Source organism: Nicotiana tomentosiformis, chromosome 3 (genome assembly GCF_000390325.3).
Source record: "Nicotiana tomentosiformis chromosome 3, ASM39032v3, whole genome shotgun sequence".
Taxonomy (NCBI): Eukaryota; Viridiplantae; Streptophyta; class Magnoliopsida; order Solanales; family Solanaceae; genus Nicotiana; species Nicotiana tomentosiformis.
In genome coordinates this window covers 107,527,217-107,597,329 of record NC_090814.1, presented here as the reverse complement: position 1 = coordinate 107,597,329, position 70,113 = coordinate 107,527,217, and the positions used below count along the sequence as shown (strand labels likewise).

At 37.5% G+C, this 70,113-nt stretch overlaps 6 protein-coding genes and 1 long non-coding RNA gene across 11 annotated transcripts; 4 read left to right on the top strand and 3 right to left on the bottom strand.

The window, feature by feature from the left end:
* Positions 1-4,837: 4,837 nt before the first annotated feature.
* Positions 4,838-8,263, top strand: LOC138907143 (uncharacterized). Its single transcript, XR_011414902.1, has 2 exons — positions 4,838-4,978; positions 8,040-8,263. It is a non-coding gene; the product is annotated as an uncharacterized lncRNA (long non-coding RNA).
* Positions 8,264-13,810: 5,547 nt separating this feature from the next.
* Positions 13,811-21,058, top strand: LOC104109398 (tubulin gamma-1 chain). Its single transcript, XM_009618683.4, has 11 exons — positions 13,811-14,147; positions 15,571-15,771; positions 16,128-16,239; positions 16,352-16,752; positions 17,333-17,386; positions 17,460-17,564; positions 18,133-18,207; positions 18,295-18,339; positions 18,924-19,052; positions 20,669-20,773; positions 20,856-21,058. Exons 1-11 carry the CDS (start codon positions 14,019-14,021, stop codon positions 20,922-20,924), a joined length of 1,425 nt encoding a protein of 474 aa, XP_009616978.1. The 5' UTR covers positions 13,811-14,018; the 3' UTR covers positions 20,925-21,058.
* An 8,249-nt stretch (positions 21,059-29,307) lies between these two features.
* Positions 29,308-34,148, top strand: LOC104109397 (uncharacterized). Of its 2 annotated transcripts, none has more exons than XM_070197411.1 (10): positions 29,308-29,544; positions 30,014-30,036; positions 30,341-30,422; positions 30,516-30,725; positions 32,673-32,795; positions 32,898-32,955; positions 33,041-33,114; positions 33,405-33,493; positions 33,566-33,680; positions 33,799-33,972. In XM_070197411.1, the coding sequence occupies exons 1-9, from the start codon at positions 29,425-29,427 to the stop codon at positions 33,633-33,635; spliced, it is 849 nt and encodes a 282-aa protein (XP_070053512.1). In that variant the 5' UTR covers positions 29,308-29,424; the 3' UTR covers positions 33,636-33,680; positions 33,799-33,972. The 2 variants fall into 2 exon arrangements, with proteins under 2 accessions (XP_070053512.1, XP_009616977.1); XM_009618682.4 differs by having other exon boundaries at positions 29,309-29,544; positions 33,566-33,662; positions 33,826-34,148.
* A 1,534-nt stretch (positions 34,149-35,682) lies between these two features.
* Positions 35,683-37,915, bottom strand: LOC104109395 (uncharacterized). Its single transcript, XM_009618680.4, has 2 exons — positions 37,002-37,915; positions 35,683-36,642 (listed from the first exon to the last, which is right to left on the bottom strand). Exons 1-2 carry the CDS (start codon positions 37,826-37,828, stop codon positions 36,015-36,017), a joined length of 1,455 nt encoding a protein of 484 aa, XP_009616975.1. The 5' UTR covers positions 37,829-37,915; the 3' UTR covers positions 35,683-36,014.
* A 438-nt stretch (positions 37,916-38,353) lies between these two features.
* LOC104109396 (uncharacterized) lies at positions 38,354-42,185 on the top strand. Its single transcript, XM_018775312.3, has 9 exons — positions 38,354-38,665; positions 38,767-38,842; positions 39,450-39,489; positions 40,286-40,344; positions 40,417-40,454; positions 40,623-40,686; positions 40,862-40,915; positions 41,456-41,557; positions 41,730-42,185. Exons 1-9 carry the CDS (start codon positions 38,490-38,492, stop codon positions 41,784-41,786), a joined length of 666 nt encoding a protein of 221 aa, XP_018630828.1. The 5' UTR covers positions 38,354-38,489; the 3' UTR covers positions 41,787-42,185.
* A 577-nt stretch (positions 42,186-42,762) lies between these two features.
* Positions 42,763-52,074, bottom strand: LOC104109394 (ubiquitin-like modifier-activating enzyme 5). Its single transcript, XM_009618677.4, has 14 exons — positions 51,788-52,074; positions 49,587-49,655; positions 49,385-49,498; positions 48,730-48,858; positions 48,457-48,525; positions 47,365-47,517; positions 47,121-47,157; positions 46,522-46,604; positions 46,201-46,275; positions 45,754-45,828; positions 45,281-45,367; positions 45,074-45,189; positions 44,823-44,869; positions 42,763-43,191 (listed from the first exon to the last, which is right to left on the bottom strand). The coding sequence occupies exons 1-14, from the start codon at positions 51,875-51,877 to the stop codon at positions 43,055-43,057; spliced, it is 1,281 nt and encodes a 426-aa protein (XP_009616972.1). The 5' UTR covers positions 51,878-52,074; the 3' UTR covers positions 42,763-43,054.
* Positions 52,075-54,011: 1,937 nt separating this feature from the next.
* LOC104109392 (UPF0235 protein At5g63440) lies at positions 54,012-57,647 on the bottom strand. 4 transcript variants are annotated; one of them, XM_009618674.4, is made up of 7 exons: positions 57,485-57,646; positions 56,639-56,753; positions 55,914-56,067; positions 55,547-55,643; positions 54,801-54,889; positions 54,623-54,691; positions 54,012-54,248 (listed from the first exon to the last, which is right to left on the bottom strand). In XM_009618674.4, the coding sequence occupies exons 1-7, from the start codon at positions 57,597-57,599 to the stop codon at positions 54,189-54,191; spliced, it is 699 nt and encodes a 232-aa protein (XP_009616969.1). In that variant the 5' UTR covers positions 57,600-57,646; the 3' UTR covers positions 54,012-54,188. The 4 variants fall into 4 exon arrangements, 3 of the variants coding, with proteins under 3 accessions (XP_009616969.1, XP_009616970.1, XP_009616971.1); XM_009618675.4 differs by having other exon boundaries at positions 56,639-56,739; positions 57,485-57,644; XM_009618676.4 differs by having other exon boundaries at positions 56,639-56,783; positions 57,485-57,612.
* Between the last annotated feature and the right edge of the window lie 12,466 nt (positions 57,648-70,113).

The window sequence follows — 70,113 nt, the reverse complement described above, 5'->3', positions numbered from 1 at the left end:
CCCCAAGTGAGTCGCTTGGGGCGTTCTCTTCGGTTCGACGAGATTTAGGGATGACCCCTTCAGACATATCCACTAGGGGTGGGCGTCGGTCGGAATATTATGAAAGTACGGTTCGGTTTATCGGTTTTTGATTTTGTAATATTAATAACCAAATCAAACCAAAGTATTTACGGTTCGGTGCAGTTTTTTCAAAGTTCGGTTCAGTTATTTCTGGTTTAGTTTTTCGGTTATTAACGGTTCAAGATTTTTATATCTTGGATTTACTTCCAATAGTCATAAACTTTCAGTATTTTTTGCATAATATAAAAACTGGGCAGTGGTTATAAACTTCCAGTGATTTTTGCATAATATAAAATTTGGGTAGTGGGCAGTGGGCATAACATTGACATAATCTTCCAGTGGTTTTTGCATCTTGAGCCACTAGTCAGTGGTCAGTGGGCATAACGTTGTAGCATCCAAACATGAACAAAATAACTATTGACCTTTTAAGTCCACTAGCAACATGAACAAAATAACAATTAACTTATGGTAGTATCCACTAGCAGGATTTCACAATATAACAATTAACCTTTCAAGTCCAAACAAGCTAGCAATATACGAATCACTCGATTTCACAAACAAGCTAACCTTTCAAGTTCAAACAGAACACAGCAGCTACCGAAGTAGCAAAATACCGCACAGTTCAACAGTGGCAACTGGTAAAATAGTCCAAAACAGTTTAACACAACTGGACTCATTGCATTAACACTCCAGAAAAGAAACAGAAAATTGCTCAGAGATTAATAAAACCCGTCAAGTCCATGTTCCTATTTAACAAAATAACGTAGCATAGAAAGGGATCAATAGAAGAAAGTTATATGCTGACTTTAACGAATGAGCTGAGGAACAGAGGAAGAAAACTGAAAAGGAACTCAGAACTCAGAAGAAGTCGCACTAACCTAAGGAAGAAGGATGAGCGACGAGCTGAGGAAGAAGATGTCACAGTCGAGCTGAAGAGGAAGGCAGCAGTCGCACAGAGATGAGAGGACTAGAGGAACCCTAAATCTAATTTTTGATTTAAGTTTGGGAACGTATCAGTAAGACTAAGTCTTAGGTTTGGGTAAATTGGGTGGGCTTTAAATGGGTATTGGACTATTGGGCTTCAGCCTTTAGATGGGTAATAAGTTTTGGACTCTCAAATGAACCCATATGTTCAAACCTATTTTTTTCAACTAATACCCAAAAATTCAATTTTTCGGTTTAACCGAAAATCGAAACACCAAAACCGTAAACCGCACTGAAAAACTGAAATTTAATAATTTAAAAAATGTGTACCGACCGAATAACCGATTAAACCAAAACCGAATAACCGAAATTCACGATTCGGCCGGTATTATGCCCACCCTAATATCCACCATACGTTGACTTTGATGGGAGATATCCTCGATCTCCAACGGCTCGGGGACTTTGCCCGAATCTTTCTTCGATATACCCTCAGTTTGAGGCGGAGCCTTGTAAACCACCATCGATCCGGCTGTTTGTGGGGCATCGATAGTTTTTTTCACTTGGGCCACCAGTACAGACCCATCGTCTTTTTCTTCTTCTTCTTCTTCTTCTTCGTCTTTATCCCTTAGACGACGAACTGATTCTAAGGTTAAAGGGATGGTATTCTTCCTTGACTTACGAGCCTTCGGTTTTGGATTTTCGGAAGTAGAGGCCTTTTTTCTCTTATTGTCCTTCGCTGGTTTAGAAATCGGGGCCGTTTCCTCCTCGCGAGGTAGGGGTCTCAAAACATCATCCTTGCCCAGAACTATACACAAGAAAATTGATTTAAGTGTATGGAAAACAATTCGAACTATCGATGATGCGAGAAAGGAGATTACCATGATTTTTGGCCTCCCATCGGCCCTTTGATAAATCGCGCCATAAGCGCTCTGTGTACGTAGAAGTCGAAGCCAGGGCCCGTACCCAGTCCTTAAGGTCGGGAACCGCACCGGACATCCAAGGAACCGCTGCACCACAAAAAGGGATGTTAGTAAGAAAGGAAATGAAGGGGCAAAACAATGGGAAATAATAGCAGAGTTACACTTACGCTTCATGTTCCATTCTTCAGAAAATGGCATCTTCTCGGCCGGTATTAAGTTTGACGTCTTCACTAGAATGAACCTTCCCATCCAACCTCGATCCTTGTCCTCATCTATGCTCGAGAACAGAACTTTGGTGGCCTGGCGATGTAGTTTTATTAACCCGCCTCGAAAGAGACGGGGGCAGTACAATGGAGGGGAGGGGTAGTACGATCTAATGAGGTGGTTGAGGGTGAAGGACATCCCCTCGACTTTGTTCATAAAGAAACGAATCAGAATAACGATCCGCCAAAAAGAAGGATGGATTTAGCCTAAGGTTATTTGGTATTTACGAAAAAAATCAATGATAACAGGGTCGAGGGGGCCTAATGTGAAAGGGTAAGTGTACACACTTAAAAACCCTTTCACATGAGTAGTAATATCCTTTTCGAGAGACGAGACTACCACTTCTTTGTTCCCCCAGTTACAATCTTTTCTTATCTGTTCGAGATATCCCCCGATTATCGAACACATATATCTCGATACTGGCTCACATCGGCCCGGAACCGACGAGCCTTTGTCGACCTTAAAATCGGAGGTAAGAACACACGCCACGAGAACGCACTCCTCAAGCCGTGAATCCATCGGTATTTTTGTCGGCGGCAGGTTGGGAAGAAGAAGCTTTTTCTTTTTGGGAGACAATTTTTTATGTTTTCACCATTTTTGGATTTAAAGAAGGAGATAACAAAGATATGGTGTTTCGAAGAAGGATTTTGCCGTGAAGAATCACAGATTTGTGAATGAATTCAGAAAGTGTGAGAAAGAAGTTAGAAAATCTAGAGTTTGGAGATGTAAAAGTGATTAAAAGTGAAAAAATGGATTATTTATAGGTAGAGTAATGGCGGTTCAATTTCGATAATGATCGACCATCGTCTCACACGCATTAAATGTCTAGGTAAACTGAACCGACGAGACATCTATCACGCACGTCATGATCGGACTCAATGCAAACATCGGTATATATCTAATCGTACCGTTGAAAAATTATGTCGTTTCTCGCTACATCATTCCCAAGAAATGAGGGGACTATCTGTATACGGTAAAAATCGGTTAGTCCTTCATACGAACTGGTCAAAATGGTAATGCATTGGATCGAAGATCATGTTCAGGTATGAAGTCAGGTCATGAAGCTTCGAGCCCTATGGACCGATCAATACCGAGCTCGATATGATTATCGAGCTCAAATTCAAATCGAACTATGATGAAGTTATCGAGCTTACGAGGCAGAGACCGACCAACATTGTCCCCGAATCAATACAAGGCTCCGAATCAGAATCGAGCTCGAGTCAAGATCGAAAGCTCGAGTCGATATCGAGCTCGATACAATATCGAACTCATAGACAAGAGCCGTTGCAACCGCACTAGGAGAGAGAATCTTGGCAGGAATTATGAAAAAGCTGATTTATCATGGGTCTTTCACTATGTATTTTTAATTGTATATAAAGTAGGATCCCTCCACTATAAATGGGTTGGTTATTATTTTTGTAAAGACCAAATTTTGCTTACATGGTAACTCAAATATCATATACTCTCGTATTGAAGAATTATCCTTTTTAGCTTCATAGATTCACTGATCTTGCGCAATCCTTAAATCATTTTCTTTCCAGCCTTGTTTATTTTTCACTCTCTACAGTCACCACTCGATTTTTTCTATTTATTCTTACGATTTGTGTCAAGATTATATCACATATCCTTAGAACTACGTACAAATTCATCTCTATTCATTTTTCGGGTAAACATATTTATCAAACGATCGTCATTTTATAGACAAGAACTAAACTTGTGCATTATCAGCGACACGACCAAAAGTCTCATAAACTTACTATCTCTGTTTCTTAAATATTTATATATTTGATAAACTAAATTTTTTAACGAAATAACCTCCAATAATTAAAAATTTAAATCACTCACTAATTTTAATAATACTAATTATAAATGAATTTTTTCCATGTTCCATAATAGTAAAAATAAAATTAATCAAAAGTAACAATATATCCCTGAACTGTGCAAAGATTTTAATTCATACACTTTCATTAAAAGTTCATTTTAAAACCATCCTCTCGTTACCCAATTGTATGGCATATGCTTTTATTTTCCAACTCAACAAACAAAATTGATAATAATCAGGCAAAAACATATTACATTGTTGACATATGAAATGTGTGAAATCCTGTATCAATATCTCGTCGCGATATTCTTCGTTTCTTTAAAACTACACATTCTTTTCACCTTCATCGTTACCAAACCACCACACCAAACATAAATATCATTTCCCTTACCTTTTCCGCATATATCAATTCTAAGCTAGCACACCGATATGAAAAAATCATCTTCTCTTCTACCACTAATTTTGTTTTAGGTCAAATACATAGTCAACCACTTAAAGTTGGTCATTTTTCATTTGAACACCTCAACTAACCTTTGTACCTATTAGACATTTTAATAACCATTATATTGTACTTATTAAACAAAAATCACTAACATATAAAAAGAGTGATTCTCACTCATACAGGGGCGCGTGAATTATGTTTGATAATAATGCAGTTCTAGTTTCTCTCTCTATTTCTAAACTCCCTCTCCTCTCTTCTCTTCTTCTCTTCTTTTACTCCGTTCTTCTTCTTCTTCTTCTTCTTCTCATTTTCATATTTTTGTTATTCAGAGGATTCGATACCAAATTTTGGTATCAATTGGTATTAGAGCTCGGTGAACGATGGGACCTCGCAGAGCTGTGGATGTTCTGAAAATCCTAATCCAAATTTGCAGGAGCAGTATGAAGTCTGGCTGCACAACAAGAGGATTTGCGAGCTGTAATCGATCAAAAAAGACATGACTTAAGGGAAGAATTGGAGCGCATGCATGCAGAGATGGTTCAGCTGGTTAGTTCTCTCAAAAACTTTATTGATGGGATACACTTGCAGCAACAATCGCGAAAAAATGCTTATACTTCCAATGTTAGAGAAATTGGTGCTCAAACGAGGCAAGGTATTTTAGGACCTAATCATTACTGTAATAATTCTAGTAGTCGTGGCCATAATTTGTTGTTCCCTCGATTTAATGGGGGGAATTTGAAGACTTGGTTATATAGGGCTGAACAATATCTCTCTGTTGATAATACACCCAATAATCAGAAGATTGATTTGGTTGCTATGAATTTAAATGATGAGGCTTTGATTTGGCACCAGTCTTATTCTAAGTATAGAGATTCAACTATTCCACCTAATTGGGATGAATATATTGTTGCACTGGTTGAAACAGTCAGAGAAGAATTTTCATATCCAATGTTGGAGTTGAAGTATGTAACGACTCGACCGGTCGTTTTGAGTATTACAGCCTCATTCCCCCATTTACTGCTCATTTTGCGCTTTACATTTGTTATGCGAGTTGTCGGGGCAGTTGGTTCGGGCTCGGTGAGGTTTCATAATGAATTGAGACACTTAGTCTCAAGGATGAAAACTTACTACCGGCTGTTGACTTATGTGTAAACGACTCCGTAATAGAATTCTAATAATTTCAATAGCTCTGTATGGTAATTTTGGATTGATGAGAGTGTCCGGAAAATCATTTGGAAGCGTGTAGTGATTTTGGCTTGAAACGGATAAATTATGAAATATAAGGTTTAGAAGTTTGACCGGGAGTTGATTTTATTGATATCGGGGTCGGAATCTAGTTCTGAAAAATTTCATAGGTCTGTTATGTCATTTATGACTTGTGTGCAAAATTTAAACTCAACCGGACTTTATTTGATAGGTTTCGACATCGAATATAGAAGTTGGAATTCGTTAGTTTTTATTAGGCTTGAATTGGGGTGTGATTCGTGGTTTTAGCATTGTTTGATATGATTTGAGGCCTTGACTAAGTTCGTATAATATTTTATGATTTGTTTGTGTATTTGGTTGAGATCATGGGGGCCTTAGATGAGTTTCAGATAGTTAACGGATCAAAACTTGGACTTAGAGAACTTTTGAAAAATTTTCAGTTCTAGTGCAATCGCATCTGCGGTGGAATTGGTCGCAGGTGCGCGACCGCATAAGCAACATGTTGATAGCATAAGCGGGCTGGAGCAGCGTAGACAGAGGTCACATATGCGAGGGAAGCTCCGCAACTGCGAGATCACAGATGCAAAGGAGGCAGCGCATAAGCGGAACGGACTTGGCATGGAGGGGCTCCGCATAAGCGGTCCTTGTCTCGCAGAAGCCAGTTCGCAAAAGCGGATTTAGGACCGCAAAAGCGGAAGTTCCGCAGGTGCGGAAGAGTTGACCGCAAAAGCGGTCTTAGAGAAGCCACTAAAAGGGCTGCATGTGCGAAAGCACTAGGCAGTGTACAAAACAGAGGGGTTCTGGGATTTTTCTCACTTTGGACTTTTCAAACACGGGTTGAGGCGATTTTTCAGATATAATTCACGAAAAATCTTGAGGTAAGTCACTTGTGATCATTGTTAGTTAATAATATTGAATTATCATTGAGTATTTCGACTAGATTACGTGTTTTTGAGGTGAAATTCGAGTATCTGGGCCTAGGGATTTGAAAATAAGATTTGGAGATTTGAAGGTCGAGTTGATATCGGAATTTGGTAAATTGGGTATGGTTGGACTCGTGGTTGAATGGGCGTTCATATTTTGTAACTTTTGTCTGGTTCCGAGATGTGAGCCCCACTGATAATTTTTTAGTTGAATTTCAGATTTTTGTTGGAAAATTCAGTATTTTCATATGGAATTGATTCCTATAATTTGTGTTGGATATATCGAATTATTTGTGACTAGATTCGAGGCATTTAGAGGCCGAATCGCGAGAAAAAAGCTTATTGGAATAAAGAATTTGCACGGTTTAAAGTAAGTAACATTTCTAAACTTGGTTCTGAGGGTATGAATCTTGGAATTACGTGTTATATGAATTGTTAGGAGGTAACCCACATGCTAGGTAACGGGTGTGTGGGCGTGCACTATAGAAATTGCGTCTTAATTATTTCCGTGGAGTTGGATAATCAAATAATGATGTCATTATCCACATATACTCTACGTGTTAGAGAAATTGAGTTGAGACTCGTATTAGAGATCATATTTAGGCTACGTGCCGATATTTTTGGGACCCACAAAGGTCGTATTGCTGTTGAATTAATTGTTTAAAAATATAAATTTCATACTTAGTCACATTTATTACTTGCACATCATATCTCAGCCCCTGTTGTCATTCATTGATACATCATATCATTATGTCGGATTGATTTTCCTGTCATGGTGAGCCCGAGAGACTAGAGATTATGAGTGATATTTATGGAATCGGGCTGCACGCTGCAACATGTTTTTTTTATTTATGGCTGGATCTGGCTATTATAGCGTTTGGGCTGAAGGAGTCCCTCTGGAGTCTGCATCCCACACAATGAGCGCGGTTTATTTTATATTGAGGGATGGATCTTCCCTGGGCATGGATCTTCCCTGGGCATGGATCTTGCCCGAATCATTTATATTTTTGGGATAGATTTTCCCTGGCATGGATCTTGCCTAGTTATCTATATTGAGGGATAGATCTTCCCTAGGCTGGATTAGTCTTATATAGTACCGAGTGACTGACTGTCAGTGATATATATTTGGGGATGGATCTTCCCTGGGCTGGAATGACCATATACAATACTAAGTTATTGAGTATCCTGAGAGTGTGAGTACACGAGGTTTCCATTGTGGTACATCACATACAACATGTACTTTTGGTAGGTAGATATAGAGATGCCATGTTCCTCATATCATGCAGAATTTATCTATTTTACTTATATTGGGCTTATCCGTTGAACTTTAGAACATGCTTACATTTTTATATTGTTATTTCTATATTGGACTATACCTGTTGAGCTCGTCACTACTTTCAACCCAAAGGTTAGTCTTGTTACTTATTGAGTACATGGGGTCGGTTGTACTCATACTATACCGTGCACTTCGTGTACAGATCCAGATACTTCCAGATACGTCAGCTACTAGATGTTGGAGTTTTATCTGTTGGAGGCTATCGAGGTAGCTGTTTGGCGTCCGTAGACCTTGACTCTCTTTCCTTTCAGTTATTTGTAATGTTCTATATTTTCATACATTGTTTTATCAGTCATATTATGTTATCATTTAGATGCTCATGTACTCAATGACACCGAATTTTTGTGAGTGTACTTGTATCAGTAATTGTGGAATTTTCTATTAAATTTAAATATTATATTTCCAAACTTAAAAGATTATAGTGGTTTATTGAGCTAATCGGCTTGCTTAGTATTGAGATATGCGCCATCACGATATGCGAATTTTGGGTCGTGACAAAGCATCTAAGGCAAAATGGTTCTGTGAGAGAAGTCCAATTTGTCTTTGCTCGAATGTTAGGTCAATGTGATCTCTCTGTGAGTCAAGCCATTTCATTTTTCTTATGAGGTTTGAAGGAAGAACTGGTTAATCTTGTAAAGATGCACAAACCTCAAACACTCTCAAAAACCTACATGCTAGCTAGGTTGGTTGAGGCTACTTTATTTGCTAATGCTAGAGCACAAAAACACTACCCTTTCTCTCACTCCCACACATCTGTGAAACGACCACCCTATGATCCCCCTTTACCTAAACCTAGCCCTATTAACTCAGTTCCTATGTCCAGACTAGTCATACCAGCTGCCAAAACTACAGTCATCCCTAGAACTATGAGGACCATTTCACCTGCTGAAATGCAAGCTAAGAGAGCACAAGGTCTATGTTACTTATGTGATGAGAAGTACACTCCTGGGCACAAATGTAATCTACCTAAACAATTATTTGTCATGGATCTGGAAGTGTATGAAACTGGAGGTGTGGGAGAGGTTACCCAACATCTGAAGGAAATGGCTCTGTTGAAGAGTGGACAGCTATAGAGAGTGAAACTCATATGCTGTCTTTATGTGCACTAAGTGGTTTGCAAGGGGCTTAGACCATTCATGTCATTGGATACAGCGATAAGAGACCTATACAAATACTCCTTGATGGGGGCAACACCCACAATTTTATTGATGAGGGATCTGCTAAGAGGTTGGGATGCAAGATCTGCCCAATTAAGGTGAGTTATGTGAGCTTGGGAAACAATACTATAGAAGCAACTTATGGAGTGGTTAGAAATTTTGAATGGATGCTACATGGCACAACTTTCACTTCATACTTGATTGTGTTTCCGTTGGGAGATATTATCTTGTTTCAGGGGCACTATGGGTGAGGACTATAGGACCTATAACTATGTACTACTCTGAATTAACTATGGCTTTCAATTACCAAGGAAAGCACCATCTGTTGAGAGGGATTTCAGAAGAATGCAATGTATATAGTCCAAAAACTATGAACAAGTTGAGAGGGGAATATGTGCAATTCTTTATGTTGTAGCTACGTGTAAATGGTTCTATACCAGAAGCTGGAGGCCAACTTCAAACTCTTCACATGACCAAAGATGGTAATATTTCAGCTCCTATTGAACAACTTCTCCTGCAATATCAACAAGTGTTTGTTGAGCCTACTACCTTGCCTCCTCAAAGAGGTGCATTCGACCATAGGATTCCATTGCAACCAGGGATTAAGCCTGTGAATGTTAGACCATATAGATATCCAGCTATGAAGAAGAATATCATTTAAAAATTGCTCAAGGAAATATGGCAACAAGGAGTGATACAATACATCAACAACCCTTTTTCCTCACCTGTGGTATTAGTGGGAAAAAATGATGGAGCGTGGCGATTATGTTTGGACTATAGAAAACTCAACCAATGCACAGTTAAGGATAAATTTCCTATACCTATTATTGATGATCTCCTAGATGAGCTTTAAGGCAACTATTTTTTCAAAAATTGACTTAAGGTCAGGTTATCACCAGATTTGAATGGTCATTGATGACATTCGTAAGACTGCCTTTAAGACTCATATGGGTCATTATGAGTATCTGGTTATGCCCTTTGGGTTAACCAATGCCCCTTCCACTTTTCAGTGCCTTATGAATCATTTGTTCCAGCAATTCCTTAGAAAATTTGTCCTTGTTTTCTTTGATGTATATTCTCATATACAACGTGACTCTCCAAGATCACTTAGTACACCTGCAACAGGTATTTGACACTATGGTTGCTCACAGTTTGCTAGCTAAATTGTCTAAATGTGCTTTTGGAGTCTCAAAGGTTGAGTATTTGGGACACTTCATTTCTACCGAGGGAGTCTCAACTCTCAACTGATCCCAGAAAAATCCAAGCAGTTAAAAAATGGCTAATTCCTACCACTCTCTAACAGTTGAGAGGATTCATAAGTCTAGCTGGATATTATCGGAAATTCATCAAAGGGTATGTGATAATAAGCAGGCCATTGACTGAGTTACTCATAAAGGATGGATTCTTGTGGTCTCCTGTGGCTGATCAAGCTTTCTGTGCTCTAAAGGCAGCTCTAAATTCTGCTCCTGTATTGGCATTACCAAACTATGATATTCCCTTTATAGTGAAAACTGATGCTAGTGGTACTGCCATTGGGGTTGTTCTTATGCAAGCCGATCATCCCATTGCATTAATTAGCAAAGGTCTAGCTCCCAGACATATGGATTTATCTATCTATGAAAGAGAATTGTTGGCTCTTATTTTTGCAGTAACTAATTGGTCTCATTATTTTCTAGGGCAACACTTCATTGTTAAGACTGATCAAGAGGCATTAAAGTATTTGTTAGAACAAAAGTTGCTTATAGACTCACAAATAAGGTGTTTGGCCAAGCTATTACCATATGACTTTGAGATAAAATACAAGAAGGGTAAGGAAAATATTGCTGCTGACTCTTTATCTAGAATCCAAGGAGCAAAGTTGATGCCTATCATGGTATCCTTAGTAAAAGTTGATTTATGAGAGGATATTCAAGCTAGTTGGACTGCAAATTCTGAATTGCAAGCTCTTGTTCTTTCATTACAACAGAAGCCACATAAGCACTACACTTGGGTGAATGAGCAGATCAAAATAAAAAAGGAAGTTAGTTGTAGGCAACAATGTGGACTTAAGGACCAAGATAATTTATTTATGGCATGCCACTCCAACATTAGGTCACTTGGGGATGATGCAACTACCAGAAAAATCCTCACATACTTCTATTGGAAGGGAATCAGAACTGACATTATTGATTTTATCCATAAATGTGATGTCTGCCAGCGGAACAAATATGACACAGCTGCCTCACCTGGCCTCCTTCATCCTCTCTACCTATTCCTGTTCTTCATTGGACTGATATCAACATGGATTTCATAGAAGGCTTGCCCAAATCTATAAGTAAAACAGTTATTTCGGTCACTGTGGATAAGTTAACTAAATATGGCCATTTCATTGCCTTGGCTCATCCCTATACTGATCAATCTCTTGTCCACATCTTTCTCGATCATATTTTTAAACTTCATGGATTTCCTGCTGCCATCACTAGTGACAAGGATCCCATCTTCATCAGTTCTTTTTGGCAAGAGTTCCTTGCTGCTCAAGGTGTCACTCTATAGACTTCTATTGCATACCATCATCAAACGGATGGTCAAAATGAGGTCCTTAATCGATGTTTGGAAACTTATCTAAGGTGTTTTTGCACTTATTCACCTTCTGATTGGGTGCACTACCTTTCTCTGGCTGGATGGTGGTACAACTCCAGCCATCACTCTGCCATTCACACTTCTCCTTTTGAATTGTTATATGGGTTTCCTTCTCCTTTGCATCTACCTTATTTACTTGGGGAGCCTAACACCACTTCTATTGAAGTACTACTATCACGCGAGTTTAAGATTTACTTAGCCAAGTTCCACTTGTCTCGCGCACAACAAAGGATGCAAGCACAAGCTAATGCTCATAGGACTGATAAGAGTTTCAAGGTTGGTGACTGGGTATTTGTCAGACTTCAGCCTTATAGACAGTCCACTCTCTCAGTCTCTCCTTATAACAAGTTGACTTCACGATACTTTGGACGTTATCCAATTGTGGAAAGAGTAGGTGTTGTTGCTTACAAGCTCCTACTACCTCTAGAGGTCCTGATCCACCCCACATTCTACATCTTTCAACTTAAGTTCTGTCATGAAATTCCGACCCAAATCATTCACCCCCTTGTCGTGGATTTGGCCAGCCCTTTATGCCCATTCCCTGAAGCTATCCTTGCTCGTCGATTAATCAAAAAGGCAACAAAGCTGTTGCTCAATGCTTAATCAAATGGACAGATTTGGATCCTTCTTATGCTACTTGGGAATTTGCTCCCAACTTGAGGAATCGATTTCCTACCTTCACCCTCAAGGACAAGGGTGTTGCTCATCGAGGGGGTATTGACACATATATTGGGACAACAACCAACATGGATGCCACTTCAGTAGCCGAGTAGATAATGATTAGGATATTTTAAAAGTTAGCTTCAATTAGGCCTTCAAATTGTAATTCAGCTTTTGGCGGGAAAGTAAGTTACGCGCATTAGCCAGCTACTTTGCATTTTCAATTACATAAATATAGAATTGTAATAGTAAAGACGCATGTTTGATATGATAATACAGTTCTAGTTTCTCTCTCTATCTCTAAACTCCCTCTCCTCTCCTCTCTTCTTCTACTCTGTTCTTCTTCTTCCTCTTCTTCTCATTTTCGTATTTATGTTATTACTGTTCATTAGAGGATTCGATACCAAATTTTGGTATCAATTAAATCTTTGGCATGTAGCGGTTATCTCTGTTTTGTGTGGTTGGAATTGAATAACACAGATGAAGCGGACTAACTCGTCGGATCTCGACCTGTGTTATCTATTTTGGTCTGACTGAGGTGTTTCATTCGCTGCATATTGTTTAGGATCATTTCCGATGGTGTTTCGGAAGAGGCGTCGCCAAGTTTTTTCTGTTTTGGTGGTTGCAAATTGCAATTGAAGAACACGAAGGGGAAGAAAAAAAACTTTTTTTTCCTTTTGTTATTTGATACATGTTACCCAGTGATTGGTCCATCTTCCATGTGAGCGCACTTGCAAATCACGCGTTTCATTTTTAAGAGAGATTGAGACTCTGGGGTATGCTATAATGGCTGTTAGAGTGTCTAACATGTACAATGGTTAGTTGAGGTGTCTAAATAGAATTTGGTACCAATTTTAAGGGGTTGTGTATGTATATGGCCCCTTTTTTTTTTTTTTTTTTTTTTTTAATAAGATACAACACTAATAATGCTGCTAAGTCACGTGGCCATCCAGTTTAATTGTGAAATAAGACTTCAATTCAACTTATTCTAAGAAGATGATGATGATTGCTCGGTGTTAGATAATAATTTTTAAATGGACAGCCAAATTAAAATATGTTGAAGAAATTTCACTAGCTCATTTTTTTGGATATCTTTACTAACTTTCACACGAATTTATACAAAAAAAAAATTGTGAAATAAATTACTGATCCAATAAGAAAGTCACCAATAACTGATGTTGCAACAACAAAAGAAGTCAAGACCCAATGTTGTAAAGTGGAAGACAAAGTTGACTCAACAAAACCAGCTATATTGAGTTGGAAAGTGAGGGCATTTGTGATGTAATCGGGAAATGGTAAGGGTGTTTTTGAATTGAACTCTAAATAGAGGGCACGAATGTAATTTCATAAAGTTATGGGTAAATTTAGACAAAGAAATAAGTTGGGAAAAAAGAGTTTGAACGCATTCCACTCACGGCTTATGTTAGCGCCATCCAATCAAAACATAATTAAGCCGGCAGACTCGCCCCACCGTTACAACAGAGAGAGCGCTCATAATTTCCGAAGCCTCACTTTTTTCCCTCTTTCTTTTTGAAAACCCTTTACTAGCTACGCGCACAAAAGCAGCCATAAGCCAAAGTAGAAGGAAATTCTCTTTTCCTCTGGCAGATCGATAACGTGTGCAGTTTACTCCTGATACTTTCAAGTGTGTGAGGGAACCAACAAGGGAAAACGGTAAAAGGAAAATGCCGAGAGAAATTATCACACTGCAAGTGGGACAATGCGGGAACCAGATCGGGATGGAATTCTGGAAACAGCTATGCCTCGAACACGGTATCAGTAAAGAAGGCATTCTTGAAGATTTTGCCACTCAGGTTTTGTAACTTCTTCGCTTTTGTCATGTTTTCAGTGTGTGGGTATGCAGTTATTAAAGTAGTATTGCGCTTCGTATTACATTTTGACTTGCGTGTTATGCTTTATTTTTGTACTTATTGAAATGTTTTACCTTGCAAGTTTTTTTTCCACTGTTTGGTTGGGTATAAAAAGTCAGTGACGAACATTCTGGTAGGAGGAGCAATATAGGTCATATAGATAGTGGTTGGTGAAATTTTTAGTTATTAAATGTTGATAATAGTGTTGTTTGAAGTAAGTGAGGAAATTTATTTTCACTATTTCGTGAAAATTAATTTCCTTGGAGAAAACATTTTCTACAATTCACTTAACCAAACACAAAATTTCAGAACATTTTCCAGGAATCAAACACGCCCTAGGAGTGTTATGCTGTTAAAGCTCCTGATTTTACCTGTTAAGGTATATGCTTATCTGAACTGTACTTATTTCATCACCTTTTTAGGGAAAAACCTTACTATTAGGTTTCCTGGGTTATTTTTTTTTTTTGGGTGTTTATTTTGAAATTAAAGCCGTCTAGACGATATTGTTTTACAATTGATTTACTCGTTTCAATTGGGCTAGTTTTGTGGCGTTTTGTTGTTCCTTTTCTGCAGAAGGAAATTGATTGCTTAAACGATGGAAAATGAAATGTGAATCTTAGAGAAAAGGGGCTAATATTAAAGTACCGTTTTCATCGCAGAGGTAGTTAGATCTATTTTCTTTTTTGTGTTCAGCATAAAATGCAAATGGTGATAGTTACAAGTGACAAGTCAGAAGAGGATTAGTTGTTAGATCATGTAGCAGGTAGGTAGCAAGCGTTTTAGTTGAGTTATCTCTATGGCAATTAACTTTAGTGACTCTGAGATCTACATGGGAAGCTAAACATCCCTCCAAAGTCCATACCAAAGACGCATCACATTGTAAGTAAAACATCTGACTATTACCACGATGATCCTTTCTATCCAAATTATTGGTCCTTGTTCAGTTATACACTTATACTACAGCACTACGTGGTTTACTTTTGAAATATTACATGGTTTTGCTTGGAATTTTTTGTGCTGGACTTTTCAGAAAATGATAAACGTGTTGTTTCTAAGAAATTAATTTGAGGGAGCTTGAAACAGGATTTGTCTGCAACTTATAGATATGATTCTTTCATTTTCTGATCTGATTTATGCTACCTAGTGACCATGGATGTTTATACATGTACATACAACACTGCCATTGAGCCACATGCATGTGAATGGTTGATCTACAGGTCCATGTCTACTTAGACAGAAGGTTCTTATTTGTTTTACACACTTGCTTGTGTGTGATTAAGTGTTTGTATTTTCATCTTAAGACCACTCTTTTATACTACATGAATAACCTACATTACTTTATTGTGTTGTTTATGTAATGCTGCAGGGAGGTGATAGAAAAGACGTCTTTTTCTATCAAGCGGACGACCAACACTACATACCTCGAGCATTATTGATGGATCTAGAGCCCAGAGTGATTAACGGTATACAAAATGGTGAATATAGGAATCTCTACAATCATGAGAATGTATTCATTGCAGATCATGGAGGAGGTGCTGGAAATAATTGGGCAAGCGGATATCATCAGGTCTATTTATTTTCTTAGATCTTTGTTTCAGTTTGGTAAAGATGAGTACTTTTCTAATCAAGATATGTAGTTATTTATAGAAAAAGATTAATCATAGGTAGGAACAAAGTAATGTCATTGCATACATATAAATATTCTCTGTTAGTTTCTGGATTACCCTTTATTAAGAATTCCATCTTCTCAAATATGCTCCATCAATGTTATGTATGCTTTCTCTGTGATGGTCACTGGACTTACATCTTTCAAGAGGTCTGCAAATAAGCTTGCTTTTCTTTGCTGTCCGTTTCATTTTGTTGCCCTTAGAGCTTGGATTGGTAGTTTCTGACTAATTTGGTAAAATCATTTCTTTTTATCAGGGTAAGCAATATGAGGAGGATCTAATGGACATGATTGACAGGGAAGCAGACGGAAGTGACAGTCTCGAGGGTTTTGTTTTATGTCATTCAATTGCCGGTGGAACTGGCTCAGGTTGACTCCTATTACCAAGTTCGTGCAGATTGTGATAACGTCAGAAAATGAGTGACTCAGAATTTGGTGTGGATATTCAACTATTATGTTGCTAATCACTGTTTATATGCAGGTATGGGCTCATATATATTGGAAACTCTGAATGATCGCTACAGCAAAAAGCTTGTTCAAACCTACAGCGTCTTTCCTAACCAAAATGAGACAAGTGATGTGGTTGTACAACCTTACAATTCGCTTTTGACACTCAAGCGGCTGACACTGAATGCGGATTGTGTAGTTGTACTTGATAATACTGCACTCAATAGAATTGCTGTGGAACGCCTGCATATTACAACTCCCACTTTTGCTCAAACAAATTCATTAGTGTCTACTGTAATGTCAGCAAGTACAACCACACTACGTTACCCAGGATACATGAACAATGACTTGGTTGGCCTCCTTGCTTCGTTGATACCTACACCAAGATGCCATTTTCTTATGACTGGGTATACTCCACTTACTGTGGAACGTCAAGTAAGATTTCTGCTCTTATCTTGTCAGTGTTCGGTTTTTTTAAGTGTTTTAAATATAACTGTATTGGCAATTGCTGATTATTATTCTTTATATAATGTGCTTTCCTAATAGCTCAGTTATTTTTTTCCTAGAGAAGCAGAAGTCCAATGTGGACTTAAGTGACCCATATTCATGCTGTCCACTGATCAATTGTGCATACCAGTTTATTTCTTTTTAACTCCATGGGATGAGAGAAAATGTTGCCTGATTCATGTGCTCCCATGAATAAAAAAACAGAATTTAAAATATATAATCCTAATTAATGGAGATCAATTTATCTTGGTGCAATTCATTTTGTGAAGCTTGTCCCAGTTTTCTCTGCTATACCTTTATAACTGCCCTACTATCGAGAAACAGAGAATGACAAATTGGCCATCTCAATAAATGGGTGGTTATTTCTTTTTACTCCACCCTCCCACGTTCTATCCACTATCGCCTTTCTTTTTTCCCTTTCTGTTTATTGGTAAAATTGTATCATGTGGCATGTCTGTGACCCATTCACTAGTGACAACTGAAGCAGTGCTACTAATCATTTTTGCAGGCTAATGTAATTCGCAAGACAACTGTACTTGATGTCATGCGAAGGCTCCTTCAGGTCTGGAAACCTGTTATTTAGGTTGTTCTATTGAAAGTATTTGCAGATATACTTAAGGACTTTCACTTTGCAGACCAAGAATATCATGGTGTCATCCTATGCTCGAACAAAAGAAGCCAGTCAGGCTAAGTACATATCCATATTAAACATTATTCAAGGAGAAGTTGATCCCACTCAGGTATTCTTGATACTTCTTAACAACTTTTGTGGAGTTATTCCTTTTTTTCTATTGCTCTTGCAATAGAAAGTCTGACTGTTTGAAGTGTTTTTACCCCAAATTGAGGCATCTTTTTTTCAAATATTTAAGTTCTTTCTGAAGTCCATTTGATAGAAATTTCTTTTAATTCAGTGAAAAAGGTTCTAGGTAGATTTTGAATCTGACTTTTTGAAAATCAATCACACCGCGTGAGTCATGTTTTTGAAATTTGAATCACAAACTTGTGTTATTATCTAATCCTTTACTTGCAGTGTTGCGCTTAAGGAGTTTCAAGATTATTTCATTTGCAACTTAGACATAGCATTATCATCTAACCCCCAAAGGGGACATTTGTTTTCCCATTTCGTACAACAAAATTCCTTTATTCTTAACTTTTAGAATTCTAGGATTCCATTGCTCATCTGTTGTCTACTTCCCGAAATTTGTAAGCTTGGAGCATATAGCGACACAAACTTATGCATATATAAATGCACTTCTGACAAAGATATCATTCAGCTGTTTTTGACCCATGTGATGTTTCTGAAATCAGGTCCATGAAAGCCTGCAGAGAATCAGGGAAAGAAAGCTTGTTAATTTTATTGACTGGGGTCCTGCTAGCATTCAGGCACGTGTTTTGGCCACAATGAACTTTAGATTTCGTTTTTTATCCTATTTCTGCTGAACTTTGACTTTGCACTACCTTCCTTGGCAGGTTGCTTTATCTAGGAAGTCTCCCTATGTCCAGACGGCTCATAGGGTGAGATTTAATTCTAAGTCTACTTGTTTAATCTTTTACGCCAAAGGCTGTTCATTTAGTTGTACTGCTTGGGAACTGCTTAAATGACTTTCGTTGAGATTAAGAAGGCTCAGTAATGTGAAGTCAAAGCTTGTTGTCCAGTAGTTCGGCTCACCAACAAATTGACTGAATTATGGGACTCATAAATTTAAGTTTTGATAGCATGAAGCAATTGCTCTTCATTTTTTTGAAACTGATGCTTGATCCACTAGATGTTGTTTCTGAAGCTAAAGGGTTTACAAAGTTTATAGTTTGAACTTTAAAAACGGACCTACAACATGAGTTTTTGAAGTTGCAAACATAACAATACTGATAACTTACTCATGTTTGAAAAGCGCATTTTTTTTACAATAGGCAAATATAATCTCTACTTCAGAGCTGACATGATCTCTAAAAAGCATCAGTTGAGGCAAGCCGGATTAGTTTGCCTATCTTGGTCTTTACATTCTATTGTAAATCTGCTTTCCTGAAAGTTGTTTTGACATTTAAAGCTGCTTCTTTCCTGAAAGATATGTAATATTACTTTGTGTTTGTCAATGTGTCAGGTTAGTGGTCTCATGCTGGCTAGCCATACTGGTATCCGGCACTTATTCAGCAAGTGCTTGAGCCAGTATGATAAATTGAGAAAGAGACAAGCCTTCCTTGACAACTATAGGAATCATCCAACGTTTGCTGTAAGTTCTTGTTCAACTGTCTTTCAGATATTATGAATAAGAGGCGGCATAGTGTATAGTTTAATTATTGGTTAGTCAGTGCCCATTCCTTTAGCCGAGGGTATATCGGAAGCAGTCTCTCTGCCCTTCCAGGGTAGGGGTAAGGCTGCGTACATCCTACACTCCTCAGACTCCACTTGTGGGATTATACTGGGTTGTTGTTGTTGTTGTTGTTGTTATAGTCAGTGCCCGTTCCGACTAGGGGCAGAAGTAGTGTCGCAGCTACGGGTTCGGTCGAACTCAGTGGCTTTTGCTTAAACTTTGTATTTGTATTGAAAAAATCATTAAATGTGTAAAAATATTTAATTGCGAACCCAGTAACTAAAACGAGCTAGGGTTCGGTGACAAGATTAGAACCCACAACCTTAAATTTTTGGCTCCGCCTCTGATTCCGACCAGGGGATTTAGTTTTTATGTCTAAAAATTGTCTGCTTGCATAGCTGAGAAAGTGAAAAAGAAAACAGAGCACACATTTGTCATGCTCCGTGGTTTCTGCAAAAGTGAAGCTAAATCTGGAGATTTCTCCATTGAAATCTATCAATGTCATTAAGAAACTATGACATGCTTTCTCCTTTCATATTGCTGTCATTATAAAACAATATCCGTGTTTATAACTGAAGTTGACATGTCTTTAAATAAATTTAATTGATGAATATGCGAAGCTGATATTCTATAATTAACCAATTACATAATAAAGTAATACTTCCTCGGTTTCAATTTATGTGAACCCATTGACTGGGCACGAAGTTTAAGAAAATAGAAGAATTTTAACTTGTGGTGTAAAATGAGGCACATATATTTTGTGTGGCTATAAATCATTTCGTAAAGTTAAGTTGTTTCCAAATAGGGAAAGGGGTCATTGTTTTTGGCACGAACTAAAAAGGAAATAGGTTCACATAGATTGAAACGGAGGGAGTATTATTTTTCATTGTAAGAAAGTATGGTCTTTAGAAGACAAAAGAGAACACTTGAGTGTGAAATGTACTTGATGGCACATACTAAAAGACTAGTTATTAAAAAGGCGCTGGATTGACGCATTTTTGTATAGGTTTACTTTGTCATGAGATACTTCTCTAAAAGAACAAATGGAGCTGTATGTGTTACGGAGAAACAAGGAGCTAAATTCAGAAAGTAATATGAGTTTCTTCTGAAGTACAATCTTGAGAATATAATCCGAAATCTTGAGAATATAAGTGTTCTTTGTTATCTTTTGACTTGTGGGAATGGGATGTACAGTTGAACCTCACAACCTGTGCTTCTTTGAGGAGTTACAATCCTCAGCAATAGATAAGCTTGGCAATTTGAAGAAAAGATTGCATCTATTAATCTGTCAATGTTGCAGACGAAGACGGTGTATTTGTTGTCTGATCTCCAGTTTGAGTGTTTTGCTCCCAGTCGAGCTCCTTGCTTTTATCTTGTGCAACAAGGAATTATTTGTCAAAGCGGGGACCAAGAACCCAGCTTTAAGCAGCATGCACTTTCTTGTAGAAGCTTTTGTCAGTTGCATTGTAGCATGATGTTCAGTTGTTTGCTCAAGCCTTTTTCCTCTTTCTTATATTTTCATGCCTAATGGGCAGGACAATGATCTATCAGAATTTGACGAATCTAGAGATGTGATTGAAAGTCTAGTTGACGAGTACAAGGCTTGTGAGTCCCCAGATTACATCAAATGGGGAATGGAGGTAAGTGCTAGTACTAGTACTAGTCTGTATTGCTTTTTATTTCATGTGCTGCATCACAAATGAGCTATATCTATTTGTGCAGGATCCCGACCATGTTCTAACAGGCGAAGGAAATGCTAGTGGGACTGTTGATCCCAAATTATCTTTATGAGCAAGCTTACTATTCTCTGTCTTTACTTTGCAGAACAAAAAGGAGAATTTATTCGATGTAATTATCTCTGTAATTTAACCCTGATTAGTCTTCTATACTTCGTGAGAAGGATGAGAATTCAATTTGGGGCTCAACTTATTTGTTAGGGTCATTTGGTTACCGGTAGTATCAGTGAAAATAATCTTGGCCTGTTAAGCAATGAATTGAACCCTTAAGGAAAAAAAAGAAAATAAAAAGCAATGATCTTATGTAATCGAATGATGTGCAGGCTTTAAAAATGGTTTGGGGAGGTTGTTGAGGGGAGGGTGGAACTTCAAAAGTTTGCTCAAGAAGAGGATTGCTCAAGATCGTATAAGAAGACTAATAGCCTCATCCCCATCAGATGTAAGAATATCAACACCCCAGGTTTGGGATTGAAAATATCAAATTATCAATACCCCTATTTCACGTACTCCCAATGAGATCTATATTTATGCAAAGATCTAAGTTTAGTTGTCAATTTTTCATTCCAATTAGTAGTAAACGACTATGCAACTAGGAATGTAAATAAGGCAGGGTAGGGCGGCGCCTTGACCTGCTAAAATTTTGACTAGCCCTGCCTTGCCCCATTTAGCCTTTTGTAAAAATTTTGCCTTGCCCCGCCTTGCCCTATTAGGCCCTATCTCGCTCTGCCCCGTTTAAACTCTTTTTTATTTTTTTCTCTTTATTTTTTATTTTGCAGTATGCTTTTAATTTCTTTTACCTTTTCAACTTTCTATTGAAACATTTTATATTGTTTAGTTTTTTATTTATTTATGAAGTAACAAGTTTTCATTAAAGGCATCAAGAAGATGCGCACAGAAATTTACAAGAGTGAAAAAGGTGACTTCTCATGTACAAAGATTAATCTATAACTAGAGAGCATACACCTTCCAAAAATTGTTCACACCTAGATACAGGAGATTGGTTAAGCCAACTAAATAAACCCACTAAACATTTAGCTTTAAGAGCATGATTTGAAGTTGAGATCCCATCAAAATACCTACAGTTTCGTTTATTCCATATACACCAAAAGATTGAGGCAAATACCATTAACCATGTCTTTTTGATGGGGGTTTCCAACTTTCCAAGAGCACCAACTTTCATAGGCATCTTTGATGGAGCTAAGCATGACCCAGGCTATCCCAAAAATTGACGGGAACATGTTCCAAATGTCTGCTGCTACTAGACAATGCAAAAACAGATGTTTCACACTCTCGAGGTTCATTCTGCACATGTAGCATCTATTTATGGTCGGGATGCCTCTCTTACTTAGATTGTCTTGGGTAATACAAGCTTCATACAAAGCTAGCCATCAAAAATAGATCACTTTGGGAGGTAGCTTTGTCTTCCAGATTAACTTCCACGGCCAGTTATCAATCAATTCTTTGTTGGAGCATAAGAGAGCATATCCTTTCTTGACTGTAAAATCACCCTTGTCCGAGTTTTACCCCCCCGCCCAATTGAAGACTATCCCTGGCATGTGGATTGATAGTGACCCCTGCTAATTTAGCATATAGCTCCATTAGTTCAGTCAGCTCCCAGTCTTGAAAATTTTCTTCCGAAGAGAGGTTCCCACACATTGTTGTTCCAGTTCTGATCTACATGGGATCCCTGATGGCTTGCTATTCTATATAGGTTGGGAAACTAATCTCTTAGATCCATAAGCCTCAGTCACTTGTCCTTCTAGAATAATAAGTGCGATCCATTTCCCAACTTGAATTTTGTATTGAGCTCAAATTCCCCCCATAGTTTTGAGATGTGCTTCCAAGGCCATGTTCCATGAGGTGAGTTGCTAAGTCTAGTACACCAGTTATTTTGCACTCTATATTTTGCTATTATCAGTTCCTTCCACATTCCAGTGCTCTCCCTATTGAATCTCCCGTGCCATTTTATTAACATACTATTGTTGTGCAATGCTAGATCTTTGATTCCCAAGCCCCCAAGTTTCTTTGGCAAGATGACTTTAGGCCACTTAATCAGGTGAGATATATGTCCTTTGCTATTTTCCTCCCAAAGAAATGATCTTCTAATTTGGTCCAGCTTCTTATGTACTTTACTTGAAATTGGAAAAAGTGATATGAAGTATGTTGGATACTGCCCAATACACTATTTATCAGGGTTACTCTTCCACCTAAAGATAAGTATTGCATCTGCCATGAAGCTAGTCTCTTTTCAAAATTTTCAATTACTCCATTCCAAATATCTTGAGACTTGTATTTTGCACCCAATGGTAGTCCAAGATAGACAGTAGGAAATGAGCCCACATTGCAACACATCAATCTAGCAAACTCTTCCAATTCAGGGACTTCATTTACTGGATAAATGGTGCTTTTTAACATGTTCGTGTGAAGTCCTGAAACTGCTTCAAAAACCATGAGAGTAAGATTCAAATACATGACTTGGGATCTTTCAGATCCACAGAAAATAAGAGTATCATCTGCATATAACAAATGAGAGACACCTATAAAGGTCTCGACTTCATTTCCAACTCTGAACCCCTCCAGCCATTGTAGTTGAGTAGCTTTGTGTATGATTTTGATTAGCCCTTCTATTGCTAAAATAAATAGGAATGGGGATAGAGGGTCTCCTTGCCTGAGACCTTTCTGAGGAGAGAAGAAGCTAATTGGTTCACCATTGATCAAGATAGAAAACTTCACTGTGGTAATGCAGTATCTTATCCACATTATCCAGCCTTCCCCAAATCCCATTCTTCCGAGCATGCATATAAGATATGACTATTTAATCTGATCAAATGCCTTCTCAATGTCAAGTTTGAAAATCAAACCAGGTTACCCTTATTTTAGCCTCCAATCAAGTACTTCATTTGCCATCAATGCAGCATCTGTGATCTGCCTTGATTTGATGAAAGCATTTTGATGCCCAGAGACCAGCCTTCCCATCACTCCTTTTAGTCTTTCTGCTAGGACCTTAGATGTAATCTTATAAACACTACCAATCAAGCTGATTGGTCTATAATCTCGTAACTCCATAGCTCCTTTCTTTTTAGGAACAAGAGTTATGAAAGAGGCATTACAAGACCTCACCAAGTGACCTGTTTGATGGAAGTGCTGAAGAGCTCCCATAATGTCCACTTTGACTATCTCCCAAGCTTTCTGAAAAAATGCCATAGTGAATCCATCTGGACCAGGAGCTTTGTCCGGAGCACTTGCTTTAATGACTGCAATGACCTCTTCTTCCTCGAAAGGTCTTTTCAACCAATCTTTCTGCTCCCATGTGATTGTTGATATACCATCAAAATTTGTAGTATGTCTTCATGTTTCACTTTCTGAATACAATTGTTGATAGAAACTTAATATTTCTTCTTTGATCCGATCTTTGTCTTCAATGATTTCAGTGCCCACTTTCAACTTGTCAATATAGTTTGTCCTTCTGTTTGAGTTAGCAGCCATTTGGTAGAACTTTGTGTTCCTGTCACCCTCTTGTAGCCATAAGCACCTAAATTTTTGCTTCCATGACACTTCCTCTACCTTAGCCATATGCTGAAACTCTTGCTGCAAACTTAAGAGCTTTAGCTTCTCTTCCCTGGTCTGCGGTGTGCCTTCTGTGGATTGCTGAATTGACATAATGCTCCCCGATGCTTTGTTTTTCTTTATTTGTATCTTCCTAATTTCTTCCTTGTTCCAGATTGAGAGGTCTTTCTTTAAGAATTTCAACTTTTGAGTGAGAATGAAATCCTGGTTGCCATTAACCTCATAGCTAAGCCACCATGCCTTGACCTTATCTATGAATCCCTCCATATTTAGTCACATATTTTCGAATTTAAAATAAGAGGAATTGTGATCCCAGTCCCCACATTCTAGTAGTAAAGGAACATGATCAGATACAACTTTAGGAAGGGTAAACTGTTTGATCTTGTTGAAAGAGTCATTCCATTCCGAAGAGATGAGAAACCTATCTATTCTTGAAGCTTGAATGCTCTCTTCCCCTCTTGACTAGGAGTAACAAGCCCCTTCAAGTGGTAGGTCCACCAAGCATAGGTCCCGGATTACATCAGAAAATTCCCTCATAACCCTTGACCTTCTTATGCAATTATGTTTTTCACTTTCAAACCTACATACATTAAAACCCCCACATATCACCCATTGGTCCTCCCAGATTCCTCTAACTGCACCAAGTTCATTCCACAAATCTTCCCTTTCTAGGTTGGTATGAGGGCCATATACTCCTGTAAATCCCCACCTGAAATTTTCTGATCTACTATCTAGTAAACATGAAATGGAATAAGTCCCCAGATGATTGTCAATGCAATTCCATACCCTCATATCCCAAATGATTGTAACTCCTCCCTAGTACCATTGGCCCTAAGCTCTACCCAGCTTGCCCATCTGCTATCCCAAATTTGTTTTGACAAAGCTTTAGTCTATTTGTCGATTTTTATTTCTTGAAGGCATAAAATATTCGGTTTCTATTTTCTGACGAGTGCTCTGGCGGTCGTCCTCTTCTCAATTTTGTTCAAACCCTTTATGTTCCAGCTAATAATTTTAACTTTTATCCGGAAAAAGATTGGTATTTCCTACCCCTTACCTTTTTTTCCCCACTACCATAGTTTACTGAGCACACTAACCTTTTAGCTTCTGTTTCCCCCTTCTTCCTTGATGTTTCTTTCCCTTTGCTGCACTTTGCCTTTTCAATTCTAGGTCTAGTTATCGCCTTTGCTCCATCCTTAAAATCATATCCAACATTTCATTCTCAAACCTGCGAACATTACCCCCAATTGCTTTGCATGCCTTTCCCAGAACTAACTTGGTCCACTTAGATATTTCAATGACTGTAGGGTTAGCCACTTGATCTTCCGAGTCATACCAAGGGAGAGCAAGATGATCGCTGAAAGAATGAGAGGATAATTCAGAATCGTCTCCAAAACTTGGAGATATATCCGTTATTGGCCTTGGAATGATTGACGAGTAAATTCCTAGCCCAGCTTCATCATCTGCTTCATCACCTAATTCTTCGCCTTGAACTGTTGGAGAAGAGGCTGCAATAACAACATCACGGTGGGATTCTGTTTGATTGGATGTAGAGATAATGAGAGAGTATTTATTTTAGGCCTTTAGCCCTCTAGTAGGAATTATTCCCCCTTATATTATTAATACGAATTGGTTTTGGGCATGAAGAGTAGTAAGTGTGGTCCAGTGGCTTTGTACCTGAAGGCTCAACTATTTCCTTCTCTTTTTGCTTTAAAGAATTTTCTAGTGGCTTTGACCTATTACCGGCTTTGAAAAATAAATTATTTCTCTGCGCAAGTAACTCAGCCACGTGATCCTTCACGTGCATGTCTATTAACGCTACTGTAATAGCTTTTTGCAGGTCCACTTCCACAACTTTTTGAATCTGAACTCCGACGACCTTTTTCTTGATGGGCTGCGTGTGTTCATCCGGCAAAATGAAAATCTCGTAAACCCGGTCCCCACAATCTATTTCAATAGTGCTTGGAATTTATATTAAAGAAGCTTTTATGAGATTTAAGCCTAGTATAGCTGAGTTTTGTCCCTCATTTCAACATCAACCCCCACACAAATTCCCAATTAAAAATGAAAGTACTTTCCGACCAGGCGTGTAGAGGAACCCCAAAAGCTCTAACCCATTTATGTTCTGAACTGTGCTTAGACAGATTTGCGCCGGCCACCGGCGACCACCATTTTAAGGATAATTTCCTTCCATTCCAGTACTATTCACCCTCTTTCACCCTTGTTGCCTCTTGCTGTGAGGGAAAATTGAAAAGAAATTAATTGTGGGCTAACAGAGTAACATTAATTCCAGCGGTTACTTCCCATCTTTTGGTGAACCATGCCCCTATCACTTCAGATCTCGGCGATGGACTGTATGGGTCATTGAAGTTGCCAACCAGACAGTTGGAAAGAAACTAAGATCCATTGGTACTTGCCTCACTATTAAACTTAATCAAGTTTCCCACCACCTCAGCTATATAAGAAGCTGGTTCCGACCATTTTGGTTTTGTCGTTGCGACGATGTATGACCTTCCCGGAGTCACTATTTGAGAAGAAACTTTGCGTTGGCCCAGAAAACTTAAAATTCTACGAGCGAAATCCCTCCATCCAAAGCCGTATTCCTTTTCATGGATTATAACAGAGGATTTGTGGACCCTTAACCATGCCTCAATCCTAACAAATCGCCCATAGCTATTGAAGTTTTGATAAACCCTGTAGATATACCCTTGAATCTTCCGACCCCATCTCCTACATAAGTTCTCGTTTCCCAGAGAAACTTGTACCAGTTGTTCGCAAACTCACCAGAGATTTTCTTCATTAATTTTTAATCTGCATGTAAATTGCCGGTTACTTTCTATAATAAGGAACCATCTATTATTGTTTTCACTAATATCTACTATATTGAAAGACTTCTCTCCCGTGAGGAGAGGAGTTTTCTAGGCATTTTAGGGCCGATATTAGTTAGGGATGATGCCGATGATGGCCATCAAAAAAGTGGAAAGAGAGGGAGAGAAAAAGTTTTCATAGTTCCCAAGAGAGAGAATTTCTACATTTATTTAGTTGTTTATGCATATTTATTGATTTTTTTTTATCAATGTTATATAATGTATCAAAGACTAAATTCTCCTTATATTTGTTGTAGTTCGTTAACGATATTCATGACTTCATTCGATTAACTTTCTTTGAGCTAGTCGAGTTTAATCTCAAGCATTATTACTGAACTTTAATTATAGTGACAGTAAAATTAGATTTTTTTGGGATCATATTTTGATCCAAAAATTAGATTTAGTGTGCAATATACCAATTAATTATCTTTTTTACCACGAGATTCATACACATGGTGGCAGGTTGATAGTAGGTACATACAATTTAACAAAACAGAGCATAAAAGTATATAGTATCAAGTTGCTTATTAATTAGCCTCTGAAAATTAATGAATGACATCACCAATAATAATAAAATATATCTAATGCCCCCATATATAACCTCCGGAATAAACCTTATATTTTTCATCAATGGCCGGCAAAAGGACAACTATCCCTGCCCCATTAATTATTTTTTGAAAATGTATTTTTATAGGAAGGTATGGAGGTCGAGGATTAGGGTAGTAGAGTAGGTAGTCTAGAGTGTTCATAACAGTAGTATTAGCAAGCAGTCTAGCTTTCTGTTGGTAGTAGGTTTTTATGCCTAAGCGTTGTTTTCTTTCATTGTTGATCACCTTACTGTCTTGTTGTTTTTATTCTACTTTTATATGGCTTTTTGGTACTGTCCCTTCTTGTCCATATTTTTATTAATGCGGTGCTTATTCTTTCATGAGTCGAGGGTCTATTGAAAACAAGCTCTCTATCCTCACAAGGTAGGAGTAAGGTTTGCGTACACACTACCCTCTCCAGACCCCACGGTGTGGGATAATACTGGGTATGTTGTTGTTGTTTGACCCGCCCCACCGTGCCCTATTAATACTTTGTCCTGCCCTGCCCTATTAAGATTTTGCCCTGCCCTGCCTAGGGGTGGGCATATTTCGGTCAGAACCGAAGAAACCGATCGAACTGAAAATATTTTTATTTCGGTTTTGGTTATTCGATTTTTCAGTTCGGTTGTCGGTTATTAATTTATTTGGTTCGGTTAACCAAAAAACCGAATTATTAGCAGATAGATTCTTTAAGTTATATATAGGCTAAGCCCGTAGATAATAATATAGGCCTAATTTTGAAGTCTATAAAAAATCCAATCCAAATAAATAACCCAATCGGCTATTCCTAATTTCATATTCCTTATGACTTTTAACTCTAATAAAACTTACAATTTTATTCTAACTTATCGAAATTTTGAAAGAAATCCAACAAATTCGTCAGTCCAATTATTACATAGAAAGAGCCCAATATGATAATGTTCAAACTGAAAACCGATTGAAATAAACCAAATTGAAATTAGAAAACCGAACTGAACCGAACTTATTTCAGTTCGATTTTGATTATTACTTTTACAAAATCGAAAGCCAAATAACTGAACGAAATTTCTTTAAACTGGACCGAACTGACCGAACGCCCACTCCTAGCCTGACCCATTAAGATTTTTTGTCAACCCCACCCCATTTGCCATCCTACATGCAACGGCTTTACTAATTCTACCTACAGTCACAAATAATCCGTTATCAAAGCAAATTGGAGCAAATACTTGCAAAATAGTACTTCAATATTAAATTAAAAGAACAAATATGTTGTACTTTGAAAAAAAGAAAGGTTTCCTCTTCTCTTTATTATTATTCACTCTCACGTGGGAAAAAAATAACAATAAAAATAAATATTAAAAAAACAAAATTAGGCTGGTAATAAATTCATATTTTTCAAGGGAAAAAAACCCGGAAAAGAAGCAAAATGAAGTAAGTAGTTGATAAAAATGTAGAAGTCAAGTCTCGTCTCACAAAAGAAAGAACGGGAGGAAGAACATATAGCTGCAAGCCGGCAACTCCCTGCGAATTTGGATATATATACATAGAGAGAAGGGGAATGGAGAATCTTCGCCAAAGACGAGCAAAGAATCCCTATTCTCTTCTTCTTTCTTTTGTATTGATCATTGCCGTCTCTTCATCCATATCCGCAACTTCACCTCTTTCTCACTCAGATCAGGTTTCTTCTCTTTTTCAACTACATATGTTTAACGGCTAACGAACAGTTTGCTTCTGTACTGGTAAAAGAAAGAATTATTTTTCAAAACATACTCTATATGATTATTCTGCCCTAGATCGAAGGGATAAATTTTTGTTCTTGATTTAATTTTGCTTTTTTTTTTCTTCTTTTTGAATTCCCAGTTAAGTTAGGGTTTTAATGAAAAAGCTATGGAATTAGGTTTCATGTGCTTTTTCTTACATCTAATATTGCAATTCTTGAACTAAATTAACCTTTTGGTTTCACGGCTAGCTGATTTATAAGTAACGTTTTATTTGAATTGCTTGCAATCATCAGTGATAACCCATGTTATTTATTTGTGGGCTTGTGTGGATGTAACTGCATGTATTGGAAATTAAATTATGAACAAAAATCACTTTTTGGAGCTGGTATTTTCCTGGCTGACCACTTTTTATTTATTTGTGCATAGGGTACAGAGCAGCATGCATCAAGGTAATATTTTGTTTCTCTTTTATTGATTCTTATTCCGAAAAGGAGCCTCTTAAAAATACATTCAAAGATATTTCTCTGAAGCAGTTAAGTTTGTGTCATAGTAATTTATCAGAAAATAAAAAAGAAGTTGTTTCATGGTTAAATGTTCTTGTTTTTGCTCCTTTTCAGGCCTTATATTCTTTTTCAGCAAGATACTGTATGAGATAAATTCCGGATTTCAACTGTATTACTGAAATATGTTTGAAAATTATTCCTTATTAGATGTGCACTAATCTAAATTACTATTGTTTTTTATGCTCTGAAGTCCTGAACAAGACAAACCACGCGTTCATGAAGTTCATTGCTCCCGAGATAGAAGCCGGGCTGCTTGGAAAGTTATTGAGGAGGTATCTGCAAAAGTACTTTGTATGGACTCAACTTAAAGCTGTTGCACATACAGGACTGAAAAATTGTTCTTTTATTCTTTGTGTGCGGTGCAGTACTTAATGCCCTTTGTGGAAAGAGAGAAGTATGAGCTCCCTAGGCAGTGTAGACTTCATCCAAGTAATGATATTTTCAGAGATCAGGAGGAACATAAGATCCATCTTGACGTGAATGAGTGGAAATGTGGATACTGCAGAAAAAGCTTTCGGGCTGAAAAATTTCTTGATCAGCATTTTGACAACAGGCATTCCAATCTTCTGGACGTTGTAAGCATCATATATTATTCGTGTTTGCGGTTAACTCCAAGTTTTCTTGCAATAGGCGTGAGAAAACCAGTCTTCATGCACTCTTCTGCAGTATAGCTATTCATGTGGACTGGTGGTTCATATGATCGTTATTATCTATATTATATAATTTTTTTTTGGATGAAGTAAGATTATATTTTTTTTGATAAGGTAAATTGTATTAATCAAAAGGGAGAAAAAACTCCCGCATACAAGAAGTATACAAAAAGTAGAGAATTTACATCAGAACATGACTCCCTATAAATGACGCCCAATCTTCTACACAAGTAGGGGCTACATGTGTGCACCAAAAAGCGATCAGAGATAAAAGACTATTCTTAAGATGTGAAAACGAAGACTCAATCCCCTCAAAAACTCTCCTATTTCTCTCTCCCCAGACTAACCACATGAGAGCTAACGGGGCGAACTTCCACGCCTTTTGCTTGCTTCTTCTACGGAAACCGGCCCAGCTATATAGAAGATGCATAGATACAAAAGTTGAGATGCATAAATAAAAGAAATGTAGCCCCTTTACGGTGTGTCAATCTAAGACAAGGGAACAAACAAAATCCAAAAATTGGTCACTACTAATTACAGTAGCTATCTTAGACCAGCAAAAAAGATTGAGCAGGCATCTAGCCACTTTATATTCATCTTCTTCCACTTTGTTTTCTATTTATTTCAAAAGATATAATTTTCTAATCTAAGAGGCATATTTACCATTCTTTTCTTATTCCTTTTTCCTGTTTACTATTATAAAGCAAAGTTTTTTTTATCATTGATGCCATAATATATTGTTGGAGTTTAGTAAACAATTCATAGAATTAATCCTGAAAGATACAAAATTAATAGTAGAATACCTGATATTTTTTCCTTTAAATAATCTCTGTTTAGTTTGGTTCCTTATTACCTTTATGATTTTCTGAACCTTTAGTAGCTAAAGCACATAAAATTAGGTAACTCCAAGAAAGGTGGTAGTGAACTATAGGAACTCTTGTCACAAGTATTTGGAGGTTAATGACTTGTCTAAAACTTAACTTAGTGATGCTTAATAACCAAAAAATTATAAATCTTCTTGTTTCTTTTAAGAATCCTTACTCATCTGAATGCCCACTTAATTTATGTATTCATTCGGCATTGGAGAGTGTTTATTTTGGCTATTAGAGAGTGCAACTATCGGTGCTACATTAGTAGCAGTTAATATGTAGAATTCTAGATTTAGGTAGCACTATTTTGCACGGTATCAAGGTATGTGTGACTGCTGATTTTCTAGGTTGAGTCTAATTGAGTTATATGATTAAAAGTTATCAAATTAGCAGTGATAGGGTATCTCTAGCTTACTGCTGAGTTATATGCAAAAACAAAAATTTTAAATTAGCAGTGTTAGGGTATCTCTAGCTTACTGCTCTTTATATTGCACGGAAGCTGGGAGTTTGTGAGCTGCTGGTTGGGGGCCTCATCTGGGATCTGTTATAAATAGTGTAGCGCTAAGGGGATGGAGATGAATTTTCAAGAATAAAGTGATAAATTACAGTCCACAAAGGATTGTTTCTATTAGGAGCTATTTGGGGGGCTTTAAGGAAACCATCTGCGATCTGACCTTTCAGAAACTACTGACAACTTGAACCTACTTTTCCTAAAAACTTGTCCAAACAGGTATTTGGGTTTTACTAAGCTTCATTTCCCCCATTACAGAAATGGATTTCATCATAGCATTCAAAAACCAAGTGTAAGTAGGCTGATTATTCTGTGGTCATTTAATTTCACAAGAATCATAATTTGGTCCAGGTCGGAGTATTCTATTACTTATCATGCGTTTACCATGCTTAGATTTTTGAATTAAATTAATCTTTTATAAGGTATGAAATAATCTTCTTTATAAAAAGAAAAGGTATGAAGTAATCTTAGCATATGATCTCAATGGCTCAGAGTCACAGCAAATGCCTGGCAGATGTATGTGGAGCTTTGCATTGTGACCTTGTGATGGAATTTAAATCCAAGAAGGCCAAGTGTAATCCTGCGGCAGCAGCAAAAAATCGTCATTTATGTGAGGTTACCTTCTGTACTTAAACTTGTATTTCAGTTGGGATTAATTTGCCAATTCCACTGATTTCTCTGTGATCACGTCCACTGTTTTCCCCTATTTCCATGCAGGGTCTTGCAGACAGCTGTTTTCCTGCTAATAAGAGTCCATCAGCTACTCGTCTTCATGGTAAGATTTATCCATAGTGTTGGGACCTAAAGTAATTAACTAGTTGCTTCCCCTTGTGATGATCTTTTGGTCGATTTGATGGCAGAACTATTCTTGCGCCAATTTTGTGATGCTCACACTTGTGCGGGGGGAAGAAAACCCTTTTCTAGAGGAGGAAAGGTACAGTTTGATTACTGAAATGCCTTAATTATATGCCTTCTGTTAGATCAGAATAAGAGTTGTACATGGGATTATGGAATCTTTACCTTTTTGGGGTTCATGCACTTGTGTCTGTAGGAGTAGAAATGACCACAACATTCAGTTAAGGTTATAATTTCGTACAGTACTACTGAGATGTAAAACCTGTTTGGTAATTTTGCGAGGCGGTTGCATTACGTGTTCTAGGGGGCTTTTTCTATGCATTTTGTAATCGTATCATCTCTTATGCATGTGACATGTTATATTTGCAGAAGCATACAAATCGCTTCTACTTGGCAGCTTCAGTGTTGACATTGATGCTGCTCCCTCTATTTTACCTTATTGTCTATTTGTATCAAAGGTACTTCCTCCAACCGTTGCATCACCCAGTCTCCCTCAAAATTTGCATTGAAACAATTACTTCTTCATGCAGAGAAATGAAAAAGGGAACTCAAGAACTTAGACGCATAACAAAAGTTGGAAGGAAAGCAAAACCTTCTTAGCTGTGTACAGCGATGATACTTTTTTTGGTGAGTATATTTATCTATCTTGTTTACTTCATGTCAGAAAGAACTGATTCCTTTCTCGTAATGATACACCAGCTTATTACATGTATTTCATAGTAAACTGGAATATTTGCATCATGAAGGAATGGACTGGATTAACATTGTGCATTTTCTTGTCCTGCTGTAGACATCTCTTGGCAACGAATCATTTACTGTTGCTGGATGATCCGAGTTCTGATGTAGAAGACAATGCATATCCTCCGTCAGCATGGTATAATGCATCTTGGCATTTAAGTCTTGTCAGTCTGGATAAGCCAATATCATTGAAGCAGAAGCTAAACTCCTTACTCTCTGTTGTAGTACTTCTCACAGATCCATACAACAGTTTTCATGGGAAGACAATCGCAATCAGTTGTCTCTTTATCAATTTTACATTGGGGGAACATGAAAGCTTCATGTTGTATGTTTCTTTGGGTAATCTAAAGTTTACTTTTGGGGTGTCTTGACCAACTTTAGTTGTTATGACTGGGAAGTGATAAGCTCGTGAAAGTGTGAGTTAGCAAATGGAAAGACAAGGTGGCCAATCGGTGATCCTTTTAATTTCTTTTCTTGTTTTCTGAAAGCAAACAGGAAGCTGCATTATTATCTTATACAGACAAGGGGATGAATCAAAGAAAGTTTTGTTTTAGGGGAGGGGTGGAAGAGTGCAGTAACGTTCCTAATTAGCGATGTGACAGCAATCAGCACAGCTATTAACCTTGCCAACGGTGCTAGCCTGTTAGATTAATCTGTAAAGGAAACTAACTATCTCTTGTTGCGAGAGCAGATTGGCTTTGCAACGATGGATTCTTGTATTCTCGTTGAGACAACCTACGGTGGGTGTTGCTGAGGACAGCGGCAAAAGCAACAGTAAGCTAGAGATTATATAAGACTGGCAGTAAAAAGAAAGACAACCTGGAAGAAGTCATCTCTATGCCTCATTTTATGGAATAATGAAATAAGAGATCGATTCAAAAAAATGATAATGATATGGAAAACATTAAAAACCTTTATTATTTCATGTGTATTTCCGTTGTAAGGAGAGAATGTCACGTGCATTGATAGCAAGAAATGCGTAATAGACGACTATGGATGACTTGGTCTAAGTTAGATACACAATTCGTACATATTTTTGGACTCCAAGTCGATATTTATGAATGAAATCTTGACTTTTTTTTTTTTGATTAAACAGTGAGTGTCATATACCCAAGTTACAGTTACTGCTACTTTTGACACAGAGTATGTTTGGCTAAGCTTATAAGCTGGTCAAACTAGCTTATAAATATTTTTCGGCTTATCTACGCGTTTGGTAAAGTTAAAAGTGCTTATAAGCCAAAAGCCATAAGCTGGTCATCCCTTAGCTTATGGATTTTTAGCTTATAACCACTTTAAGTTTGACCAAAATTTTTACTATTTTATCTCTAAAATATTCCTTTTCAAAACAAAACTCCTGCATCGATACTCATTGCCTCACGTATTTTTTCAACCTAAAACCCACGTCTCTTCAAGTCTGCAATTCCCATTGACTACTTGAGGTAAGCAAATTCTCTATTCCTTTGCATATTTGTATCTATGTGATTTTGTATTAATCTTTGAACTGTATGTAATAAACGAAGACATATCAACTTTTTGGTGTATTGGTTTCAAAGTGTTGTGGTGATGAAGACAGTGTTTCTCTTCAAATATATTATCCTATTTAGATTTATTTTTTTTATTGAGAAACTTTTGTCAATTTATTAATTATTATAATTTATGATTATATGCTTATCATAAAATAAATTATATTTATCATAAAAATTATCTTATTTAATTACAGTTGTATTTAAAATGAAATGATAAATAGAATATTTTGTATTTGAATCAATCTAGAATCTAAAATTTAGAAAAAATTACGCCCTTATAAGTGTAAAAAGTTCTAAGGTTATATAAGTCATTTTAACAGAAAAAGAGCTTATAAGCATTTTTTTTATTAAATACTGCAGCAGTTTATTATCAATTTCAACACTTGTACCCAAACACGTAACTGCTTATTTATTAAATCAATTTCAGCACCTAATGCTTATCAGCTACTTCAAATCAGCTAATCCAAACGGGCTCTAAATATGCTTGCTAACAAAACCTTCTGCTCTCTACCAATAATTATATGTTTCGTCCTGCAGTATATGTCATACGCGCCCGCCTTTGCTTTATTAAGGGTTCCACCAGTTCACATTTCTTGACAGATCTTAGACACCAACCATCTGATGGCATCCAAGTATTGACAGTCCTGCCTTTAACAGCCAGCACTGCTAAAAAGGCAGCTCAGAGCAATCTTCTCTGAATCATCAATGCTGAAATTTATGGAGTTAACACATTGAACGCGAGGGATATTAACTCATTGGATAATAGGAAACCATCAGGGTCACTAAGCCTGATATATGCCAATACCTCATTAACCTTGTCCCCTTCAGATAACAAAGATCTGAATTCTTCTGCCTCGATTTTCCTCCTCTGCTCATCCAAACAGACAACATGCCCACTCTCAATATGAGGCTTATAGACCTTGCAAAGGGAGAGAACAGTTGAGCTTCCAAAAGCTTTACCAAATGATTTCAAATCCAACCCTCTAGCAGTTCTCAGAGACAGCATAACAACATCCGTCGCTATGTCTTGAGTGTCTACTTTACTGTCCTGGCAACAATTCACTAGTCCGTTCTCCAAATTTTGCACATAACCCATGTAATCTTTCAGCTTCCTTGGCCTTGAAAACCTTACCCCATTAAGATAACTGGCTGACCCCAGTCCAAAAGCATAAAAAGATTTGTTTATCCAGTATGTATAATTGTGCTTGCATTGATAACCACTTTTGCAGTAGCTACTTATCTCATAGTGCTCATAACCAGCATTTCTTAGCATTTCAGAGGCCATTTTGTAAAACTCAGCAGATTGATTATCAGAAGGCAGAGGGAACTCTCCAGCTGTATACCTGTGGGCACAACAATTTCAGTTCAAAAGTTGAACGTGTAAGTGACTCACTGTGAAGTTGCTTTTACTTGTACAGTTATACTAGTAAAAGATTTAATGATATTCTTCTCTATACTTGAACAATGTCAGAAGTGTCAGATTTACTGCTGAAATACATATTGGAGTACAACTTATAGAAAAAGTAGCAATAAAAAACAAATAATATTGGCTTTTATACAGTTAGCGGATAAGAGACTATCAAACATTCAATCAACTACGCTTCAATCCCAATACAATCTGAAAAATAGCTGAAAAGAGATACCGGAAAAAGATGTTCGCAAAGAAAATCCCAACTTTGCAAGAGAAGGTTGTATTACTTACAAAGATCCAAACTTTGTATCTTGTTCAACTTGTAAATCGTAAACTGAGACATGTGTAGGCTTTGCTTGAATAGTGAGGCTCAAGCTTTGTTCCCACATATGTGGCTTCTGATGAGGAAGTGAAGATATAAGGTCCACACTCCAATTCTCAACACCACATGATCCAACAATGTCAATAGCCTCATGAATTTCCTGTACGCCATGAGCTCTCCCACAACTCTTAAGCAATTCCTCCTGGAATGCCTGAACTCCTAGAGAAACTCTATTAACACCCAACTTCATCAAATCGTTCAACTTTGCAGCATCAAATGTACCAGGGTCCATTTCTATTGAAATTTCAGCATCAGAACATACACCAAATTTAGAGTCCAATTTGTCCAGGACTAAAGATACTAATCTTGGTGGCACAAGTGAAGGTGTCCCTCCACCAAAAAAGACAGTTTCAAGAGGTGACTTGTGGTTGGAAGGTGTTGGGGTGGCTTTAATTTCTCTGCAGAGAAAATCAATGTAGTTAAGAATTCGCGGGTCGTCATCAGCTTGAGGTGAAGCTGAGCCGAGAGCGACGATAGGGAAGTCACAGTAGTGGCAGCGTTTTCGGCAGAATGGGAGGTGAACGTAAGCTGACGTTGGCTGTTGCAGGAATATATTTTCTATTGCGGCATTTTGTCGAACAGTTTGTGGGGTTTTTGATATTGCGGTGATAATTGTGCCTAAATAGTTGCGAGGTTTGGCCTTAGACGGAAAGACCGTGAATATAGGTGGGAACGTTGATCTCAGCATGTTTGGGAAGGCAAACATAAAGCCTCCAGCAAAATAAGCATTAATCATTTATTAGTAGGAAAAAAGGGGAATAAAAACAAAAGAAAACACAAGCTGATAACTAATTATGTGTAGCCAACAGAAATAGTTTTAAGTAAGCAAAAAAATAAATAAAAATATGTGCGTTATTTTCTTTTCTCATTTTAAATAGTTGCTACACCAAGAAGAGAAAAACATTGTGGTGAGGAATATTATTTTATTTCAGAAAAAGAAGGTTTTTTTTACTTCTCAAAAGTTAAGCTTTAATATAAAAATAGCAAAAAGGAAACATGACTAAAAACTTTAGAAAAGAAAAAAAAAACGATAAAATGTTGTTTCTTTCTTTTTGTTTTAAGTAACAATCTTATTTTCTTTGTGCATACCCGATAAAAATCTGACTTATAAAAATATGACTTCAGTTTACGTCAAACTAATAATTACATGGCATATATTTTTTACTGTTAATTTTATCACTTTACTATAGAAAATTAGCATTATTTTTCCATCATTTTTTTGTTTAAATATTACAGTAATTTCTTTATTCGGCTTTGGATTAGTAGGTACTATTTTGGCGCGAATAAGCATAATTATTATAAGCGTTCCCGCTACAATTTTGCTAATCTCAATTTTTGGCGGCTAAATTCCCTTACTCTTCGCTTCTACTGCAACGTTCCAATTTCCAGTCGCCGCCATGAATTCCAGAGAAGTAGCGCTGGTTTCAGCTGCCACAGTACTTGGTGCCTTTGCTTCTGCTATAACCATTCACCTTTTCTTCACTCCCAAAAAGCGTTCAATTACTGATTCAGACGGTTTCCACCAGAGGAAGTCATCTTCTCAGAACCCATTTGATCCTTCAAAACGCCAAGGGTTTGTCCATTTTTACTTTTATCGTATTTAAAGTTCGAAATTTATGTAATTTACTTTTATTTTCAGAAAAAAAGTAAAGAAAAATGGTTCTGTGAGTTTAGGTATTTGTCATGGGATGATTATTTTATGGCGATTGCATTTCTATCTGCTGAACGGTCCAAGGATCCCAACAGGCAGGTACTAGTCTAATTGTGAACCGATTATTTAGCTTTTTGTATGAATTCTAAGTCTTTTTGGAAGGGATAAGTAGCATTATACGCCAAATGTTTGTTGAAAGTTGTGTCCTTGATGCTAAGTTGTGAGTCTAGAGTATTTATAGAAAATATTTCCGATCCTCATAATTAATAGGAAGAACTCAACTATATTCTCAAACATAATTGAAAATGCCAAGCAGTCTTCAAATGTTGCATAAATTGAAGTTTTCTTATCTGGAATGAAGGCTACTAAAATTTGTATGTCCTACTGAATTTATCTCTGTCTTCTAGACGGAACCAAAGTTGTGATTAGTAGTTCTTGCCCTTTTATCCTCAAACTAAAAGAGTTATCTAATCATGAGTGATGTCCGTGTTCCTTCCAACTGAATGAAGCTATTTATAGACAGTATCAAGTTAAGCTGTACTTGTTGGAATAACTCTTGTTCATGGTGCTCAAGTTAAATGCTCTGAGCTCTTTTGTATGTTTTCTTTCCCACATTTTACTGCTCTAGTGCTACTTCAAGGTTGACTTTCTCAACTCAGGTTTCACAAGCTCCGTTAAAACTAAACACTTTCTGGTTGTTTGGCAGGTTGGAGCATGTTTGGTGAGTCAAAATGGTGTAATACTAGGTAGGCTGTATTTGAAGGAATCACTTCTTTGTCTGTTGACAGCTGAAAATGTTCCGTATCATTTAAGTTTTATTTTTGCAATTTATTTTGCAAATTATATTTGATTAGGGAGAACTACATAATACTCCTATCAATTGATTGTCTTTTGGAGTAGCTGAAAGATAGATTAACTAGCTCATTTGGTTATGTGGATCAAAGGGCACATATTCAGTCACTTTGGACTTTGAGATTTTGCTATATTAACTTAAATATACTATAATATTCATTTCTGATCTCATAACCCTGATGATAGCATGGCCGTTCTACTTATTGCATCCTAGGATTTTCTTATTTAATATGAACAGAAAAAGATGAAAATGGAAAGGTGAATACTTCAGGAGTAGGGAGGTGAAAGCTACATTCACTAAACATAAGTGCGTTCTTAGAAATGGTGAACATTTGCAAGACACAAGTCTTCAGTTGCCTCTTGAAGTTGCTTTACTCTTCCTGCAGACTAAATATTATTTACTGTATGTTTTATCTCAACTTCATCACTTGAATTAGAATACATATGGCCACATTGTAACGCTGGGGAGTATATTGGTGAATTATATAAGACCCACATAGGAATTTTGATATTGGAAGTTCATCTTTATTCTCTGGTTTGTTATCTTTCTCCATATGGCTTGTGTTTCCATCCTACTTGAATGTTTGATTAGGCTAATTGCATCACTTATAGAATATGCACATTCAAGCAACATATTTACTGCCAATAGGTTATTAAATTCCATCTAATTTATGCTCTGCTTTTAGCCAGGCATTGGATACAATGGGTTCCCACGTGGCTGTTCAGATGATAAGCTTCCCTGGGCAAAGGTTGGTACTGTTTGCTGAGAAATGTTCTTTGTTATCGTCAGCGTTATTCTAACTCATTCGCTACCATTTCAGAAATCTAGAAATGGAAATCCGTTGGAGACAAAGTATCCGTAAGTTATATTCTTCTCCAAAACATTTATATATGCAATTTTGTCTGTAAGCTACATAATGCCCTTTTTAAATGTGTAATTACCAATAACTATCTTAATTCAAGAAACAAGTTTTTCTCAATCTACATTTGATGACTCTACCTCATTCAAGCTTTCCGATTATCGCAGTTATGTTTGTCATGCTGAAGTTAATGCCATCTTGAATACAAATCATGCATCTGCTGCTGGACAGGTTAGCTTGAGTCATGACCTGTGAACGATATCTACTGTCCTGACACCACTACTGCCCCCCCCCCTCTCTCTCTAGACGGCTTCTTTTCTTTTCTTTTCAATTCTATTGGAAATTATTTTATCTCCTGCAACTTGCGCAGTATTAACTCACAGAATGTCTTATCCGTATTATGCAGAGGCTCTATGTCACAATGTTTCCTTGCAATGAATGCGCGAAGATTATCATTCAGGTGAATTAAGCGTGGTTCTTTATGACTTCAACATAACTATAGCACCCCCAGCAACATCTTCTACTATGTTGATAAAATGGAAATTTGCCTCCATCATTGGAAGTTTAAGCTTTTTCTGGATGTTCATTTCATAAATTTTGATAGAACATGCTCTTGCAAAGATTATGCGAGGGCAAAACAAATTGCTAGGTTTCCATTTAGGGGAGGCTATTGAATGATTTGTTAAAGAATTTGCATATCACTTGCAAGGAAAACTGGGGGCGTCAGGATTTCACATATTTTACCTTGCAAATGGATATAAATACAGACTTTACGTAGGCGCATTTTGTCTCTTTTTCAAGATACAAAGAGTAGTTATAAAAGGATTAATAAGGATTGCAATGTAAAAAAATAGCTATAACAAGAATCTTTTCGTATTTTCTGATATTGACTTCTGTGCACCGGAACTAGGATGTTTAATTAATTATGCATTTCTGCTTCTTGCACCTTCCCTTTTTGGCTTTCCAGTAATTTATACTTCACAAATGTCTGTATTTCCAGTCTGGTGTTTCAGAGGTCATTTATTTTGTGGAGAAGAGGTTGGACGGTTCTGACGTGGCGTATATTGCTTCCCACAAACTTTTGTCAATGGCAGGCATAAAAGTAAGTCATTTTATTAGTGTCAATTTCTGAGAAATGTTCTCTTTCCTCAACAGGCAACACCTCCCCTACGGGAAAAAGATTTCTTTGCATGATTTATAATCTTTGGTAAAAAAGGGAGGCACCGTTTATTAGCTATTTTGATTTGTGAACTTCTTCAAACCTTGATTTATAGGTAAGGAGGCATCAACCACAAATGAAAGAGATCTCGATCAAGTTTGAAGAGCTATAGACGGTCCTGATGTGTCTATGCAGCTCTTTCTCTCTTGATTAAATGATCGACTGGATTGATTGCATCTTAGTTAATGCTGCTAAGATGGCTGAGGATTCTCAACTTACCATGTAGGGTGTTCAACTCTTGAGATGTGTGCCAATGTTTGAACTGCTGCGTTGAAGCTCAAACTTCTTACTATTCCCTAAAGCACCTTCACTCGTTGTTCTAAAGAAGCTGAGTTAACTTACCATTAAGCAGTTTTATAGGTCCCAAGTGAACTCTCTTTATGCAGAGAATAAGTATTGTAATACTTCCATCTGTATCCATCTTTTAACTAGTTTAAAACAGAAAATATGCTTATGTAGAAATCCACTTGTAAACAGATTCTCCGATGTCTATGGATTGGGGCATTAATTCCTTGCTAAGCCTATAACAAATAGGGAATCGGCCTTCATTTGGTAAAACCTGGAGTCGAGGGGCACTTTTCAACTTATTCAATTAACAAAAGAAAGAATACTTCAACATTGTTTAAGTTGTCCTCATTAATATAACACCTTTAGAGGTCCAAAATTGGTAGAAACCAGATGGTGCCAACATTTGATTAGCCTTTTCGTAATACAACAATAAACCCATCTCTGTCAGTAAGTTGTATAAGACTAGTTCATTGTCTTTTACGCGTCTTCAACCCCGCCGTATGGGACAACTATCCCTTCATTTAGACAGTGAGCATTAAGAGTATTAAAAATTGCCTCCAAATCCCATAACTATCAAACTAAGTGGCAGGACGGCTCAATGAAATTGGAGGCCTAAAGTCAAAACTTAATAAGATATGAGGAAATAACATTAGTAACGTGACAATGGTTGGATAACCAAGAAAAAATTGTATGATCTTAACAAATTTTCTTTCAAATTTTTAAGTTTTCTTTTAAGTATTTCGCAGTATAACATTGTCTAATATTTTAATATTTTGTGTTAAATTATTCAAATATTCATATCTTACTAATAAAATATTTGATAACTAAAACCAATGTAGTGTATTGAAACAAAATGTTAATGTTTTGTTAACTTAAAAAATTCTTACTAATATAAATAATTACAACCAATAGAAAAAGTTTTGGGGGCACTTTGACTCTTGAGGGCTTAAAGCAGAAATTTTAGTAGCGTTAACCCAGAGCCACCCCTGCTAAGTGATCTCTGAAGCAAGTAAATTCTACATGAGTATCATGCAATAGAGCAAGTTTTCCTTTTCTCTTCAGCAAGAGTCTCTCTCCTTGTATTTCAGTAATCTAATCAGCGTTAAGGGCCTCAAGTTGTCTTCTGAGTTCTTCAAGGTCATCCGCAGGACCATCAGTCTCTGTAATAGCTGGTTTTGGGTATTCATCAGCTACTGGCAGTTCATGAACAATACCTTCAGGAAGGACACCTACAAAAAAAAAAAAATAATACATTCAGGTTAAAGTATAAATACCAAGTATGATATTTTCAGATTATTTCAACCATTAGTTCTTTCTCTTTACATTTTAAGTTGTAACCTTAAATACGATGCATCACGTATAATTGTAGGAAGAAACTGTAGCAATGATATCTGGAATATTTCCTTCCTCTAGTTGTCGTAACATAATTCCATGAACTAGTGATCAATTCCAGTTACTTGTTTAAATGTAAAGTGACCTCCTAAAATCCATTCTCTATTGTGTAAAGAATTGTTCTAAGTTTATTACTCAAAAGCCAGAGCATTACACATATGAACAGTGATGTTTGACTTCCATCTGTATAAACTAGAGACCTACCCTAAAAAGCTACACACAAGAAAGAGAGATTTTCCTAGTATATCTGGCAGCATTGTCGCACAAAAATTCTATGCACTTTTCGAATGTCTATATACAACAGATAGACAGTCCAATTTCAGCAGATGCAGAATTTGGTGGCACACATTATGTAGTGAATTCACATAAAAAAGGGCAATCTATTCAGCAAAACTTTATTAAGTTTACTCTAAAGCTACACAAGGCCCCTCTTACAGTATGTACGACTGTACTCATCTTTCCATGTGGCTGATATTGGACTCTAGAGAAAAAAAAGATAGGCGCACTTCCAAGATAAAATAATGTTCTAGACTAAGTATGTGTTGTGATTATATATATAAAGTAAGATATATTTGATAAGGTAAGATTTTACTAATATGTAGTATCAAGAAATACTGCAGAAGAGAAAAACAACACAGCAGTATCAATGCATCTTACTATATTAATGCAGCATACTTGCAGTTTAAGGCAGTTGGCATGCCTATCCTAATCAATAGCAGAAGTCCCAGTGTTATCAAAGGCGAAAAGCGCAAAAAAGCTCTAAGGTCCGTTGGGGCTTTAAGCGCAAAGTGCAAATAAAGCGTGGGCTTTAATGAACAAAGGCGCAACTAGAGAAAAAGTAAAAATATGTATATGTAGTCCAAGACTAATAGTTATAAGCATGAATAACAAGTATATGGACAAAGAAATTGAAAAATATTACGATAAAGTGAAATACCAAATGTTTAATGTCGCATTTTCAGGATTACACTCATTGTCAAGGAAAAATATGCCTTAGAGCCTTGATGCGACACTAAAGCGCCCACAAAGCGAAGCGAAGCGCTCAACATGTTTTAAGCCTCGCTTCAGGGCTTAAGCGCGCTTTAAGCGTGCCTTTGACAACACTGAGCAGAACAAACTGTATTTTCCGTTTCCCCCATTATCCTTTCAACTTCCATTCTCCTGTCTTAGCTCTTTTACCTTTGAAGTTTGAACTTACCAAATTTCGTGTTATTTCATTCTTAAGCTTGATGCTTCTCAGTCTTAGTCTTAGCATTTCAGATGCCTAATAGGAAAACTATGGATTTGACAAAGTAAAGGTTAGTCACAACATCTTTGGCTAAAGAAACTTTTGTACTTTGAGCAATATGGGCTTCATTTTTGAGTTATGAATTATGATCCATAGAAAAATTTTGAGTTAGCAGATAGCGAATGCACAGGTAAATTGAGGCTACAAAAGCAAAATATGTTTATAAGTGTGGACAAATACCTGAATGTCTACTGACAGCACCATCCACCTCATTGTCATCAAGAACGCTGAAAGATCATAAGATAGCAGCAAACAATCAGTTGAACAACAGTAAGATCAACAATAGTTATTAGAACCCATCGCTCACATTAGACTCAACAAAGCTGTCCCAAGTGTTTTTACCAATATGAGGTATGTTAGGAAGTAGTTGTCTTTAAGCTTACCTCGTGGTTTTTCTTTCTTTCTAAATTTGCATTAGTATCGAAACTTACCTTATGTTCCATTCATTATCTGCATGAACGGGGTATTCTGGTGCTGATAACGCTTCCTTGTCTGCCTTTGCTTTAGCAGCAGCATCCCGGGTAGGTTTTGCAAGAATGTATTCCTTCTGCAGAGTAGTAGAAGACAACAAAATGTCAAACTTCAATTGAATATCAAAAACAGATGCCTCCTCGTTTGTATGACCATGGCCATTATACCTGTCGTTCCAAACAAGCAGCATTTGAACACTGTGTGTTCGGCTTCATCTCCATTGTTGGAAAATAATCTTTGAGGGCATTGTACCCCTATAACAAGCAACAAGAAAGAAATCAAAAGATCAAAACTGTTAAGCTGCACTTAATTTCTTTCTACACCTTGTCCTCCTTCTAGAGGAGGCAAGTTTACTCCTTTGCCAATTTGAGAGACTGGAACTAAGAACTCGAGTATATACTTGTCTGCGGTATCCTCTGAATATATGATCGGTTATTTGTTAAGAAAGGATGTACAGAAAGAGGGGATGATCGAGAAAGTCCTTATTTCAAAGGCTTGAAAGAACTCAAGACAACATTTTGACTAAAAATATCCAAGAAAGAACTTAAGTGTGATTAATGTTCTCCCACATTTATCGTGCAGCCTTAGAGGGAGAGAAAGGAGAAGGAAGGGGGGAGGGGGGGGGGATTGCAAGCTTTACCAGATACGGTGACACCTGTCCGAACTTCAACAAGTATTTCAATGTGTTTTGAACTAAAAGTCCAGCAACAACTCCCTATCAAAGAAAGTCTGAGTGTTAATTACCGAATCATGTAACGAATTTATAATACATCTTCAACCAGAGCAATAAACAGGACTCTAGCAGTGTTGCTGTAAAAAAAGTAAATATTCAAAAGTGAGTGGGAGCATACACATGAGAAAAGCCGGCAAATTAACAGCAAATAGGGCTATAAGGAGAAAGAGAACAATTTAAAGATGAAACAGACATCAACCACAACTTCCACTGTTTCTTTCTTTTTCTAATTGCCTTCCATTTAAAACGTCTTTTCACTTGTCGATCTTCAGGCAGAGAAATTAGAACTTGTCATGCATAAAATTAAGAGAGAAAAGGAACAACGAAAAATTGGGGGATGAAAGTTTTTCATACCATTGTAGTAGGTAGCGAGGCAGCACAAACCCCTTCACGCTTTAGGGTCCGTTCATCGATTCCAGATGCTACGACCTAAAAGCACAAGCATTCCATTACAACAATTTACTTGGTTTACTTGCAAGCAACATTAGTTGGAGTACATACAGAAAACTGAAATTTAGCAGAACAAAGTCATTTTCAGCTATAAGACAGCATTTTTAACTTTTAAGCCTCAGACTTAAGCTTAAGATTGTTACACAAATCAAGAGCCTCACTCCAAGTAAAGAATAGTGATCCTTAATTGAAGTCATTAGGGAAAACTTCAATAACTAAACATACCAGCGGAGGCACACATGCAAAGCAGGCACTTTCACCAGGAATCAGCAATTGTATGTGACCTGAGACAGCATCTTCAGATACACCTGTCACAAAGTTTCACATGAATTCTAAATTATCCAAAATATATTTCCCTATCATTTGACAAAAAAATTTGGTTTGCTACATGAAAATAAAAAGTTTGATATGCATGCCATTGTAATAGAAGCTTGTAGTATTATAAAGTCGGAACACATTTGTCGTGTGTTGATATAACTAACTATTTTTCAGCATTTTATGATATAAAGAGGCGATAGAAATTCAAATTTATTTGGCTAAAAGTTGCAGGGATACATTAAGAAAAGAAGCAAGGGAGAAAGATCGGTCTCCTCTTCCACTAAATTAAATGAGCTAAGTTTGTGCATTACCAAAGTTTAGTTTTTCACCAGTTCATTTACAGTTTCTTATACAGTGAGTATTTTAACACTGGAAAGTTTTCAAAGTATCTCTTCTATAAGAAGGCTATCTTATAGCTAAAAATGGGTAGTGCTTGGCTACATAGAAGAGCTTAGTGACACATATGAAAGAAAGAAAAAAAAGAATATGAGATTTCTGTCACTTACCAGATTCCATCCATGTCTGGTTTAATTCATTGCAGGCCTGCATTACGATGAAGCACTTAGCAGGTAAATTTACCAAATAATGTATAAGCTAATGCCTAATAGCTAGTAAACTTGTTCTTATACAGATGAAAGAAGTTCTTGCAAAAAGAACCTATTTCAAAATACTTTCAAACAGAGGATATAAGAGGACACCAAACCACACTAGCTATTAATTAAATTTTAGGTAGCAGATATTTGCTCATACCTGATTTACTACCATTCTTGCTTCATAATTATCTACACAGCTCAAAACGAGGTCAACCCCACTGCCACTCTTAGTTGGGCGGAATGACTTATTTGTAAGACTTGACATAAATGTGTCAAAACCTTCCACTGTTGTGATATTCAACGTGTAGCTCTAAAAAAAGCCAGTTAAAATAAGAATAAGGATTCTACGGAGAATATAAAGATAAGAATTAAAGGATGCAGGAACATATTATTGAGTAAAACTGTAAAACTACATCAATAAAGAAATGTCACAAGCAACCCACTCTACCTTAATAATTTAACAGTTCAAACAGGACAAACTTTCAAAAAACTTTTGGGACGGGCATCTACATTCACGCAGTATGTAAAAGGAGAAACAACGCCAAATCTTCAACTGGAAGGAACATAGGCCGGTAAGACATGCACTTGACATGGCCCAGAGAGGGAAAAAGAAAGGAAGGGACCTAAAACTTAGAAGTACGACTTGTTAACTTCTTTCAATGCTTCAAATTTTAGATGCAGGATGGGTTCATCTTTTAATCCATAAATCTGAATCAATTATTTTCTAGCACAGTCCATTGAAGAAAAGCTTATATACATCCAGGTTCCAGGGACAAGTTCAGAAACATGAAGAAGTCAATACCACACTCACGACCTAAGCATTGTGAAATGATCACACTCCCAACCTATTTATACACTTAGCAGACCAACAAGAGGCATTACTGTCAACTGACATAAAATAGAACTGATGCTTAAACTAATAGATAAATAGGAAAAAAAATATTGAAAGGGAGTTGGATACGAGACAGAATTCTAAGCACCCTAGTTTCTTTGGACCTCACCTCAAATGAAGGAAAAATTACTTCAAAACAGGGCAGAACATTTAAGAGTAATTGTCGAGGTTCTACACTAATTTAACAGTTAATTATCACAAAAAGAGCACTTTTTTTTCCAATCATATTTTAAAGAATGGAGTGGAAAGAAGAAACAATTACTATAAATTTATTTAATTTCTGATTATGGTGAAAAAGCACCCAATTAAATTTCCTTTATGACAAAGCCCTTAGTAGCAAAGTGCAAACAATCCTACCTCAAGCACAACATCAGGATTTATCTCTGAAAGAGTTTGTACAGCAGCATCTGTCTTTGTCATACCAACCTGAAAGTGACATTAGAATTGTATGATAAAATGTCAGAGGGTTGTTCCTTATAGCTGAAACAAGGGATACTGGCTTATTATGTTAGGAAAATGTAAAAAATCTTTGGCACAACAAAACATTCTACTAACATAGAAATGTTATCCCCATTAGCTACTAAATATGTACACAAGGGGAAAAGGAATGAGAATATTTTCTAGAAACACCTGCTCTGGGCGAAAAAATAGCCTATTCATATTAGCTAACTCCACTTTGTCATAATCATACAACAAAAGACGACCTATGCCACACCTTGTCAGCATCTCAGCAGCAACACTGCCAACACCACCTATGCCCTGTCATGAAGAAATTGCAAAATATGAGCATTTAAATATTCAAGACTAGCACATGCATTCTACACGAGTCTAAAGTAAAACATTGAAGACTCAAATACATATTGAAAAAGTTCAGTCTAAATAATTATTCTGACAGCTTAATCGACATACTAAAGATTTTGCAGTTCCTAAGCCCTTTTAGGCACCAACATATGGACCGGTAAAAAACCCCACAGATAGCTTAAGAAAGTCCAGAAGCTTAATACTCAGATTGGCGTCACTATAGCAGATGTATGATGAAATTAAAGACGATCTTTTTATAAGTAAAAAAAGACGCTATCTTAAGTGTAAACTGTAAAGTACAAAAATCATGACATATCATTTTACATCTTAGACCTTGACTGGAAACACTAAGCAAGATGAATCTCACGTTCATAGCATAGCCAGAAGTCAGGACACATGCAGAACAATATTGGAACGTAAAAATGCAGTTTTATAACAAAACAAATACACAATTTAACACAATGAAAGGAGATAAAGTACAGACAACTATGGCAACTGAGAATTCTCGTATCCTTTCATAATTCTCCACAATACCCATCCTTTGAAGTGCCATAAGCCTGCTATATGGATTGCTGTCAACAACCTCAGCACTCATGTCCTGCCACCATCACAATCATATAATTATTTGACTAAAGTTCTTACTTAATTCCGATGACAATATGGCATGAAGGACCATGTACACTAACCTTGACTTTTGACCGGCGAGTAGGTCCTGAATTCTCAAGGATAGCGATGTTTTCAGCATGCAAATGCATCTAGAAATAGGACCAAAGAGAGAATAGTATATATCAAAATCTCATGACTGGACATAAGAAAAAAAGATTGAAGGTTAATGACATTTAAAAGATATGGTGAATAGTTGATACTTTTAATCTACAGTAAATTTTTAAAGTTTCATTGTTGGCGAAGTAAGACAAAATGGATCTGAAAGACCAATATCCTGCCCAATTATATTTCTTCTTTAAATAACAATGTTCAATTTTGAGGATATCCAAAGGGCAAATATTTGCATTTCACATTAAGCCTATGAAGTAAACCTGGAGAACTCCTATATAACATAAGACATAAACCAAAGCCACATTTTCCTTTGGAATAAGTGATGTGTGGCCAAAATGCTATATTTTTTGTACATTACTCGCCTTACATGTTAGTTTAGTGGTTAATTGTGCGACGTTTTGAGCTAAATTATGTTGTTTTATGTGTAGGAGCATCGGAAGACAAAGACGAATGAAAGTTGCGCAAAAAGAGGACAAAAATACAAGCGAAGAGCACAAAAGCATCACGTACTCAAACCGTGCTACAGACCAAGTAAAGCCAGCTCTATAGCCTGCCTTACCGTGCTACAGACCAAGTAAAGCCAAGCTCTATAGCCTGCCTTACCGTGCTACAGACCAAGTAAAGCCAACTCTGTAGCCAGGCTGACCGCGCTATAAGCCTGACCTCGCGAGGTATATAGCCCGGTAATCTAAAGTGCATGAATTAAAAAACTCTGACCCGGATTTGGACTCAAGGACTTCAACCCTAGCCTATAAATACTCCCTAAACATGTCTGAACGGGGGAGAGGGCATTTTTAGAGTAGATTCGACCTAAAAAGGAGGACGTTTTTGAGAGGGGATTCGACCTAAGGAGGCAAGAACACATTAGGAGCAAGGCGGAGAATTCTCCTACGAGTTTTTCACTTCCTTCTTCCTATTTTCATTATTGGTTATGAATTCTAGTATTGTAGTTTTGCATACTATTATGAATAGCTAATTTGTTATCTAGGGTTTTGATGGAACCTTTTGTAGGATGAAGTCTTATTAAGTTTTTATATAATTGAGCCATTGGATTTCTCTACTTGTTCAACTACGTGTTTATCGTTGTTGATTGAATGGCCGTCAATTGACTGTGCCTATTTAGTATGTATTATGATACATATTTAGGTAGTTGTTGAACGACATCACTCTTAACATATGCGAGGAATCAATACGGAGGGTTTAAAGGTGGGATTAGGAATAACGAAACCTTAGTGCGATCTTAGTGAGCGGTGAATTAGTGCCAACTAGCGTAGTTCGGAAGAATATGTCTAGTAAAATTGTGGTAGTTACTCGGAAGAGAATTACGACACCGAAGTACTCACGATCGGTAGAGAATACTTAGGCGAAATTATAGAAGGCGTAGCGGGGAGGATTCCAACAATTGGGGAAATCATAACTCTAGACCTCCTTAATCTTGTCTCCTTAATTATAATTTTACTGCTTTTAGTATTTGTTAATTAATTAGTTTAAAATAAAAATTATAATTTTTATAACTTAGGAATTGTTTGAGCTTGTTTCTTAGTGATATTGAACAATTATGCTAAACCTTAATTCTCGGTGGGATTCGACTCCGGACTTATAAACCGGATTATATTTGCAACAACCGCTAGACCCCTTAGGAGGCATAGTTGGGCGTGATCAATAAGATATAGAGAAGGCTAGAACTTGAATGCATTTATAAATTTTTTTGATACAAAATTGCGGTTCTGCATTCTGGGAGGATGAAACTGCAATGTTTAATGCAGGAATTTGGTGACAAATCTGAAACACAGCTAAACATTACAATTGCATGTAATTCTGATAAACCGCCAATTTAATGCATCAAAAGAATAACTGAACGAGTCAGAGTTGACCTAGACAACTATGCAAAATCTAAACTATGAATGTTAACAGTAGATCCAGATGATTTGACCTAACATTGGTGTTTAAGCATTGACTATTGAAGAATTTGTGGCGCCGTGGAACTGAGGCTATTTAGATGGTTAAAAAAAAAAACTTAAACGCTTAATTAACTGATCATAGACGCAGATTTCATGTATAGGAGAATGTTTGTTCTCAAAAGGGAATGTACATGGATATGTGAAAGTACCTTGTCGATTAGAGCAAGATGGGAAGGATCTGAGAGCGATTTCTTAAGAGATTGGAGATCATTCAACAATTCTTTGAGCTCCACCTCCATGATTTTCACCGATTTGACGAGTAGCGTTTGCTGTTTTTGTAAGCGAATCTGTGAATATTATTGTAATCTTAATCAAATTTAGCCGTAACTGCTAAACCTGCTCAACGACAATAGCTACTGTCAGTCCTCACGGTTACGGATGTCACGTCATATATATCCCAACCCAATTCCATCATATCGAATTTCCTATCTTTCTTCGGAAAGAAAATCAAAGCTTTTCTGTTTATTTATTTCCTCTTAACTTTTAAAAGAAAAGAATAATTACACATTCCTCCATTTATGTTTTGACTTGTTACACATACTCTAACTTCAGTTTCAGATATACACAAAGCTCTACTTTCATTATTTATATTAAACGGAAAGGGTCAGAAGGCAGAACTGCCCCGTATTAGAATTGGAACAAAAATGCCCTCCGTCCACCTATTTGAATAAAAATACCCCTATCGTTATTTTTTTAAGCTCAACATTACCCTTATTACTAACAAAAAATTCTGAAAAAAAAAGAAAATTTAATTAATATCCATGTGTCATCGTCCCATTGGCCTAACGTAAATCCTAAACCAAATTATAATTAAACTCACCCGTAACCCGCTCGATTATTGACCTGCCCCAATTTTAAAACATAACTCTTTCTTTCTTTCTCTATCTCTCACCTCTGCCTCTTCGCCATATCGTTTTAGTGAGTATTTTGCTACAAGTGTATGTCTACGATTATTCATGAGGCAAACTCAAGATTGAGATCTCTATTAGAATAATTTTTATTGAAGATGGAAGAAATTGTCATATTCTTCTTAATGCAAAAAGTTTAAATTCTTTTTGTTGATGTACCGGGTATTCTTTATTGTATAATTTTTTTATTTGAAATTTCTGAAGGTTTTCTTAACTATTTTTTGTCATTCCTTTGTGAAAATTTGAGGATTTTTTCGATTTTTTTACTGTTTATGTAATGTGTATTTTTATTTTTAATTTATTTCTCTATTTGTTCTATTAATTAATATATAAGCTTTTCTGCTATGGGGAATTGGCATTGTGCAATTTCATACATATTGGGTTCATATGATGTGCTAATAATAGTTGTCAATTTTTTTTACTAGAGAGAGAGTTATGTTTTAAAATCGAAGCGGGTCAATATTCGGACGGGTTACGGGTGAGTTTAATTATATTTTGGTTGAAGTTTAAGTTATGCCAATAGAACAGTGACACGTGGATATTAATTAAATTTTCTTTTTTTCTCCAGGAATTTCTGTTAGTAATAAGGGTAATGTTGAGCCAAAAAAATAACGGTTGGGGCATTTTTATTCAAATAGGTAGACGGAGGGCATTTTTGTACTAATTCTAATACTTCAGGGACAGTTCTGGCCCTTTTCCGTATAATAAATTTATATTGTAAATCTAGTTGGAGAACTTTGGAGTAATGATAAAGTTATCTTTTTATTCTTGCTCCAACTGGATGATTAAAAATTATCATGTCCAGTTCTCTCGGGGGATGGATCTATAAGAATTTACCTACCCTAATAACACAAAACCTGACTTGAATGATCCGTGAATGCGAGATCCTTTTGTGCACCGGAATGCTCTTTATTGTAAATCCAAAACTCGTATGTGTTAATTTCTTCATCCCCCTCTATCAAAATGATCAAAAAGGAAGGCGAGCTTGCTTTTTATTCCCGTGTTTGAATCTAAAGTACTTATAAGCTGAAAAGTTGGGAGTGACCAACATATGACTTATGGCTGATTTTAGCTTATAAGTACCATGTGTATTTACCAAACGCGTAGATAGGCCAAAAGGTTCTTATAAGCCAGTTTGACCAGCTTATAAGCTTAGCCTCGTACAAATAAAAGGACGAATATCTACATGCATGAGGCAAGAAAAACTTATGTCACCTTTGCCTTCCGGAAGCATGTTGCTATGTCAGTTGCAACAAATTTGCCCCCAAGGGGCTGAGGGGGTTGTATTTTGAAGTTATGGGATACAGGAATTGAGTGCTATAATCAGTTCTAACAGTATCAAAGTTATTTTAATGATCATTCCAATTTTTTATAGTTCAAGGAAAGATTTCAATAAAGGATTTGAGTGCTATAATATGATTCCCAAAATTAGTGAGGAAAAGAAAGAACCCTTGCAAGCATATAGTTGGAGTAACCCGTCAATGTATCATTAATAATGCTGAGCAGGTAACGAGAACTCCCAATAGGATCAGAATTCAGAACCAGAGATGCAAAGACAACTGAATTCAATTTTATGAAACTAAAAATCCAATGTTACAAACATGGAAAAAATGACAAAGAAGAAAAGGATCAGGGAGCCATCTCAAGGTTGGGCAGCTTCCAAGAGTTTCTCATATACTTGTCTAGCTGTCAAATCCTCCACCTGATACAATGACAAAAAATTAAACAAGAAAGTTGACTGAGAAATAACAATAGTAAGTAATATGCAGTCCTCAACAAGGATATTTCTCAAAAGCCAAAATGTATCTCGTGTCATAATGAGAGCATTTAATCAATTTTAAGCGTTTTCAAAGTGCAAAAATAGTGAATGAAAAGCTTTCCACTGATTACATCAGTGGAAGTCCTTGGCAGGTTTGGTGGAAATCCTTGGCAGGAGAATACACCACCAAGCAACTTCCTTAAATTTTCCTGTCTATGGGCTTCAATTTGACACATTTTTTCTAATTGAGTAAATAGTATAAGTGCGCGTATGGGGCAACCACACTGCTAAAATTAGAAGTGTCAATTTTTACTCACTACAAGAAGCTTTGATTTGCTATTCCACCCTCTTTGGAGAGTCATCTGAGATAGTTTCAGACCCAGTACCTGTGTCAACAGAAATCCTAGTGGTTCAGCGAATCAACCAACAAAGTATCTAAATTATGTGCTCAAATTTGATGGTATTTCCAAGAGGCAAAAAAAGTGTTCAGCATACTCGACCCATGAATTCCATAAGTTCATTGTTAGCTTCTCCACGAGCTGCAGGTGCGGATACAGTGACCCGAACATCATCTGCATTTACTCCTACAACAACAATATAAATGTAAAATGAGATTCTCCCAAAGATATTAGAAGTGTCACTTTTGCTGAGTAAGTTGATTAACTTAGTGCATTCTTAAGACAAAAGAGCAAATCTACGAGTCACGTCAAAAAGAGTCTTTCCTCAAAGAACGTATCCTTGTCCAGTACTCGTTTGACATAACAGGCAGCTAAGATATGCTATTATTATTAAACTGTTTTCTTTTTCATAAAATGACCATTCTTACAATATCGAGTTAAACCCAGACAAAAAGTTCTAGCCTGCCAGCACCGAGGGGGCACGTCCATATGAAAGTTCAGAGTTTGGATAGTTGCGACATCAACATCCAGGCCAAACAGCTGATTTAATACTACAAGCACTAAATTCAACTTTTACAATTAACAGAAGAGTAGAAAATCGTTATTAAAGGCACTTGATGAAAATACTGTAGTGGAGTAATTGTAAGACTTTTTGCTGTAATTTTTCAGTACCTCCTTCATACTTGGTTGAATAATATTACCTTACTTTATCTTAAAAAATTAAAGGTACTAATTATATATGAAGCATTGTTCAGTTGACAAATTATTTCGGAACCATAAAAGAATTGAAGCGAATGAGAGTGTCCAAGTCCAACTTCTAAAAACGATTGAAAGATTGTTTACTTGTAATTGCTGACCGTTGGGCACGGTCCTCGACTTCTATTGCCACTTGCACAAGGCCACCTTCTAACTGAGAAATGCAGGGCGGTACAGGAGCATCCTAAAATCAACAAGAAAATTTAATCCCTAAAGGTATATCCATATACCTGTATCTGGAAGATAGAATAAAGCATAAGATTTTACATGATCTTACAACACAAGCAAGTGACATAGAATACAGGAATATTACACAGCTAATGCAGAAAATATATTTCAGCAAGCAGAGAACAATCAATTTAACGGCTTGCTGCAATACAGAGAATATGTAGGCAAAACTATGTATACTGCAGCCAGGAAGTGAATAATGGTAAAATCCACAAAGAATTATTACCTGTGGATTTGTCTCAGCGGCAATAGTACTAAGTGCACCATCAACTACATATATGAAGGAGGCAGTCTCCAGATCTTCTTCTGACCGGTAGCAGACAAACAGGCCACAACCCTTACAGGACATCCGAAACTGCTTCTCCAGTTTCCCTTCACCACTTTTAATCAAAAGCGGAGAGTTTCAAAACGATGTTATGTGTAAAAACTGTTACCCTTATCAGTCATAAATAACAAAGTTCTTTTCCAGTGAAGAAAGAGACATAAGCTAAACATCTCTAAGTTAATAATGGATAGACATCGCATAAAGGAGCCGTCATAAAGGGCCAATCCACAATGTACATCGGAGAGACAGAAAGTAATTTAATCCTGGTTATGTTGAGCTTATCTTACTGACATTTGACTGTGTCTTGTTCACCATTTTTTCGAATTCCCAATGGTAATAATGTGTTGGTCTACACATTCTCCATGTACATTCTGAATAGCCACTCCAATAACTCAGATAGACATACTTTCAACACTTTCAATGATGTCATTCCACTATAGCTCAAGTTCATTACTGCTGGATTATATCAGCTTCTCTTTAACTCTTAGCATCTAGCAGCACTTTTCCTTTACAACGTATTCTATTTCAAATAGAAATATCTTTTTATCTTGACACAGCAGCTAATTGTATGTACTCATAAGGGAAGTAAATCAATAGACTAAAGATTACAAGAGCAGAAGAATTACCGCTTTAGAAGAACTTTCCCCGCATCATCTACACTCAGTCTTGCAAGATACTTTTCTTTATCCAATACATATGCTTTGTCGGTTTTCCTTTTTGGCATTTTCTGCAATTGATTATCTACAAGCATACTTTAGCAAGGAGAATGCCCTGTAATTGGCTACCGCCATATTAAAAATAACAATAATTTCTCTCTTATTCTTTGGATAATCATACGAGGATTTTTCTCCAATATGCCAAGAACAAGAAAGGTTATGCAGCACCTAATCACATCTAATCCGTGCACAATCAGCCAAAGACTATAGTTCATTGGATAATAATAGAAATTTTCAAGTTCGATGTAGCAAGTATCATATTCATCACAGAACAGAAGAGGCAACCAAATATTTACTACTATAACACAATGACTCAATGGTTCAAACTCTGCGGCAGACAAAAGCCTGGTATTTCAGTGGAAAACAGTAGAGGGGCCAGCCATTATCCATCGATTTGGTTGGCCAGGGCATAACTGACTCAGCAAAACTTTTCAGCTTAAGCTTAATTCAACTGGTCCTTCATTGCCATTTCCATAAACACAAAACATCCTACCTGGACCATAGAATCTAGAAAGAAGCTCAAAAAAAAGTTGAAGGGGATATTTAGGGAGTCAAGTAAATTTGTTTACTATTAGATTTTTCAGTAACTTCTTTTAAATACTTGCAACAACAAAAACTTGTGACCTATAGTATTCTAAATTGAAAATTCAAAAACTATAAGAAAACAATATCCTAATTCACGCTCATTCTTTTTTTTTTTAAACAGTGACGAGTAAATTCCGTTTATAGAAGAGAGGAAGAGGGAGGAGTGCGAACCGGAGATGAGGACGTGAGAACTGCAGTGTTTGCAGTAATAGACAAAGAGATCGGAGTTTTGACCGTCGGTAACTGCATCCTCGCTCGAGTATGTGTGCGTTGTCCTTTTCGGCATCTTTCCCCAAAGCCTCGCAAGTACCCATACTGACGGTGAAGATGAAATAGTTTCTTTTTCTCTCTTTTGTTTTTCTTTCAGCTCCTTGTATTCCAAGTGAATTCTACTTTTGCCTTCGTCCTTTTTCTATTTGGACAGTTCGCCTCCAAGTTCACTCGTAACAACTCAAAGAAAAGGGAAAGAATGCTCTTGGATATAAATTTCTCAAAGGATCGTTTCACACGTAGCCAACCGAATTCACTAGCAGGTATATATAAATAACGAAATTTTAACTCCTGCGGCGAAGGTTAACACCTTATTTATTTTTAATAAATACCCTTTTAAAAAATTATATTCTATAGCTACTTTTTAATTTTTATAGTAAAATTTCTATTTATGGTTACCCCTACCCTTACGCCATTAAATACGCTATATATTATTTTTCTCTCCTTTCAGATTTTTCTCTCACATAATTACCGTATTGGATGTAAACCTCTCTCTCCACGTTCTCTCTCTCCAATTTCAGACACACAACGCCATTCTCTTCCCCATTCTCAGAAACCACGATTCTTCACTTCCAATTTCTCTCACTCGCATCGCCATTCTCTTCCCCATTCTCAGTCACCACGATTCTTCACTTCTTCATCTGCATTGTCTCTCTCAATTTTTCATATTTTTTGCTCCAAATAGTTGTGGTAAGTATTTAAGTTGTTAGATTTTTACTTGTATTGTGTTTCTTCTGTTTATCTCTACTATTTTTTTATAAATAATAACCATTGTTATGCTTTCAACAGAAAACTTGAGATTTCATCTCCAATGGCTGATTCAACATCCCAGAAGAGGGTTACCAGAGGTATACCCACCAAAGTACTTAATTTCGATGGGCCCTCTTTCTCTTTGCAAATCACTCAAGCGGAATTGAATTTTGCAGGTTCAGCAGCAAATACAGTTGCAGAGAGGAGAACAAAAATACGCAATGACACATTGAAAGAAGCCCAAGTTGAGAAATCTTCGAAAGAATCAATACTTCCCGATGCGGAAAAGAGAAGAAAACCTGTGGATGATGCTTCAGGTGTTAAGGGAAAGAAGGTCGATGCAAGAACTAGCTCGGATACATGGGACAGAAAAGTAATTGTTGATGTATCTATATGTATTTGAGTCCTCATACATTGAGTATTACCTTCTCCAATGGGTTTCTCTTATTGTATGTTATTGCATTTATATGTGTGCAATAGTGGATACATCGCTTTCTCTTCTTATATGTTGATTTGATTTATATGTATGTTGATGTATTCATAAGTATACAAAGGTGCCTTCACTGTATTTGTACTTATTACAGTGACTTCTGCATATTGTATGTAGATGTATTCATAAGTATTCAAAAGTGCCATCACTGTTTTGTACTTATTACAATAACTTTTGCAAATTGTATGTAGATGTATTTATATGTATTCAAAATTTCCATCATTGATTTATGCTTATTCCAGTGTGTTTTGCATATTGTATTTAGATGTGTTTAGATATATTCAAAAGTTCATTCACTGTATTTGTACTTATTACAGTGACTTTTGCATATTGTATGTAGATGTATTCATAAGTATTCAAAAGTGCATTCACTGTTTTGTACTTATTACAATGACTTTTGCATGTTGTATGTAGATGTATTTATATGTATTCAAAATTTCCATCACTGATTTGTGCTTACTCCAGTGTCTTTTGCATATTGTATTTAGATGTGTTTAGATGTATTCAAAAGTTCATTCACTGATTTGTACTTATTATAGTGCCTTTTATATATATAGTGAATTCAAATGTTCATTCACTGATTTGTATTCAACATGTATTTAGATAGTTTTAGTTATGTATTTCGACTAAGTATTTTTATGTGTATTCTCAAGCCAACTGTATTTTGCTGTATTTACAACAACAGTCATTGCCATAACTCCTAATTTTTTGTGGTAATTATCAATACATTGTGTTTGCAAAACATGAATGAGTTATGTATTGCAAAAGATTTATGAAATCTTTGTAATTCTTGTTGTATGCAGGAAATAAAACTATTTGTGAAACACCCGCCTATTTCATCACCGCATATCAGTTCATATACTAACACAAACATAGTCTCCGACCTCAAAGAAAAACTTACTCCATAATAGTACAAAATATTTGATACTACTTGTTTTGGAAGTTTCCTTGATATGAAGCGATGTGAGGTCCAACATCAATTGTTTAGGTGCTTCATGGTTCTGCAGCCGAAAGGAAGTCATGATGATTCATTTTCAATATACGTCAATGGTACAACATTATCCTTTTCAATCAGGGATTTTGCGCTTGTCACTGGTCTCAATTGTGTTGGTGACCCTGAAGATTTTCAGTTTAACACAAAGGTGCCTAACAGGATTGTTGATACATACTTTGGCGGTGCAGAGAATGTCAAGAAGAAAGATTTGTTAAAATGCTTTGATGACAAGAATTGGGGTCATGACAACGATGGGGATGCCATCAAGATAGTTGTGTTATATTTCATACACACTTTCATATTTTTCTCCGAGAAGAACAGCACAACAATCCCAAGACTACATTTTGACTTGGTCGAGAGTGAGAGATATTCTGATTATCTATGGGGTAAGGATGCATTCCAATACCTTATTAAATCTATTAGCAAGAAGATGGATTCTCAGAAGAAGTACTATATAATAGCTGGGATGCCTCTCGCTATGCAAGTGTGGTTTTACGAGTGCTGTTCAAAGGTTGACCCAAAAATTGCACTGCGAATTGATAATCGGATACCCAGAATACTCAATTGGAAATCCACTGTCAACCAGTCAACTTATGCTTATCTGATGAATGACATGTTCAATGACCAGGAAAACATGGCAGTTTTCTATTCGTTAAGTGGCTGATATTTGTTTTAAGAATATATTTCTGTTAGTGAACTCATTTATTGAAATTTTCATTGAAATATAGTTCAATGAATCATACATCAATGTCCCTGTTACAAAATTAGGTCAAATACTGTACAATACATAATACAATGTTAGAATTAAATATTAAATACAGTTGCATACAACCTACATCTTACTTCCCTATTTTTCAAATTAACTGGAATATATTAGAATACAGAAAACAGTTTAAGATATATATTTAATTCAATGAGCATAATTTTGTAATCATATAGCAAAGGTCGTTCACTTTGAGGTATTTCCATTTTCAGATTGTTTACAATGACATTCAACCAAGCGATATAGAGCTTGTTGTTATTCAGATTACTCCAGAAGGCGTTGATGTAGAGAACAATCCTACTTATTCAGACAACAATGAAGAGGATTCGGATGACTTTAGTCCTACACAGCCTCTTCAGCCTAAGAAGAAACATGATGCAAGTGTTGGTCCATCTTCATCACTGTGGTGACCCAAAATGTCATCTTTAAATTTAATAATTAATTATATATTCTAAGACCTCAAAAAGTACTATTTATCATTCCTCGACTTTCGTGCGTAATCCGTAAAATTTCATGAAAAGTCTTTATGTGAGAAATGGATTTAAAATGTGGATTAGAGCTTTAAAACTCAATTGAGTTGACTTTGATCAATATTTTGAGCAAATGGACTCGGATCAATGTTTTAACAGTTCCGGTAGGTCCGTATCATGATTTGGGACTTGGGCGTATGCCCGAAATCAAATTCCGAGGTCCCTAGCCCGAGATATGGAATTTTGAAGAAAAATTAAAATGTTTAAGTTCGAATAGAGACCGGATGTCTAATTATGTGAAAACGACCCCGGAATAGAATTTTGATGATTCCAACAGCTCCGTATGGTAATTTTGAACTTAGGAGCGTGTTCGGAATTTTATTTGGAAGTCCGTAGTTAAATTAGGCATGAAATGGCTAAAAACAAGAATTTAAGTTTGAAAGTTTGACCGATGAGTTGACTTTTTGATACCGGAGTTGGAATCCAGTTCCAGAAATTTTCATAGCTCCGCTATGTAATTTATGACTTGTGTATAAAATTTGAGGTCAATCGGAGTTGATTTGATAGGTTCTGACATCTAATGTAGAAGTTAAAAACTCTTAGTTTCATTAAGCTTGAATTGGGGTATGATTCATGGTTTTAGCGTTGTTTGATGTGATTTAGAGGTTTGCCTAAGTTCGTATAATATTTTAGGACTTGTTGGTATATTTGGTTGAGGTCCCGAGGGCCTCGGGTGAATTTCGGATGGTTAACGGATCAAAAATTGGACTTAAAAGCCGCTGCAGTGTGTTTCCTCTTCTGTTGGATATTCTGTGTTGATATCGAGCCCAGGTATCGAGCCCAGGGTTGACGAGGCTCAGGCTCGAGCTTGAGATCGAAGCCACGATCGAAGGTCCAGCTCGAGGACATGATCGAAGGTAAGGCTCGAGGGCTAGGATCAAGACCCATGCTCGATGCTCTGATCGAAGGCCCATGCTCGATGCCCTAATCGAAGGCATGCTCGATGCCTTAATCGAAGGCCCAACCTCGATGTCCTGATCAAAGGCCCAACCTCGATGCCCTGATCGAGGCCATGACCGAGGTCCAGGCTCGAGCCTGTGATCGAAGCCGCGATCGAGGCCCAGTTCGAGGACCAGTTCCGAAGGCTGCTGGGCAGTTTTATAAAAAGAGGGCATTCGTCCCATTTGCCATTTTTGACGAACTTGAGCTTGAGCAGAGGCGACTTTTGGCAGATTTTCAAGGGAAAAACATTGGGGTAAGTGATTCTAACTCGGGTTTGGTCTATATATACAAGTATATCATTGTTTTCATCATAAATTAGTGTGTTGAGATTTAAATTTGGGAAATTTTTAGAAATCTCATAGAAATGAATTTTTGAGATTTCGGTATCGATTCAGAGTCGAATTTGAGTGAAACTGGTATGGTTGGACTCGTAATTGAATGGGTTATCGAATTTCATAATTTTCACCGGATTCTGAGATGTGGGCCCTGCGGGCGAATTTTTAATTAATTTCAGGATCTTTTCTTAAAAATATGGTATTTTCTTATAGAATTGATTCCTATAATATTTGGTGATTATATCGAATTATTTTGGCTAATTGCGGGGGCTACGTACGCACGAGGTGACGAGAGTCCGTGCATAGCTACTATTAATGCTAAAGTCTGGGTAGTTTAAGACTCAAAGCATGAATTATTTGTGTGAATTGTATTCTTTATTAATTAAAATAATTGATGTATATATTGTGAATTGTCATGAAAAGTAGAAAAATATGAAATTTTCATACGCTTAATTTTTGTTTAAATCGATTAATTGTTAAAAGAAATTGTTCTCATCCCAAATTTTATCTTATAATAAATATACTCTCCTTCCGGAGGCACATAAGAAAATGTCCTCCTTTCTTGTGGAGCGGGCCGAACGCCTCAGCAGGATAAATGCATCTATGGATCGCGTCGCACGTCCCTCGACAGTGTACACGACACTCTGGATTGGGTCGTACGTCCTCGGCAGAAATCGTGCTTAATAATAATAATTACACGATACTTTAATAATTTATTTCAGCTTGTGAAGCTAATTAATAAATTGGAAAATCTTTAGAATTTAATGAATTATTATTCTTGCTTGTTAAGGAATTAATTGTTACTCCTGTAAATGAGATTTAATTGATAAATTAGAAATTATTTGAATTGAAAAAATTTAATTAATATATTGAGAATTGTTACATTTGAAGGAATTTGATTATTTTCGCTTATTAAATAAATTATTATAAGTTCTGTAATTTATGCTGATTTAAATATTTTAGTTTTATTTCAGTTATTATTGACCCATAGTGAGTGTCAAAGTCGGTCATCTCGTCTCTACCACTTCGATATTAGGCTTGATACTTACTGAGTACACATTATTTACGTACTCATACTATACTTGCTGCACTTTTTGTGCAGGACCTGAGACAGGTACTAGTGGATGACCTATCATCACATACCCACGTCATCCCGAGGCATAGTGGTGAGCTGCCTTTCTGAGCTATTCTGCAGCTACCAGTGTCTCTTCTTATATTTATATTCTGTCTATTTCATTTCAGACAGTATTTGGAGTTTTGTATAATCTACTAGATGCTCATGCACTTGTGACACCGGGTCTTGGCACATACATTGGTAGAAGTTGGTATTTTATTATTTTCTTGGAATAAAAGTTTAACCAATAGACTTCACATCTGCACCGGGATTTCAGGATGTCATGGGTCGTATGCTACGATTCATGGACAATATGACTAAGGCTGGTTTATTTCCGGCAGACCCAGCCACATCTCAGGCGGGCGGGGGAGCACAGACCCTTACCGCGCAGGCTCATGGACAGGCAACTGCTGTATATCAGACCCAGGGTGCACTACCCGTGGGTGGAGTCCAGCCAGTGGCAACAGCTACACCTGAGCCCAGGCCAGCTGTAGCCGCCGATCCTCAGAAACTATTGGACAGATGGACTAGACTACATTCTCCTATCTTTGGGGGTGAGCGACATGAGGATCCACAGGATTTCATTGATCGTTGCAAGGATAGACTGTACAACATGAGGATATTGGAGCCCCATGGGGTTGATTTCGCTACTTTTCAGCTAGAGGGTAGAGCCCGTAGATGGTGGCAGTCTTATGCTCTTGGCAGACCAACAGATTCTCCTCCCATGACTTGGGACAGATTCACCCGTATCTTATTGGACAAGTATATTCCACCCTCCCAGAGGGAAAAGTTGCGGTTTCAGTTTGAGCAGCTCCAGCAGGGTCAGATGTCAGTGACTGATTATGAGGCAAGGTTTTCTGAATTATCTCGCCATGCACTAATGATACTCCCTACTGAGGCGGAGAGAGTGCGAAGGTTTGTAGCCGGTTTACATACTGGTATTCAGGCCACTATGGCTCGAGAGGTTGAGATGGGTACTTCTTATGAGCGAGTTGTGGAGATAGCCCGGAGGATTGAGGGTGTACGTCAGCGGAGCCGAGAGCAGATTATGAGAGATAAGCGGTTCAGGTACTCTGGAGAGTTCAGAGGTGCTCCGTCCGGGGGCAGAGGTCAGTTCGTGAGGGGACAGTCCAGCAGACCCCCATATCCAGCACCACCACCTCCTCGAGGTGCTCCAGTGCGACCTTATCTCAGTGCTATCCCAGAGAGTTCTTACCGCCCACCAGTTATTCAGGGTCCTCCCAGTGGGTATTTAGGTCCCCAGGGCCAAACACTTAGTCAGCAGCCCATCGCACCGAAGAGTTGTTACGAGTGCGGGGATCCTAGTCACATGCAGAGGTTTTGCCCCAAGATTCGGGGTAGACCAGTACAACAGGGTCAGCAGCCTATGCTTACCGGACCAGTTGCTCCACCAGTAGTCCGACCACCCAGAGGTGGAGGACAGGTGGGTAGGGGCCATCCTAGAGGTGGAGGTCAGCCAGGCGGAGGCCAGACAGTTGGCGCTCCAGCTTGGTTCTATGCTTTTCCAGCTAGACCAGATGTAGAGGCCTCGGATGCCGTGATTATAGGTATTATTTATGTTTGTGGAAAAGATGCCTCAGTATTATTTTATCCAGGTTCTACGTATTCATATGTGTCATCTCTATTTGCTCCATTCCTGGGTGTTTCTCGTGAGTCCTTGAGTACTCCTGTTTATGTGTCCACTCCTGTGGGCGATTCTGTTGTTGTGAACCGGATCTACCGGTCCTGTATTATTACATTATGTGGTTATGAAACTAGAGCAGATCTCCTATTGCTTGAGATGACCGATTTTGAAATTATTCTGGGTATGGACTGGTTATCTCCATATCATGCTATTTTAGATTGTCATGCCAAGACTGTTACCTTGGCTATTCCAGCATTGCCTAAGCTGGAGTGGAAGGGTTCGCCTGTTAGTTCATTTAATCGAGTTATTTGTTTTATAAAGGCTCAACACATGGTTGAGATGGGTTGTTAGGCGTATCTAGCCTATGTTCGGGATACTACTGTAGAGACTCCGGCTATTGATTCAGTGCCTGTAGTTCGGGAGTTCCCTGATGTATTTTCGTCAGATCTTCCAGGTATGTCACTTGATCGTGATATTCATTTCTGTATTGACTTGGCTTTAGAAACCCAACCTATATCTATCCTACCGTATCGCATGGCTCCGGAAGAATTGAAAGAACAGCTTAAAGAGTTACTAGCCAAAGGGTTTGTCAGACCGAGTGTATCGCCTTGGGGTGCACCAGTATTATTTGTGAAAAAGAAGGATGGAACAATGCGGATGTGTATTGATTATCGCCAATTGAACAAAGTCACTATTAAGAACAAGTACCCGTTGCCGCGTATTGATGATCTATTTGACCAGTTGCAGGGTGCTAGGGTATTCTCTAAGATCGACTTGAGGTCGGGGTACCATCAGTTGAAGATTCGGGATTCGGATGTTCCGAAGACTGCTTTCCGTACTAGATATGGTCATTATGAGTTTCTGGTAATGTCTTTTGGTTTAACTAATGCCCCGACAACATTTATGGATCTGATGAACAGGGTATTCAGGCCATATATTAATTCATTTGTCATTGTCTTCATTGATGACATTTTGATCTACTCACGTAGTAAGGAGAAGCATGAGCAGCATATGAGAGTAGTGCTTCAAACATTGCGAGAACAAAAGTTATATGCTAAGGTCTCTAAATATGAGTTCTGGCTTGAGTCTGTAGCATTTTTGGGACATATTGTATCGGGCGAAGGTATTAAAGTTGATCCCAAAAAGATTGAGGCAGTTCAGAATTGGCATCGTCCCACTTCGGCGACGGAGATCAGGAGTTTTCTGGGTTTGGCAGGTTATTATCGTCGGTTCATGGAAGGTTTTTCATCTATTGCAGCACCTTTGACCAAATTAACCCAGAAGGGTGCTCCCTTCTGATGGTCTGATGATTGTGAGGTGAGCTTTCAGAAGCTCAAGACATCTTTGACTACAGCACCAGTGTTAGTGTTGCCTTCCGGTTTGGGATGTATATAGTGTATTGCGATGCTTCGCGCGTTGGCTTGGGTTGTGTATTGATGCAGGAAGGGAAAGTTATTGCATATGCTTCACGTCAGCTGAAGCCCCACGAAAAGAATTATCTGGTACATGATTTGGAGTTAGCTGTGATTGTTCACGCTCTTAAGATTTGGAGGCATTATCTTTATGGGGTGTCTTGTGAAGTTTACACTGATCATCGCAGTTTGCAGCATTTGTTCAAGCAGAGGGACCTAAATTTGAGACAGCACAGATGGCTGGAGTTACTAAAAGATTATGGTATTACTATCTTGTATTATCCGGGCAAAGCAAATGTGGTTGCAGATGCCTTGAACAGAAAGGCAGAGAGTATGGGTAGTTTGGCTTTCATTTCAGCAGAGGAAAGGCCAATAGCCTCGGATATTCAGTCCTCGGCTAACAGACTTGTGAGGCTGGATATTTCAGAGCCCAACCGAGTTCTTGCATGTGTTGTGGCCCAATCTTCACTATTTTAGCAGATCAAGGCTCGCCAGTATGATGACCCACACATGGTGGTTCTTCGTGAAACGGTACTACGAGGTTGGAGCCAAGGAAGTCACTATTGGTACAGATGGTGTTCTACGACTCCAAGATCGTCTGTGTGTTCCTAATGTGGATGAACTGAGAAAAAAGATCCTGGAGGAGGCACACAATTCTCGATATTCTATTCATCCAGGTGCTACGAAGATGTATCGTGACTTGAGGCAGCATTATTGGTGGCGACGAATGAAAAAGGACATAGTTGAGTATGTAGCTCGGTGTCTAAATTGCCAGCAAGTTAAATATGAGCACCAGAGGCCAGGTGGCCTACTCCACCAGATGACCATACCAGAGTGGAAATGGGAACGAATTACTATGGATTTTGTAGTTGGGTTGCCGCGGACCTTGAGGAAGTTTGATACAGTTTGGGTGATTGTTGATAGGTTGACCAAGTCGGCACATTTTATTCCTGTTGTGACTACGTATACTTCAGAGAGGTTGGCCCAGATATATATTCAGGAGATAGTTCGGTTGCACGATGTGCCAATTTCCATCATATCAGATAGATGCCCTCAGTTTACTTCACATTTCTGGAGAGTAGTACAGAGTGAGTTGGGGACCCGTGTAGAGCTCAGCACAGCCTTTCATCCGCAGACCGATGGACAGTCAGAGAGGACAATTCAGATTTTGGAGGATATGCTCAGGGCATGTGTGATTGACTTTGGAGGTCAGTGGGATCGTTTCCTGCCTTTGGCCGAGTTTGCTTATAATAACAGTTACCAATCCAGCATTGAGATGTCTCCATTTGAGGCTTTATATGGTCGGCGATGTCGTTCACCTATCGGATGGTTTGAGCCAGGTGAGGCTAAGTTATATGGTACTGATTTGGTAAGGGATGCCTTGGAAAAGGTAAAGTTAATTCAGGAGCGACTTCGTACCGCACAGTCCAGACAAAAGAGTTACGCGGATCAGAAAGCGCGTGATATATCATTTATGGTAGGTGAAAAAGTTCTCTTGAAGGTTTCGCCGATGAAGGGAATTATGAGATTCGGGAAGAAGGGCAAGTTGAGCCAAAGGTTTATAGGCCCATTTGAGGTGTTGAAACGAGTTGGGGAGGTTGCTTATGAGGTTGCATTGAATCCCAGCGTATCGGGAGTTTATCCAGTTTTTCACGTATCTATGCTCCGGAAGTATCATGCCGACCTATCACATGTGTTAGACTTCAGCACAGTTCAGTTAGATAATAGCTTGGGTTATGAAGAGGAGCCAATTGCCATTGTTGAGAAACAGGTTCGCCAGTTGAGATCCAAGAGGATTTCTGCAGTAAAAGTCCAGTGGAGGGGCCAACCAGTCGAGAAAGCGACTTGGGAGGCCGAGGAAAACATGCAGAGCAAATATCCAGACTTATTCAGCACTTCAGGTATAATTCTAAACCCGTTCGAGGACGAACGTTTGTTTAAGAGGTGGAGAATGTGATGACCCAAAATGTCATCTTTAAATTTAATAATTAATTATGTGTTCTAAGACCTCAAAAAGTACTATTTATCATTCTTCGACTTGCGTGAGCAATCCGTAAGATTTCATGAAAAGTCTTTATGTGAAAAATGGATTTAAAATGTGGATTAGAGCATTAAAACTGAATTGAGTTGACTTTGGTCAACATTTTGAGCAAATGGACTCGGATCAGTGTTTTAACAGTTTTGGTAGGTCCGTATCGTGATTTGGGACTTGGGCGTATGCCCGGAATCAAATTTCGAGGTCCCTAGCCCGAGATATGGAATTTTGAAGAAAAATTAAAATATTTAAGTTCAAATAGAGACCGAATGTCTAATTATGTGAAAACGACCCCGGAATAGAATTTTGATGATTCCAACAGCTCCGTATGGTGATTTTGGACTTAGGAGCGTGTTCGGAATTTTATTTGGAAGCCCGTAGTTAAATTAGGCATGAAATGGCTAAAAACAAGAATTTAAGTTTGGAAGTTTGACCGATGAGTTGACTTTTTGATACCGGAGTCGAAATCCAGTTCCGGAAATTTTCATAGCTCCGCTATGTAATTTATGACTTGTGTGTAAAATTTAAGGACAATCGGAGTTGATTTGATAGGTTCCGACATCTAATGTAGAAGTTGAAAACTCTTATTTTCATTAAGCTTGAATTGGGGTATGATTCATGGTTTTAGCATTGTTTGATGTGATTTAGAGGTTTGACTAAGTTCGTATGATGTTTTAGGACTTGTTGGTATATTTGGTTGAGGTCCCGAGGGCCTCGGGTGAGTTTCGGATGGTTAACGGATCAAATATTGAACTTAAAAGCCGCTGTAGTGTGTTTCCTCTTCTGTTGGATATTCTGTGTTGATATCGAGCCCAAGGTTGACGAGGCTCAGGCTCGAGCTTGAGATCGAAGCCATGATCGAAGGTCCAGATCGAGGACATGATCGAAGGTAAGGCTCGAGGGCTAGGATCGAGACCCATGCTCGATGCCCTGATCGAAGGCCCATGCTCGATGCTCTGATCGAAGGCCCATGCTCGATGCCCTGATCGAAGGCATGCTCGATGCCCTGATCGAAGGCCCAACCTCGATTTCCTGATCGAAGGCTCAACCTCGATGCCCTGATCGAGTCCATGACCGAGGTCCAGGCTCGAGCCTGTGATCGAAGCCGCGATCGAGGCCCAGTTCGAGGACCAGTTTCGAAGGCTGCTGGGCAGTTTTATAAAAAGAGGGCATTCGTCCCATTTGCCATTTTTGACGAACTTGAGCTTGAGCAGAGGCGACTTTTGGCAAATTTTCAAGGGAAAAACATTGGGGTAAGTGATTCTAACTCGGATTTGGTCTACATATACAAGTATATCATTGTTTTCACCATAAATTAGTGTGTTGAGATTTAAATTTGGAAATTTTTTAGAAATCTCATAGAAACGAATTTTTGAGATTTCGGTATCGATTCGGAGTCGGATTTGAGTGAAACTGGTATGGTTGGACTCGTAATTTAATGGATTATCGGATTTCATAACTTTCACCGGATTCTGAGATGTGGGCCCCGCGGGCGAATTTTTAATTAATTTCGGGATCTT

What these genes read in the sequence shown, in the direction of transcription:
- LOC104109398 (XM_009618683.4), top strand. Translation starts at nt 14,019, where the DNA reads ATGCCGAGAGAAATTATCACACTGCAAGTGGGACAATGCGGGAACCAG. An exon ending in TGCCGGTGGAACTGGCTCAG is followed by an intron (nt 16,240 to 16,351) that starts GTTGACTCCTAT and finishes GTTTATATGCAG; the next exon opens with GTATGGGCTCATATATATTG. An exon ending in GAGAAGTTGATCCCACTCAG is followed by an intron (nt 17,565 to 18,132) that starts GTATTCTTGATA and finishes TTCTGAAATCAG; the next exon opens with GTCCATGAAAGCCTGCAGAG.
- LOC104109397 (XM_009618682.4), top strand. Translation starts at nt 29,425, where the DNA reads ATGGAGAATCTTCGCCAAAGACGAGCAAAGAATCCCTATTCTCTTCTT. An exon ending in CTTGGAAAGTTATTGAGGAG is followed by an intron (nt 30,423 to 30,515) that starts GTATCTGCAAAA and finishes TGTGCGGTGCAG; the next exon opens with TACTTAATGCCCTTTGTGGA. An exon ending in CCTTTTCTAGAGGAGGAAAG is followed by an intron (nt 33,115 to 33,404) that starts GTACAGTTTGAT and finishes TTATATTTGCAG; the next exon opens with AAGCATACAAATCGCTTCTA.
- LOC104109395 (XM_009618680.4), bottom strand. Translation starts at nt 37,828, where the DNA reads ATGATTAATGCTTATTTTGCTGGAGGCTTTATGTTTGCCTTCCCAAAC. An exon ending in GATACAAAGTTTGGATCTTT is followed by an intron (nt 36,643 to 37,001) that starts GTAAGTAATACA and finishes TTGTGCCCACAG; the next exon opens with GTATACAGCTGGAGAGTTCC.
- LOC104109396 (XM_018775312.3), top strand. Translation starts at nt 38,490, where the DNA reads ATGAATTCCAGAGAAGTAGCGCTGGTTTCAGCTGCCACAGTACTTGGT. An exon ending in TCAAAATGGTGTAATACTAG is followed by an intron (nt 39,490 to 40,285) that starts GTAGGCTGTATT and finishes GCTTTTAGCCAG; the next exon opens with GCATTGGATACAATGGGTTC. An exon ending in TGTCAATGGCAGGCATAAAA is followed by an intron (nt 41,558 to 41,729) that starts GTAAGTCATTTT and finishes CTTGATTTATAG; the next exon opens with GTAAGGAGGCATCAACCACA.
- LOC104109394 (XM_009618677.4), bottom strand. Translation starts at nt 51,877, where the DNA reads ATGGAGGTGGAGCTCAAAGAATTGTTGAATGATCTCCAATCTCTTAAG. An exon ending in CAAGAATGGTAGTAAATCAG is followed by an intron (nt 47,158 to 47,364) that starts GTATGAGCAAAT and finishes ATCGTAATGCAG; the next exon opens with GCCTGCAATGAATTAAACCA. An exon ending in GATAATGAATGGAACATAAG is followed by an intron (nt 44,870 to 45,073) that starts GTAAGTTTCGAT and finishes ATGATCTTTCAG; the next exon opens with CGTTCTTGATGACAATGAGG.
- LOC104109392 (XM_009618674.4), bottom strand. Translation starts at nt 57,599, where the DNA reads ATGCCGAAAAGGACAACGCACACATACTCGAGCGAGGATGCAGTTACC. An exon ending in GGGAAAGTTCTTCTAAAGCG is followed by an intron (nt 56,068 to 56,638) that starts GTAATTCTTCTG and finishes TTTGATTAAAAG; the next exon opens with TGGTGAAGGGAAACTGGAGA. An exon ending in TTATGGAATTCATGGGTCGA is followed by an intron (nt 54,692 to 54,800) that starts GTATGCTGAACA and finishes CTGTTGACACAG; the next exon opens with GTACTGGGTCTGAAACTATC.